General features: G+C 45.0%; 1 protein-coding gene across 1 annotated transcript; it reads right to left on the bottom strand.

Moving 5' to 3' along the window:
* Nucleotides 1-43,507: 43,507 nt before the first annotated feature.
* On the bottom strand, nucleotides 43,508-68,063 carry LPL (lipoprotein lipase). Its single transcript, XM_090038930.1, has 10 exons — nucleotides 67,915-68,063; nucleotides 57,617-57,792; nucleotides 56,410-56,589; nucleotides 53,985-54,096; nucleotides 51,081-51,314; nucleotides 50,650-50,892; nucleotides 49,403-49,523; nucleotides 48,435-48,617; nucleotides 46,604-46,708; nucleotides 43,508-45,700 (listed from the first exon to the last, which is right to left on the bottom strand). Exons 1-10 carry the CDS (start codon nucleotides 67,997-67,999, stop codon nucleotides 45,664-45,666), a joined length of 1,476 nt encoding a protein of 491 aa, XP_089895056.1. The 5' UTR covers nucleotides 68,000-68,063; the 3' UTR covers nucleotides 43,508-45,663.
* Between the last annotated feature and the right edge of the window lie 4,026 nt (nucleotides 68,064-72,089).

Below are 72,089 nucleotides of genomic sequence, written 5' to 3'. Positions count from 1 at the left end.
AGATGTGCTAAAATATCCCCTTGAATAGGAGCTAGCTTCTTAGCACATGATGAAACTGTGATTAAATGGGGATGAAAGAGACATCCAAACAGGGAGCGGTGGTTGAGGTTTTGAGGTTTTCTCATTTCTTTTTATTGGGCTTTGAAATAAAGAAAATGGAGATGCACTTGTGATACATGAATAAATGCAACTTTTATATAATTGATTTAAAAAATGCATTCTTAAACTATGAAACCCAAGAACATTATAAAGTGAGACAAAGTCAAGACTGCTTTTCAACAAGCAAAATTAGGCATGTGTCGAGTGTTCTAATATGAATGAGAAATTGCAGCATTGGGAACCATCTAAGTATACTTTGAAATTAAATTATATTTCTTCATCTCTTCTGGTAGGTAAATTATAAGAGCATGTATAGCATAGAAACTACTTTGGTGAGTTGGAGCATATAATTTCTTTATTAAAATTCCAACCATAGTGGAGACAAGAGTAGTCAAAGTTAACTATTGTTGACAAAGATTTCACTGAAGTTCTAATATTAAAATCCATGTAACTGGGGGTAGGGGGTGGTCAGGCCTGTTCATTTCTGAAAGTCTTGGGGTTGAGAAAGCATGACACCCAGCACTGAGCTGACTGGAATTGGGGAGAAAAAAAATTGAGATTTCCCAGATGAAGATAAATTCTTCAGATGCCTTCATCAACTGTTTTTTAAATCTGACAGTAGGCAAAATCCGAGACAGAGAGAGAAAGAGAGATCCAGTTATTAAAATAAAAATACAGCTAAAGTGAACTAAGTCGAATTATAAACAGGCATCTATGGTTTTCCGAGCCAATGCTCAAACCAATAATCAATAAAGTTTCTTGCACATGAAATCAGAGTGCAGGGGATCTTTTCTCCATGCCCTCTGTTTTTAAAACAGCACTATCCTGTGCTGTGAGAATGGACTTTTCTATTTCAAGAATAAAAGTGTTACCTTATCTGTTTAATTTTTCCAGTTGGTGATTGCTTTCTTTTCACACTTCTGAAAACATGTGTTTTATGTGAAAACATGAAAATAGGTGTCCCTGGAGGCTGCCTCAGTGGGCCCTAACCTAGTGTTACCAAGTCTCAATTGTGCAGTTTAAGAATACTATTAACATGCCTCCAAGAATTCCCTCCATACTGTGCTTCCCCAAAAATAGTTTATGCTGTATGTCCAAAAAGGAAGAGAAAGGGGAGTTGTTTTGCAGGCAGTGAGTTTTCTGACGCTCTCAGACCCTTTGTAGTATTGCATCTGTGTTCCCTCTAAAACATATTTGCCTGCTTTTTAATGTAAAGATTACTTAATGTTCCTGGCTGCCTGCCTGCTGCCTACTACTGTCAGGAATATAACCTTTCCCCTTCCCAGAATTGCTTTCACAGGGTTATGCAGAAAGAGAATCCCTAGAACATGTCCACATTGGGATCATTGGCCCCACTGAGGATCACTGCTAGCTGAACAGTGGCTGACGCATTACCCTTCTCAATGTAGACGTACCAGAGTGACCCCTATCCATTAGACTAGTTCTTCCAAAACTTGAGGACAGTTTTGGAGCCAGAAGCCAGTATGCTGGACTCTTGAGGCAGAACAATTTTATGGAGTAAAAGAAGCGGGTGAGGAGGAATACATTCCACATGTAAGTGGTCAGAGGCATAGCAGAGCAGCTCTACACCTTGGGCAGCTTATGAGCACAGGGCACCATCAGCTGCAGCAGGAACTGGTTCATAGGGCTTTCAACGGCAACAACCTAGGATGTATCTGACAAAGTAGATTCTTGCCTGTGAAAGCTCACACTTCCCTAAACCAGTTACTGGCTACAGTGCCACCCTGTCCTACCTTCAATTCAGCATATACAGAAAAGAAACTTAGTGCAGCCCAGAATGTAGGCAGGTGAAACATTTACATAGGTGTAATCTGCATTGCACTGATGTAAAATGAAGATAAATAGTGCAGCCCCTATTAATAACATTGCCTAGTCCATTAGAGAGTCAGCCTCTAAAGAATCCTGTTGAAAATTCTACTGGTGTAAGTTTCACCGATTTAAGTTTTGTCTGTTTATATCCATTCTGGAGTTGGTTTAATCTCAATGCAAACAAGCTATTATCAGCTCTTTTGCCATCTAGTGGCTAGCTTCTGTAATAGCACTAACTAAATTAAGCATCTGTCCATTCCCGATCCCTGCATGTAAGGGCCTTGTTACAAGTTCCACTTTGAGCTCCTCAACTTTGATCCGTGCTAGCACTAGCTCAAGTCTGGAGCAGTCACACCTTAAGGCTAAAAGCTTTCTCTGGTTGTCCCCCACCTGCATAGCTCTGACGTGCCACTAGGGGGCTGGTGAACCAGGAGAGTCTTCTGTTCCTGTTCTATGGGCAGGGGTGTGGGAGATGGGGAGGGACGGGGCGGGAACATGAAGCTGGGGCTGGAGAGGTCATGGGATGGATGATAAAATGGGACGTGGAAAGGAAATGAGGCTGGGGGAAGAGTGGTGAAATGAAGGAAGTCAGCCACTGAAGGATAAAATAACATTTAAAAAAAAGAAAGAAAGAGTAAGTCAATTAAAGAAGTTCTTGTGTTTTAACAGATTGGGATTTAGGTTTGGGTGTGCTGGTCATGCTTCCCAGGGTGGCTGGGAGGTGGAAGTGGTGGGGGAAGGTACTTTTGTGGGGAGCTGCTGCCCCTGCCCTGGGAAGGGAGCCCCAGTTCATGGGGACCCAATTCAGCCCCCTACCTTGTTCCCCCTCCAACCCCGCTTAGATCCCATGCCTGGACTCATCCATGCCCTGCAACCTGGCTAGCTAGCATGTGCTCTGCAAGTTGTTTGCACAGTATTGCACCCCTGAGGGTGAGAGGGTCACAGCCCTGTGAGTGGGAGCAGGAGCTGGCTTGGTGCCAGAACTGCCCCTGTGCAGTAGTGTTCAGGGATGGGAAAACTGTCCACACAGACCAGATAAACTTTCCACCTACCATGAATGGGGTCCTATACTATCTTCCAACTCTACCAAGCAATGTAACAATCCTAATTTTAACATGTTATCAATTAAGCTTTGAAATGCCCATTGTAAAAGTAATTAGCTTACTTGACTAGAAAAACAAAGGCCAGAAGTGCTGATACTGCTTAATTCAGTTAAATGTTCTGAGATAAGAATCCTGCACACCTTGGGTTATCCTTAGGTTATCTTGATATCTTGCCTTGTGCATAGATAGTTTAAGTAAACTTCCTAAATTTCTGTGTAATTTACTATTGTTTTGTTTCTCCAAGGTGTATTTTTTTATCTCTTTCTCTGTCTTAAGTATAAATATGCTTGTAACCCTAGAGAGTCTGAGAAATCCTTAGAAACAGACAAGTGGGTGATTCCCCTTGCTGTATGGAATTCTCCCAGTGATCACAGTATAGCCTTAAACAAAGAAAAGCTGGCTCTGTCAGTTCTGATTCAACCACAACGCGAAGTTTGATTTCTTCCACACCATTTAATTAGTTCTTACAGATTTGGGGAATATGGGATAGGGGGCTAAGTCAGCTTGATATGATCACTTACAGTACACAAAAGGGATACTGGGAAATAACTAGGATTTGTTGCCTACATTTTCTCATTTGAAACAGTACTCACCTGTAAAAGACCTTGGCTACATGAGGAGGACTGCAAACCAGGGCACTCAAATGCATTGGTTTGTGGCTGGAATTGGAGAGCTAATGGTTTGTTTTTGCCTGACTGTTGATTTAGTTTTCCTGAATCAGCTCTTGTTGGGCCCTGCCTCCCTGATGATTCCTTCTCTACTACCGCATACCCTCCAGGGAGATTGTGGTTCCCACAGCAGCGGTTGGGGTTTGTGCATTTTGCAGCTTCTTAAGAACTCCCAAGGGTTATAACCATCTGCTCCACTTGTGCCCACAGACTCATAGTTCATTTCTCAGGAATCTCTTACTGATTCCTAAAGCTTCTGGAGTTCTTGCGTAGGTATCTTTTATTATGTAAATAATAGTATTAATAGTAGCAATAATAATAATAATGGTAAAATGGTTATCAACAAATGGCCCTTTGACAAAAATCTTTCAAAATCTTTTTTTTTTTTGAGTGTGTGAGCAAATGTTCAGTCTTAGGAGACAAACTGGGATGTTTCTGTTTGTCTTGTTGCACAATGTTCACACAAAGGTAATCATCTTTGAAAGCAGCGCTGTTTGAGCAGCAGGATTTTGTGCTGGCTCCCGTGTGCTAGGACCAGAGTTGCCACCTGCCTTGGTGCCAGGACTAGAGAAGTGAACATCTGTAAATAAAACAATAAGAGGGGCCGAGTACAGGGGGGCCCAAGGGCCCTGGTCCCCCTCGGGAAGAGAGCTGTCACCTGAAATGTGTAAAACTTTCCACATGTCCATCATCTTAGCCCCCACCCTGCAAAAATAAAAGTCATTGCCTATGAAAACAAATCACATATAGAGTTTTCATCTGTTATTTCTCCTTCCTTCTCTAGGAAGCTGGCTTGCGCTAAGGCCCTGGAAATGCCATTTTGTAAAGGATGCTAGTATCACAATAATAGCACTGACAATAATAAATAAATCCGTATTGCAGTAAATGCAGGATTCGGGTTAAGGATTCAGATCTGTATTGCACTGGGTACTGTACAAACAGGTAACAAATGAAGCCTCTGCCCAGGGTGCCCATCATGTAGGTGAGCCACAAGTCAACAAAACGAGCAAACAGAGCTGGAGTTTTACAGAAAGGCAGAAATTTCAGTTCACCATTTGTCAAGGCAGAGGTGGGCTTTAAGGATGGATTTACAAAACAAAGAGAGAGACAGCTGTATGAATATTATTGGGAGCTTTTCATCTGCAAAAGGAGGGGGTGTGGAAGACGTCACAAAAGTAGACAACTATAGTAAAACAGTGTAAAAAAATAAGTATTTTTTCACCATTTTCCTAACTGATTGATCCAAGAATTCATCCTCATACAATAGCTAAAAAGTTATTTATTTCAGACAATTAGGCATAGGCAATGTTTTCATCATTCTGAAGATAAGGTTGCTACAGTAAAAGGTTCCTAGGCAACATCCAACCTTGCAAATCCTCTACAAGCAGGCATACAGTACCGGAGTACTCCAAACTAAGAAGATTTCTTGGCTTTGTACAGTGGAAATTTGATGTCGTCATTGTGGGTGACGCAAGTAAGCAAGACTTTTAATAAGCTTTAAAACTCTTGTCTGAAATTTTACATTGTGTTCATCGAAATATGTTATAGCAGGGGTATGGCATCAAACAAGATGGGACTATGTGAGGCTAGATCCTCAACTGGTGCAAAGCAACATAGCTCTACGGATATTATTGGAGCTATACCATTGACCTCCACTGAGGATGTGACCCAGCCTTATAGCTTTGCATTCTTTTTCTGAGACTTTTTGCACTTTGATATGTCATATCTTTCTGTTCTCCTTAGCCAGGTTTTATATGGCCCCCATCATTCCAATGTCTGCACTGTGTCAAAAATCTGAGTCTATCTGATCCCTCAAGACAGTACAGTGAAGGTATACCTGCATTTGTAGTCAGAGGTACATAAGGGTGCCACGGGGAGAGCATTACACCCAGCTGTCTTTGATTCTCCTGTCCAAAAGATCAGGTACCCACTTAACACTTGATTAATGAGAGACAGTCTTGGTGGAAGGCTTGAACTCTCACTTCTGGCTTAGCATCTCCCTTAACCTCTCTGCTACAACATCCCTGCTAACTGAGCATCTTGCACAAATGAATATATCCTCAAAATATTGTAATAGAGTGAGAAACTGAGACAGAGGCCTTGGACAGTTGTGCCTTAGTAGTGCTACAAATACTGTGGCACTCTGAAGGGTTGCAAAACATACAGTTACAAGGAGTGGGCAGATATGCTGAAGCACTATAAAGTCTTCACAAAGGCATCCAGTTGTGGGCGCTCTAGCCAAGGAGCAATAAGGGATTGCTCGGCCCCACAGCTTTTCTCCCCTTCCCTCTTCCCCCTCCCCCCTCCACTGGAGTAAGGAAAACTTCAGGTTCCTGGTCCAGGGGCAAAAGCACACTCGGACCATTTATAGACATTACATTTTTATAGGGTTAATCCAGACTACAGCTATCACTATATACATGTGGATGTCTGTAGTCCACATTAAAAAATTGGCTCCAGTCCAAATGAACTAATCCTTATTGAATGAGTATTAAAGTTAATGCAGACCAGAGTGGTCCAAATTAGGCAATTTAAACTGTATGAATTATATACTGTTGCTTTTAGGGAAAACAGTCCTTAAGAGCTCAGATAAGCACTCCTTAGGACTGCAGATATGCATTGCAAATATCAGTCCCCTCAAGGGACACTCAAATGAGTTTCTGCAATACAACAGAGGCTATCAGGCACCAAGTAACTCTTTTACAAGGTCAAATGTGCCAACAACCTCACCAACTAATTATCAGTATCCTAACTAAGCCCCCAGCCCTGCCCAAGCACCTGAGCTGCTAGTCTGTGAAGAAGAGGGTAAACTTCTTTCATCATCTATTAACCTTTCATTTGAACTGAAATTTGATTTGAAGTGTGTAATATGAATCAGTTAACATGGTTTGGAAAACAGTGAGCATGTCTACAAGTGGTCTCAATGATAGCCTGCTGCCATTCCCTACAGGGGGTGGGGGGCTATCATTAAGCATGTTGAGCACCAAGGCACCACTGATCATCCATCACTGGGGAGGACAGCAGAGCACTATGGGCTGCTGGAGGGTCCAAGAGACCTTCTGTAGTGCTCTGGCATACTCTGCACACATTACTTTGGGCACTACAAAACATGGCACTACAGAGAGGTTTCTGTTTCGTCTAGGAACATTTTTATAGCACTTCAGAGGGCATGTATATCTGCCCTCAACTTCTGAGCACTGCAAAGGTGTTTACAGCGCTACAACTCAGAGATGTTAGGTGACTTGTCCAAGGCCATGAAGAAAGTCTGTGGCAGAGTGGGGAATTAAGCCTGAATCTTCTAGGGACCTGAATGAGGTTGTAACATGATTGCCTATCTTTTGTTTCAGTGTCAGCCTCAACTTTGCCTTGTATTTTACTTTTCAAAGTAAGGAAATCAAGTACCATTTAGGACTGTTTCACTGAAATCCAGACTTGATGGGGCAGGTTCTGGCACTACCTTAATGGCTGGTCTTAATCCATAGATTAGTTATAACTGTTCAGCCCTCCCAGCCACAACAAACAGGAGTTAACAAGAACCATTAGCTCCAAAGTGACCTTTTGAACACTTCTTATTTAATAACATATTCAGAATGCAGATGAGCTGCCTTTGCTCTCCTATCTGTTATTATGCCTCCTGCCTTGAAATGGGATCTGAAAACACTTTGATAAATAATGGAAAGGTCGTCTGGTCTCTAAGTACCTCTGGATCTTCTACTGAAGTAATATGATGGAACTTCCCAAAGCCATCTCTTTCAGGGAGTCAGGACAGATACCCTGTTTTCTAAGGGGAGGGTTGCAGTTCAGTAAAACACCAGTATTTGTGCATACAATAATTTTTCCAAAACACCCAAAGCTCTCTTAAACTCCCATTGATTTCAGCAGAGATAAAATTAGACCATTCGAGGAATTATCAAAAGCTCTCCCGTCCCCAACCCCCTCCCCCCCCCATAGCACTGTCACTAACAGACATTTCAGCAAAGGGACAGACCTTCAAAAGACTAAGCCCACGTCAATTATGTTCCTAACTTCCAGAGACTTATTTAAAGCATTGTTATGATCTTAGCATTTAATATTAATGTCATATATTTTTCCAGATCTGAAAATATAGCTGATTCCATTTCACATTATTCCTGACTATCATCTTTCTGGTTTCTTCCAAAGCCTCCAGTTTTCCTCTCATTTTTTGTGATTAACTTCTAAGTTAGAAGCTTCCCTTTTTTGGTAGATTTTTCCATTATCTAGATCCAGGCTGTGTCACCCACAGAGGGTGGAGACTGAAGATATTTTCTTGTTCCCAGATATTCCCAGGGGCCTAAACTGACCCATTTTTTAACTGCTCACAAGCAGTTTTGGCGTAAAACTAACTGATTTTTTTCTTTTTACGTTAAACCTATGACAGGGCTGCATTACGCCTGATTATAATACAGAAGCATAACTGAAAACAACAGGATCCTAAATTCAGTAACCACATGTGGGTGTCAGGAGGGGAAGAGGAGGGAGGGACTGACTTAAAAGCATGCCCCAAGCCTGAAAATTTCTGTGGGTGGCACTCACTGTTAACATGTGTTAAAAATATAAAGAGAATAGAGTTCTATTCCCAGACCTGCCGTGGATCTGAGGTTTGTCTTGGAGAAAGATGCAGAGAACAAAATGTTCAAACAGTACCTAAGTGATCAAGAGACTTAAAAAATATTAGCCTTGATCTTAGTGTGTTTCATGTCAACAGTAATATTTGTCCCCATTTGCAAATTGCTCTGGTCCTTAGAGGAGGAAAAGCCATGTGTGATTGTCAGTATTATACTTAAAATGATCACTCAGAGAAGGCTGAAGTATAATGTGCTTTAAAAATATAAGGCTGGGATCTTCAATGAGCCTAAGTGGGATTAGGGAATCTAGCTATCTTGAGGCTCTTTTGGAAATACCAGCCTAAAAAGCACTTGTGTAAACCAGTCTGTCACAATGTGAAATCCCTTTAAAAATATTTTTTCTTCTTTTCCCAGTCTTGCAGCTATTGCCTTCTATGCTAGTATCTTTCTCTGGCCTTCACTGTATTTGCACATGTTGGTTTAGTCAATAAATCCTATGGTTTGCAGATTGAATCTTCTGGACCATTATTGCTAAGACAAGAAGCATCAGAAGTTATCAGCAGAACAATGGATTTTCTGGCATTCATGTTTCCCAGCTGAGTTATGAATCTAAGGGAGAAGAGAGAAAACAATATACTTTTTCACAAAACCCCAGGCTTTGCATCATTTCTTAAATTTAAATGTTACAAATTTACAGGTGGGCAATACTTAAGAATGCAAAACAAGGAATTTTTTCCTAGTTCCTCCTTAAAGCTGGCTTGAGTGCAATAAGAACGAAGGAAGAAAGGGCCACGTGGTCTAGGACAGGGGTATCAATCAAACATATGGCCTGTGGCGGTGAGTCACCCAATCTGTGATGCCTCTTCAGTGTGCATGGCTTCTCACAGCAGTACGAGCCACAGGCACAGCCAAAGAGGGCAGCTCCAGAATGGACACAGGGGGATGTCACACTTTCCTCCCTTCCCTGAGCACAGTCCTCCTCACCCCCAGCAGCTGGTACCTTTCCTGCAGCAGCTCCCAGAACCAGGCGCAGCACTGGGCTCCAGACACGGAGGGAGGGCAGAGCAGCAACTGTGATGAGATGTTACGTTACCCACTTTTTTTTGCTTCCGAATTTAGGCTTCAAAATTCCTGGTCAGCATATAATTGAATGGTGGCTACTGAGTTAATCTGCTGGCTGTGCAGACATGCCTCCCAACCCCAGCAACAGCTTGCTCTGGGAGCAAACCCTGCCATTTATGCCTGTGGGGCCAGCGCCCAGGGGGTTAATGCCACCCTGCTGGGGACATCACTTGGTGGTGGTTGGCCAAGTGGCAGCAGCATTAACACCCACCCTCTGGCTGCCACAAGAAGGCTCAATACAGCAGTGGGTCGTCTGACTCACTAGACACCCCGTGGGCCAGATCTGGTTAGTGCTGGCCTGGCGCTCAGAACACCTTTCCTTTCTCTGTGCCTCTGTTTTGCCGCCTATCCTTTCATGGACACTTTAAGCAAAGGGCTCTCTCTTTTTATGTGTTTATTTAGTGCCTCACATGATGGGCTCATGACCTCTGTAAGAGACTCTGAGTGCTCTCCTACTTGGCCTAGCTGGGCCAGCCAGGACCAACTGGGCCAAGCTCCTGAGCTTCTGTATCTAACCTTGATCAGGGGCTAATGTGACTGCCCCTGTTCTCTGTAAGTGGATTGGCTGCTAAAAAAAACAACCTGGCCCTTTTAAACACACCTACAGTCTCAGGCTGCAGTATACCTTGACAACAGCCATAGTCTGCTCTGGCAAGCCTTGCATTAAGCCAATGGTTCCTGGGCTTTACCAATTTTTACAGACATTTTATCCAAGGATTTTCGCACCTGGTAGCCCCCCTGACTGCCCTTCTTAAGAAAGGGGCACTGTTTAAGTGGTCCCAAGAGGCCCCAAAAGCCTTCAAGACCTAAGAAAGGGCTTTTATCTCAGTGTCTATTCTGAAGCACCCTGACCTCATGAGACTTTTCACACTAGAGGCTGACTCTTTGAGTAGCTCTATAGGAGCTATTCTATCCCAGGCTTCAGATACACTGACCAAGTTGCACCCTTGTGCCTTTTATTCCTGGGCCCTGACTCCCCCTGAAAGAGATTATGACGTTGCCATTGGAAATGTCATACTGGAAACTTCTTGCAATCAAAGTGGCCTTCAAAGAATGGTGACACCTTCTGGAAGGGGCATGCCACTCTGTCCAGGTAATCACAAACCAGAAGAACCTGAAATACCTCCAGATGAACTAGAAACTGAACCCACAACGAGTCTGCTGGTCACTTTTCCTTTCCCATTTTAATTTCATCATCATATGCCAGCCAGGAACCAAGAGCTAGAAGGCAGATGCCCTGTTACATAAGAATGAACCCTCTACTCTAGACTCAGTGCCATCCTCTACCATTGTCCAAATTGAAAACTTCATTTGGGAAATGAATTGGCAGAGCCTCCTCTTACCCATGCAAACAGCCCTCACAGGTGACCCTCTCACCAAACAGCTGCACCAGCAAGTAGAACCACCCCAATGTGACTTCTGATGGTGCAGGGATTTTATATTCTTCTGACAGCACCTCTATATCCCAGCAGGCAGGGTGCGATCAAGAATATTAAGGCTCTTTCACAACTCACTCCCCACGGGTCACTTTGGTTGTACTAGGACCCAGGTCTGAGTCTCCAGACAATTCTGGTGGTTCTGGATGGGGCTTGATGTTAAACGGTATGTCTACTCATATTCAACAGGTACCCAAACCAAGAAGCCCTGAATCTGGCCAGATAGGTTCCCCAGTTGTTACTCACACCTGCACTGCCTTGGTCAAGGATTTTGGTAGATTTCATTGTAGATCTCCGACACTGTGAGAACTAGTCTACAATCATGGTTATAGTGGATGGATTAATCAAGATGGCCCATTTTATCCCTGCCTGGTCTGTCCCTGCTGGTAGCAAAACTGCCAAATTATTCCTGAAGCATATATTCCACCTACATGGTTGACCAGGGTAGGTGCTGTCCAATCATGGCCCCCAGTTTGTGTCTCATTTCTAGTATGAGTTCTGTAAGGCCCTGGGCATAGAATGTCTTCGCCTGTCAGTGTACCATCCCCAGACTAATAGACAAATGGACTATGCAAATAAGAAATTTAAACAATATCTCAGTTGTTTTTTAAACTTCCTCCATGATAACTGGATGTCTCTCCTTCCACTAGTGGAGCTTGCATATAATAGTGCTGTCCATACATCCACAGGTCAGACCCACTTTTTTCCAACTATGGATTCCATCCTCAGTTCCAGCCTGCAACACCTACCTTCTCACAGGTTCCTGCAGTGAACAACCTTATATCACACCTCAGCAGGAACTAAAAGCTCATCTGGATGCCACCAAGGCTATGTATAAAGATTAGGCAGACCAACTGACAGCTCGGCCCCACCATTTTTGGCAACAAGGTCTGGCTCTCATCAAAGAATATTAAGACCCTAAAGCCATCAGCCAAACTGAACCATAAATACCTAGGCCCATTTACGGCAGAGAAACAAATAAACTCTGTGGCCTTCAAGCTTCAGCTACCAGAGACACTGAAGATACACCCCGTTTTCCATGCATCTGTACTCAAACCTTTCACTGCAACCCTTTTCCTCACCATCTGAATCTGCCCTACCCAAAGAGTATATTGTTAAAGCAGGTTTTAGATTCTCAATGTGTCCAAGGCAAGCTAAATGGTTTGATTGATTTGGGGGGCTATGGACCTGAAGAACAATCCTGGGAACTGACTGACCACATCCATGCTCCTGAATTCATGCAAGCCTTCCATCAGAGGTACCAAAAAGCCAGGTCCCCAGCCATCCGGAAGTCAGCCCCATTGGAGGGGTGGGGAGGTACTTTTAGCGCCTCTAGCCAGCCAGGCCCAGCTGAGCCAAGCTCTTGAGCTACTGCACATGACCTTGATCCCAGGCTATTGCAACTGCCTCAGCTTAACTGGCTTGGTTGCTGAGAGCCATTCAGCCCTTCTGCAAGCGAACAGACATTCATTTTTTATTCTGGAAATGCAGCCACATGCCTGCACTGGCCTAGGCCAGAAGCTGGGGGGTGCTAAAGAACACCTCCCTCTGGGCTGGAGCAGACAGTTTGGGCCAAGGCTAACACATCCACCCTGTGAGGGGGATTTTGTGGGGAGGTGCAAAGCATTCTGGGATACTGGGGGACTGTGAGTTAACTTGGATCTGGAGGGGATCTGGGATAGAAGTTCAATAAAATGATTTAACCTAAATCATAGAATCATAGAATGGAAGGACCAGAAGGGACCTGTAAGATCATCAAGTCCAGTCCCCTGCTCTGGGCAGGAGGTTATTATGCTGAAATGAGCTCAATGAGGTGTTTGTCCAGCCTCCTCTTGAGGCAAAGATGCAACTGCAAAGATGGCAACTGTACCATCTCTGCTGAGAATGTGTTCCAGATTCTAGTTACCCAGACAAAAAAGAAGTTTTTCCTTATGTCCAACCTAAATTTTTCCTCAGGTAGCTTGTGCCCATTGGTCCTCAACCTTCCAAGGGGTGCCTTCCTGAAGAGTTGCTCCCCTAGATCTTGGTGCTTGCCCCTGACATACTTGTAACCAGCTATCAAATCACTTCTCAGTCTTCTCTTACTCAGACTAAACAGATTCAGTTCCCAGAGTCTTTCCTCATAGGGCCTATCCTCCAGGCCCCTAGTCATATGGGTGTTCCTTCTCTATACCCTCTGCTTATCCGCATCCTTCTTGAAGTATGGTGCCTAGAACTGGACACAGTACTCCAGCTCTGGCCTCACCAATGCCAAATAGACAGGGAGGAGCACCTCTCTGGATCTATTTGCAACGCATCAGCTGATGCATACTAGAGTTCTGTTTGCCCCGCTGGCAACTTCATCGCACTGTTGGCTCATGTTCATCTTCCGGTTTATTGTCACCCCCAGGTCCCTTTCGGATCCAGTGCCAGCCAGTGGACCACCACCCATCGTATAGATATGATGAAGGTTCTTCCAACCTAGATGAAGGACCTGGCACTTGTCCCTGTTGAACCTCATCTGATTCTGTTCAGCCCATAGGACCAGTCTGTCAAGGTCATCCTGGATCCTTACTCTATCCTCCGATGTGCCCCCATTTCCTCACAGCTTGGTGTCATCTATAAACTTAATCATTGTGCTTTCCACGCTCACATCCGAGTCATTGATAAAGATGTTAAAGAGCACAGGTTCAATCACTGATTCCTGGGGTACACCACTGGAGACGGCCCTCCAGGATGAGGCCATCCCATCAGTTACACCTCTCTGGGAACAGCCTCTGAGCCAGTTGTCAACCCACCTCACTGTAGACTGGTCTAGGCCAGTACCCTCCAGTTTAACTGAGAGAATCTCATGGGAAACAGAATCAAAGCCTTTACTAAACTCTAAGTAAACGATATCAACCTCATGTCCCTTGTCCAGCTGGTTAGTTACCTGGTCATAAAAGGACACCAGGTTTGTTAGGCATGATCTACCCTCGACAGAGCCATGCTGGTTGCTTCTTAATACCCAACCAGTTACAAGCTTGTAATTGATGGCGTCCTTAACAATTTTTTCAAACATTTTTCCCAGGACTGAAGTCAGACTGACTGGTCTGTAGTTTGCAGGGTCATCCCTCTTCCCTTTATTAAAGATAGGTACCTCTTCCAGTCATTCAGGATCGCTCCTGAGTTCCACGACTCTATGAACAGCTTTGCCAGTGACCCTGCTATGAGCTCAGCCAGTTCTTTCAGGACTTGGGGATGCAGGTCATCTGGCCCAGCAGCCTTGAACATGTCCAAATGTTCTAAGAGTACCCTCACCTATTCAGGAGTGATTTCATGTGGTCTGTTGTCTTCTCCATAATCCCTGGGCCTCTGCACAGGTGAACAGCTCAATTCTGTTTTCAGGAATACTGATGTGAAGTAAGTATTTAGGAACTCTGCCTTTTTGCAGGGATCAACCGTGGGCTGCCCCTCCATATTCAGTAGGGATCCCACAGTGGAGCTTGATTTTTTCTTGCTCCCTATGTACCCATGGAAGGACTTTTTGTTGTCCTTTATTTTGGTTGCCAGCTTGATCTTCATCAGTTAAGTCTGATTCTATATCCATCCAGGTTTACCTTAAAACAGTTTGGGCCATTTTGAAAGCAGTTTATGTGCACTGAACCACTTTCCAAACACTTATACCTGTTTGTGTGTAACTTCTGTCCCTAGCCTTTAAACTCATGTGCAGCCTAGGGCTGAAGGCATGACTTGAGACCCTCAGTCTGCTCCAGGAAGCCTCATGTTCACTGCTCTCTCTGGCTTTCCTGGCTCCTGACTCAACTTCAGTTTTTCCTGACCCTGCTCTTGTATATTCTCTGAAACTCAATACCTGGCTCTGATTCTCCTAGCTTCTGACTTCAGCTTGCACCCTGGACTCTCTCAAAGATTCCTGAGCTCCCCTGGAACCTGGTCTTGCATTCCCCTGATGCCCCGGTGACCTATACCCACCTAGGTGACCTTCTGGTTGCCCTTCAGGTACAGCCACCTACATCCCTCACGTCCTTTTCTGCTAGTACATTAACCCAGTTGAAGAATCTGGTTTAACTGTGTTCAGATTAAATGGAAGCATCGTTTCCGTCTCTTCTTTGGCTTCTTACTTCGTACTGAAGTTCCCAAAGGCCTCCCACCATAACATTTGATGTTTTCTTCTATGAGCCATGACTTCCCTGGGCATCAGAATGTATAGGCTGGTTCTCCATGCTGCCAGTCTGTAAGCAATGCAGGACATTGGCTCTGGCAAAGGATGAAAGAATACTGGGATGGAGATTATTGCTTGGTCCCCTAGAGGGAGCTCTTACTGTGCTTAAATCTCAGCTCATTTCATGCTATAACAGCACAGGTTGGATATGAGGAGGGAAAAGTTACCACTTCTTTTGCCACAGTGAAACCTGCACATTCCTAGGCAATAGAAAACCAGGGGAACTGTGTCCTCACGTGCCCCAGGTTCCTTCCTTGCCCCCTCCGTGTCCTCAGGCCTTCTAGTACAACATTTCTCAATCCGTGGGTTGTGACCCAAAAGTGGGTCTCAAAAATATACCATGGGCCCACAAACAAACTTTAAAAATGAATTGAGAAACTTTAAAAATAGATTCTCCCTTAAAGGAGAAAAATGTGGGAAACCGTGGCTTTTCCCTTGCAGGCTGGCAGAGTTTTAGCCTGCAAGGGGCTGCTTGGGGCCTCCCATGCCCCACACACACTTCACCTGCCCCATGCCCCTCTCCCCTTTGTCCCACATGCTGGGGGTTGGGGCCTGGGAGTAGGGGGCAATGGGTTGGGAGTGAGAGGCACTGGGTTAGGGCTGGCCATCAATGTTTACAAATGGGTCCTGTTACAAAAAAGGGTTGAGAACCACTATTTTAGAACATTTGTGTAACCATGTTACACAACAGGACTTGGATTTTAATACTTACCTGTCCTCTACCACATTTCCCTATAAAATAGCCAGAGGAGAAGAGGTGCAGTCCCAAATATGAGGGATTTACCACCACCATAGTGGTGAGATGTCTTCTCCCTCAATGGCAAAATTCCTTTGGGACATCAGGGACTTCACAACACTGCAGGCTTTGCCTCATTTCTTAAATTTAAATTTTACAAACTTACAGGTAGGCAATATTTAAAAACACAAAACAAGGAATTTGTTGATAGTTCAATGCATTGTTTTTCTGATAATTTGATATATTGCTTTGTTCCTCTGCTCACTGAGTCTTTGAAGCTCTAGCTTGTTCTGCTCAAAGGCCACATTCAGGCAGCTGGCAGTTGTCATCATATTAAAACAGCATCCAGTGAAAAGCATAAACTGTGGCCCAAAGGAAAAAAACATTGGTGCAACATCTGACCAGTGAGGAAATGACAGTGATAGATATGAGTGAACTCTGGTCCAGGTCAGAGTCCTAACTGGACATGAACTAGAAATGATAAGAGAGAGAGAGGGACTGTCTGAGTCAAAGCAGATGGCTCATAATGCAATCTCTGTCTGCCTTTTGCATATTTACCACTACTCCTACTTGGCTTTTCATTACAAATTGGTTTCAGGATCCTGCAACATGCAAAGCTAGCTTTTGCTGATCTGACCACTGATTTAAAGTAGCATCCCCAAACTGGAAAGATAAAAGGTCAGATGTAAACTGTCTGCCACATCCAAAAAGAAGAGGAAGAATAAATCCACAGTGCTTTCTCCTTTTTAGGTTTTACAGCCAGGAAGTGTTAATTTTACCATAAGCAGTCATTTCTGGTTTGCTACCTTAGCCACGTTAGGGGAAAACATCCAAAAACTCACCAAGAAAGGAAAATATGACAGGTCAGAATGAAACTATTAATATTCCTCTTTGTAGCAGGGCACTAGGGTGCTTGCTACTGAATAGTAGTAAATGGGCTTAGCTGCCACTCACCAGAGCAGCAGGTGGGAGTTGCTATGGCAACTGATTGGGTCAGCTGACTGCCAGGGGGCAGGGCCTGGCCTTTATAAACAGAGAAGGCTGAGGCCAGAGTCAGTTCCTCTCTGGTAGCCCAGCCCAGCCCAGCCCAGCCCAGCCCAGCCCAGCCCAGCCCAGCCCAGCCCAGCCCAGCCCGCCCGCCCGCCCAAGTGTTGGCATTATGATACAGGGTGGAGAGAACCCTGACAGGGAGATGGGGAATAGCCAAGAGGCTTATTTTGTGTTACAGCTGTTTGGCTTATGGCTTTGTGTTTCTGTTGGGTTGTTTGTGATAACACTGGAGGACCAGGTGAGGCTGTAAGGGTTGGAGGAGGCCTCAGGAGAGCTCCCCAGTAGCGTGGGGGGTTCCTGGTGTCCTGTAAGGGCACAGTGAGCGGGTGCCATGGAAGGCACAGCAGTTTGGTGCCAGAGTGGCGCTGCGGTTGGGGATGTCTTTGCCCCAGCCCCATGTGGGGCGATATTGGGACAGGCCCAGTGAGGGCGCTGGCAAAAGCCCCAGTGGGGCATAGGACCCTGGAAGGGGTCTGGGGCCAGGTAAAGCTAAGACCCCCTGAGCCCTGACCGCGGGAAGCGCGCGGCACAAGCCCGAGTGCGGGCGAGACCGCGGGAAGCGCGCGGCACAAGCCCGAGTGCGGGCAAGACCGCGGGAAGCGCGCGGCACAAGCCCGAGTGGGGCACTGCCTGTAAGGCAGAAGCCCCGGAAGGGGGCAAGCCCATTGAGAAGCCCAGTAAGGGCAAGGAGCGCATGAGCGTGGAGAGACTGGCCCCAGTGGGGCACTGTCTGTGTGAGAGAAGCCCCAGGAGAGGGCGCGTACTGTGAGAAGCCTGGGAGGGGGCGAGCATATCAGGCAGGCCCCGGGAGAAGTGAGGGGGCACCTGTGAGGGCGCAGGTGGGCAAGTGGACCAAGCCCCGGTACAGCAAGGTAGGCACCATGTCAGAGCAGATAGGAAGGCAGCCTCCCATTAAACATATTTACCAGCAAGATGTGGCGGGCGAGACAGGTGAGGGTGCATTGACACCGGCTTGACACGGTAGCCAGGGGGCACTAGGGGAAGTCACGGCACCCCTAGAAGCCGCGCTGCCACACTCATGTAGAAACCACGGAGGGCAGGAGCATGGATGTGTGAGGTGCAAAGGGTCCCAGTTCTGGCCTGGTGCTTCTGGGCACAAAAAAGAGCAGTAATGGCAGGAACAGGCCTGAGAGCAGGAGCAGTTTAGAATAACTTATCTATCTGCCAATGGTTGGAAGTCCCCACAAGTAGCCTTTTTGTCAGGCATGTAGAGTTTGAGTCTCCCCCTACAAGGCCTGACATTCATTATGCTCTTTGTTTCCCTGAAGATCTGACACATGAAACTTGTCTGACGGGCACCAATGCTACATTGCTGTAACTCCACCAACTTCACTGGAATGACTTCTGATTTATATTGGAACAGATTCAAGTCCCAACAGTGTCTAACTCTCAGAGGTCAGCACTATCTGAAGGGTTCATGAGGTTCATTAGACCTCTGCCAGAGGAGGAGATGACCCTCCTAACCTGCTTTAACATTCCTGTTAGGCCTTTAGTAGCATGCAGCTTTCTTCTGATGAGCTGCTCCCAGTTCCTGCGCAACAGCAGCTTTTGCATCCTAGCCATGGCTCCTGTGGAGCAGATGATGTGCTCAAGTGACGTGTCCAAGGGTCCTGAAAGGAGTGGGCTGAGCCATCTCTTGTTATCGCTTCCACTGGGCATAGCCATGCCACCATTTATTAGTATGTGCCTGCTCTGTCATCACAGTAAATGCTACCTGCAGCATTACTCCAAGCCAGAGAAGGCTGGGCTTGTCCTGCATGCCTACTCAAGAGAGAAAGGAGTTGATGGTAGGGGAGCCATGAGGTGCCCAATGCATGTTGAGGCAATGCAGCCCTGTCCCCTTCCCTGCCATCTGCCCCAAGGCTCACATGCCAAGCAAAATGCCTTTGAGTGCCGCACTCTGGCACCTGTGCCAGGGGTTGCCTACCCTGATAGGGGCTGTGATCCTGGGACGCAGTGAGGTCCCTGACCTGCTCCAGGGCTAGAGCAGCTTTGTGCTCTTCCTTACTCAGGGCTACTGGGAAAGCTTCTGTAAGCCAATGGGTGGGTGTGCTGGAAGCAACTGAAACAAAGGCACCTATCCCATTACAGCACCTGTAATTTGGCTGTAAGGATATTATTTTCCCAGCTGTCTTCAGGGGCTCATAAATTCATTTGTTTTGCCTCAGGAGCAGTTTATATTTATCGTGGTGCCTTTATCAGTTTTGGACAGAAATAAGCACCCTCCTAGCCAAGCACAGACTGAAAAACATCAGGATTTCCCTTTACACCACAGGACACAACCCTGAAAAACCCTCCATCTGGAATACCAATAATTACATAGGGTATCACTGTCCCTCTCCACTCTAAGTGGGAAGAGGTGATTGCTTTGCTTCTTGGGGGATCACTCCCTGCTGGGTACTCAGCCACCTATGCGGACTGAGAAGGGCAGGATTAGAGCCAGAGCTCCCCATAACCCTCTCTTCTGTGTACCTCTTTTTTTTTCCCCACTTGCTTACAGCAGGTCAGTAGCCCCAACTCTTCTCCACGTGGCTGAAGCAGTGCTGTGAACAATTCAGAGAACTGTCTGCACCCACCACTTTCTCCAAGTAGATCATTTGAGGGTTGTGACAAGTCCCTTCTTTTGAGGTTTGGCCTACATGAGCTCCCTTGCTAGTCCAGCAACCTCCCCATGTGGTGAGAGAACTTGAACCTATGGCTAAGATGCAGAACCCAATACTGAGGAAAGCCAAGCATTAGTAATCCGCTAGCCAATAGGATAACTAGGGGGGCAAGCAGGGCACCAGTCCCAGGCACTGACTGTGAGGGGGTGCCAGGACCACCTCTGCCTCCCTGGGACTTTTTCCCATGGCAGGAGTAGCCCTGCCCTAGCCCTGCCCTGCCTGGTTATAGGAGCTGGGCAGTGCAGCCCCACACCCAGCAGTGCATCTGGGTGCTCCCCCTGGGGTGTTTGTCTCCCAGTAGGCTCAGCCCTGTGCCCAGTAGCACATCTGGGCTGGGAGAGCAAACAGCTCCAGGGGTAGATCACAAGGAACCTATGCTACAGAGCTGATACCAACAGACCCTCTGTCTCCACTGCTGCTACCTGGGCTCTCTTCACAAAGAAGGCAGCTGCTACTGCTGTGCTGCTGCAGCAATAGTGGTAGCAGTAGCAGCCGCCTTCTCTGCTCAGAGATCCAGGGCAGGTGAGTGTTCCCTTCCCCCTGCCCTCCCTACACTGGGCAACATAACCCCCCACCTCTGCCCTGGGCACTGAATGAACTTGCTACTCCTCTGTCTCTTACTTCTGCCTTCAGAGTACTTGCTGTCTAACCCACAGATCTGGTAGATGGTGCAGTATGAAGGGGTCTTACAGGAGGAGCCCTGGTCTATCTATTAGACAGTGAGTGTCAAACATTTGGCCCATGGAACAAATACAGCAAGTAGAGTTGGGTAATCTGGCCTGCTGTCTTCTCCTGGAGCTTCTCACCAGCACCCCCGTGGCTTGTGACTCCAGCCAGTAGCATTTGTATCTTGGAAGTGGGTGTTGGGATAACCTCTGGGCTATTCTGCTTGGTTAGTGACTTGCTTACGGTGGGAGGCAAGGATTTCTTAGGGCAATCTCTTTTACTGGACTAGCTACATAGTCAGGACACAATTAGACAAACTTTCGAATGCAAGACATTCTTCTTCAGGTCTGTGTTTGTAGTGATAATTCTGTCACGGGTTTGCCTTTTCCCAATGACACCCACATTTCATTGCACCTGGCATTTGGAAGACTCCTTTGTACTCTTCATTATGCTCACATTACAAAGCCCTTTAGGACACACAGGCCACATCTACACGAGACTCTGACTCAAGTGACTATGCAGAGGCTCATTACTACTGTGTACTAGCGTCACATGGCACAAAGTATGACATGATGCTACCGTGCAGTAGTAATGAGCTACTGTGCAGTCAGTGTCACCTAAAAACTGTTTGGTGATGCTACTGTACAGTAACTCTGATTACTGCAGTCACTGAGGACTTGTGATGCAAATGCTAAATGACTATGTCGTAACAACTACACAGTCAGCATATCGTGTAGACACGGCCAGAATGAACTAGTGAGTAAGATACTCCTTGTGGAAGTGAGGGACCTGAGTTCAACTGCTAATCTTAAGATGTACCCTCAGTCTCTGTTCTGCATTTATAAAACAGGCACTTGTTATAGCTCTGCTACCTTACAGGGTATTATAAGAGCAAATCCCATTGATGATGGTCAGGTGATCACATACTGTGGAGAAAAGGGCCATATAAATACCTAGATAATGTAAAAAAAAAAGTCCCTCATGCACAGTATGCTTGATGCATTCACTGGAATTCTTTTTTGGAGACAGAATAGTCTGAGGCCTCAGCCACGCATCTAGGACTGTTGTTCAAAATGTGTCCTGTTTATCTGCATCTCCAGCACTTCTTGCTGTCATTTTACATAAAGCCTGGAAACCGTGCAGAATCCTCCCTCAATGTCAAACCTTAGATTGGCTCCTGTGCCAGTTATAGTCACGTGCAAATAACGATCATGCAGCTCCAGCAGGAATTTGCCCAAGAGTAACCTTTCTTCCCTGAAGCATTCATGTTGTTAGAGGCTGTTCTCAACAGTCACATCATAGAGAGCTGCATTATGGTGGATGTCAGGAGGGATAGAAAATACCAGAGTGGAAATCAAGCAGAAAAAGGAGCTCAGCATTTCAACAACCAAAACCTTTTTATGTCTTAATTTTAAAGAAGGCTGATGTTGTCCCTTCTTAATAAATGGCTCATACAACAGCAAGAGCTGGCTCATGTCACACAAACCATCTATCTCTCTGGGTGCTGACTTGGGGGTGGTAGGGGCCAAACAAAAGCAGCTGCTGCTGGCAGCCACACGTTCATGATCATGCTCACAAACTAAGAATTCCAGTTGATAAATTTAGGGTTATCCCCTCCAATGAATGCGTGCTGCTCTCCCCCATAAAAATATAATTAATTTTTTCTTTGATCAGCAGATTTAGACTTGGATCTACCTTCCTAGGATTCCTTTGATACTCTCCTGGCCCTGATACCCTTTTGTTTTTAGAAACTTGCCTTCTCTCCAGCCTCCCAGCCGTGCTTCCTCTTCTAGCTGAACCTTTTGGTTCTCTTTCTCCCATGTCTCCCCTGTGAAAGGAGCACAGAGAGCACTTAGAGGGAGAGACCCAAGTGGCCCATTTCCTTCTGGCTGGGGAAAAGAGGCCCTTCACGTTTAACATGGGGTAAAGAAGCTCAGTGGCCAGGCAGATCAAATCAAAGTACCTTATTACTGCCCTCTCCCTGGCCCTTGACTGTGGAAAATAGGTCAGGGCATAGGCAACTGGTAGAGGGAATACCGGGGGGCATGTGCCCCCGCCCCGAGATTGGTCCCTGAATTGGCACTGCTCAGGACAGGGCAGTTTTTTTGCCACGTGGGCTGGTGGCATCCTGTGGGGTGTACACCAAGCCATGGCACATAAGTATAGGAGTGGATATGGGGCTTTTGGTCTAACCCTGGGCCTGCCCACAACCCCTGGGTCAGGGCTTTCTTTTCTCCTCTGAAACTGTAGCAAGGAGCTTCACTCCCTCCACCCCACCCCAGAGAAAGAAGCTAGAGGCTCTTGGGTCACTTTTTCATGTTCACTGCCTTTTGAGGAGGAGAAGGGGAGAGGAGCACAGCACACCCATTAGAGGAGCAAGGTTGATCCACTTTGAAATTAGGACATAACATGGTGCACTGGTGCTCCACTTCCATATGTTGAGTTTGTCCCAACCTGGTAGAAAATTAAATAAAACAAGCTTCAGGTGAAGGAGCAATGGGTGGGCAAACCTAAATAACAGCTGTATAGAGAAGTGGCAAAGTGAAAATGGTGACTTCCAGTTTGTGACTGTGATCGTGATCATGAATGTGTGGCTGCCCACAGTAGCTGCTTTTGTTTGCCTCCCCCTAAGTCAGCACCCAGGGCAGTTACCTCTATCACTCCTCTTGCCTGCCATGCACACATAGTTACACCACTGCAAAATAACTCTCTGAAGACAGGGTTGCCAGCACACAGCCTGCAGGTCTTTCACCAAGATTTTCCCAGGATTGATGGAGAAGAGAGACAAAGCAGGATACCAGCTTCCCTGGTCTTTATCAAGGTTTATTTCCCCATTGGAATGGCCTGTACTATTGCAATGGGCCAGTTTATCTCAGCGCTGCTCCACTGTTCCTCTTTAATGGATCAGCTTTTTGGGGTGGATTAGTGTCATTTACAATCAGGGTATAAAACCACCATGCAAACCCTGCCCTTCCCCCCAAAAGATGAAAAAACCTCCAGTTTTTTTTTTTTGGGGGGGGGGGGGGGCGTTTAAAGCCAATTTAGGATTTTTCCAGGTCTTTCCATTCTTAGCCCAAGAGTCATTCTGAAGTATGTGATATTAATATAGTGAATAAATTCTAACAGTATATACATTTCTACCTGGACTTTGATTTGTAAATAAAGGCATGAGGAAATGATGGGATCATCAAGGTTCATGCTATGCACTTCAGGCCAGTGAAAAAATAAAATTTGCAAGCTGACTAGAAGCCTTAGAAGGGGTGTGGAAGGGAAGTCAATGGTAATTAGACGTTGTCGTGGGGATGATATGAACCGCTGTTGAATATTGAAGAGTGGGCTGAATTGTGAACTGATAAGGAGGCCCTTGTTAGCTGAACTGCAGAAATTTCTGGATGACGAGCAGGGCATGTTACAGAGTGATTCAGGATAAAGCTGACTAGCTTATCTGTAGTTTTCAGAGCACTGAATTCACAGGGAAGTTGTTGTTGTTGTTTCAGTATACTAAGTGTGAAACCATCCCATAAATACCACAAGCAGATGATGTGTGTTTATTTACTGCAAACTGTTTACATTTATTGGACCCACCGCTTTGACGGAAGTTGTGTTATTACAGTGCATTACATCTGCCTTATGTAGTCTTTGGGTGCACAGGTTGGATGCTAATCTCTGCCATTTGTCTCTGCCACATTCTGCCGTTTCTAACTTTGTGGTGTTGAGATCACTTGCTCTACCCTCCCTATTAGGCATTCTTTTAAAATTTCTTTTGGAGGCCCTCTTTTGCTCATAACATTTGATTTCTACTTGATGGCTTCATGTGGGAGTCTGCATGCTGGTGTTTGGAGTGCAAGACCCAGATTTTTCCCGTTCTTCCTTCCTATTCTGAAGGATTCAAGCTGCTGGTTGATGGTTTCCAGGGCCATCTCTTCATAAAGTGACAACATTTTTCTGTCCAATGCCTGCAATGTCTCATCAACACTCATTTCTTCAGGTATCCAGTTTCCTGTCTGGGAGAGCTCCAGCTCTTGTACATGTATGTTAGCACTGAGATTACATTTAAATGGAAAGTTTTCACTTTCATTCTGATGCTATATGGCTTTGATTTCCATATGTTGTGGAGTTAGTGAAGGCTGTAGAGGCCTTCATACCCTTTGGCATCACTTCCTTTCCATGTCTTCATTGGTTAGCATTGTGCCGCTCTATTTTCCTGAAGCTTTTGCTTTCTGGTGAGACGCTGCTGATGAACATCTGAATGTCAAAGATGCTTCCTGTGGTAAAACTGATTTTGAGCCCTTCCTGGCCTGCTGGTTTTGCCAGGTAGTCTCTCTGTCTTTACAGCTTTCTAGAGATGCCACTCAGTAGCACAATGTTATCAATACAGCCTAGGTCTTCTTGGCATTCACCCCTTAACTCACACTGTGTCAGGGTGTGTGTCACCTCTTTATTTCTTCCTTATTCAGGCTATGGCCATGCCCAACAGCAGTGGAAAGAGAATGCAAATCCATGTCACATGGGTGTCCAGGATGAACTGTTGCATGCTGTATTCATTTGTGCTCACAGAGCACTTTGCATCCCTGTTGATGTCATTGACCATGTAAGTATGGCTGAGAGGTGTCCCATGATGTCAGTCTGTGCCAGCTGTGAATTGACTTTTGAAAGTCAATGAAACTGGTGTCAGGGGATGGAAAAGGTCTGACACTTTGTATGCCTCTGATAGTCTTTAGTCTGAATATCTGGTCTACAGAGGGGCTGCTTTAACCTTGAATCTGGACAGTTCATCTCTAAGCTTTGGATCCACTGCCTCGTCTATCTTGTACTAGCTTGTAGAAGGCTTTCCCTGTGACCGGGTGCAGGGTGATACAATCAATGAAATCTCCCTTTTAGGGTATTCTGAAAAGAATGGGATCCTTTATCCCAGATTTTAGTGAACAGTTTGGTCACTTTTGTTGTGGGACTGGTGTCAGATGTTTTCAGAATTTCTACTAAGATTCGCTAGCCTTCCCCCACTTAAATGGACTGAAAAAAAACTGAAAGTAAATTGTCCTCTGAAGAAAATATGTAAGTAACTGTGACAGCTACCCCACAGTAATCTGCCTGTTTTTCCTGGTCCCTCGGGGCCAGATCTGCCTGTCACAATTTTTCCCAGTCCCCGCTTCAACTCTTTTTCTCGCTTAACACAACTTGATCTTAAAGTGTATGCTTGGGAGGCGGGTAGCAGCACTGGGGTCAGTCTCACATTATGTATTGTTCCCAAGACTTCTCTCTTTTGCAACCTGCCAATCACTTTTGCACTAAAAAGCCTTGTTGGGGCTCCCCTTCACCAGTCCAGGCCCTTATTGTCAGCCCTTCCCAGGCACTGGGCCTACTGGCCCTATCTCTGCCCTGTTCAGATGTTGCTGGGACCTCCTCCACCCCTTTGATAATCCCAACCCAAACCTCTGGCTTTCAGTTTTTAACAATGTAGAAATAAAATGACCAACATCCACTTAATAACGTAAAGATCCTCCACCTCTGATGCAGCACAAAGGTACCAAAGAAAACAAAAGGATCTATCCTTTCACGTGAAAGTCTCTTCCTCCCTCTGTACTCTGGTCTCACCAGTTGGCTGCTTTCCCTTCTTAGCAGACTCCCTCTACTTCCCTGTAGCCAAATTGTCTTGCTATAGCTTCAGGGCTTCTCACCACTGCTTCACCTGCCTTCCAAGGACACTAAGCCCCGTCCTGCTAGGACACATTTCTCCTCCCTCTTCCAGTCCCCAGGCAGGGCTTTAAGTATTCAGGTATCCCACTCAGACCCAACTCCCAGCACCTGTCTCCCTTTCACAGTTCTCTTATCTTTGACCCCTCCAACCTCTGTCCTTCCATTCTTCTTTCTTTTCCATTTAGTAACAGGGTAAGTGTGCCCTGCTCCAGTAGCATATAAAAAAGTGCAGAAAATTCATTACCTTGAGTTCCCTAAGATAAACACGCCATTGTGGAAACTTTGCTTATTGAAGTGGAAGAAGCAGAATGTTAATAAGTAATATTCTGAAAGTGAGACATTTTCAAAGTAACTGTCATCATGAGGATAATTTAAATCATGGGTCAAGACCTTTCAACCTCTCTTTTACATCAAGCTTGTTTGGAAAAGGCCTCTATTCATCTTGATTACCCACAAAATGTCAAAGATCAATTTATGCTAATTTATTAAACCAACTGGAAAGCAATGACTTGAAATTTTTCAATATATTTAGGCAGCCAAGGTTCTTTGGGTAAACTTTATTAGATTTATTTAGAACTTTATTCAGAAAATTTCATAGATTTCATAGACATTAGGGCTGGAAGGGACCTCGGAAGATCATCAAGTCCAGGCTCCTCCCGAGGGGCAGAATGTCAGCTGGGGTCCTAGGATCCCAGCAAGATAAGCATCCAAATTTCTCTTTAAGGTGTTCAATGTAGGTGCTTGAACCACTTCCTATGGCAGGCTGTTCTAGACCTTGGGGGCTCGGACAGTAAAGAAATACTTCCTTATGTCCAGCCTGAAACGGTCTTGCAGTAGTTTATAACCGTTCAACCTCGTCATCCCTGGGGGCACTCTGGTGAACAAACATTCCCCCAGATACTGGTGAGCACCCTGATAAACTTATAGGTGGTCATCAGATCACTCCTGAGCCTGCACTTTTCCAGACTAAAGAGCCCCATGGCTCTCAGCCTGTCGTCATAAGATCTGTTTTCCTGACCTCTGATCATGTGTGTGGCTCTTCTCTGGACTCTCTCAAGCTTCTCCACATCCTTTTTGAATTGTGGGGCCCAAAACTGGATGCAGTACTCCAGCTGCGGCCTCACCAAGGCTGAGTACAAGGGGAGAATGACGTCCTGGGATTTGTTTGAGAAGCATCTATGGATGCAAGCCAACGTTTTGGTCGCTTTACTAGCTGCAGCATCGCATTGCAGGCTCATGTTCATTTTGTGGTCAATGATACCCCCAAGTCTCTTTCTTCTGTAGTGCTAGCTAGCGTAGCAGTGCTGAGCCTATAAGTATACTGAAGGTTTTTCTTCCCCAGGTGGAGAATCTTGCATTTTTCAGTATTAAACACCGTCAGGGTCTCGTCCGCCCATTTCCTGAGCCTGTCCAGGTCAGCCTGGATCGCCCTCCTGTCTTCTGGCGTGGATGCTTTGCCCCAGAGTTTGGTGTCATCGGCGAATTTGGCCAGTCCACTTCTGACTCCAATGTCTACATCATTAATGAAGATGTTGAACAATATGGGTCCAAGGACAGAGCCTTGGGGGACCCCACTGGTCACAGGGCACCATGACAATTGACTTCCATCTATTACTACCCTCTGGGTCCAACCATGGAGCCAATTTCCCAGCCAGCGGATCATGGTGGACCCAAGGCCACAGTTGGCCAGTTTCACCAAGAGGTGATCATGGGATACCAGATCGAAGGCTTTTTTGAAATCAAGATACATGACATCAATCTCTTCTCCCTTGTCCAGGTGATAGGTCACCTGGTCATAAAAGGAAATGAGACAGGTCAAGCAAGACCTACCAGCAACAAACCCGTGCTGGCTATCCCTGAGGATGTTGGCGTCGGCCAGTCCATTAAGGATGGCCTCTTTAATAAACTTTTCTAAGATCTTCCCCCAGGATAGAAGTCAGGCTGATGGGCCTGTAGTTGCTGGATCCACTTCCCTCCCTTTCTTGAAGATTGGCATCACATTGGCCTTCTTCCAGTCTTTGGGCACTACACCAGAGCCAGAGGCTGGGCTATGATGCTCGCCAGCTCCTTGAGTACCCTGGGGTGTAGATTGTCAGGGCTGGCTGACTTGAAGGTATCCAGCTTCTCAAGGTGTTCCTTCACAAGGTCAGTGTTGATGGAGGGCAGGGGAACATCCTCACCCAGACCTCCCTGTCCCGTAGTGGGCATGAGTGTCCCATGGGACTGATGAAAGACTGACACAAAGTACCCATTTAATAGGCTGGCTTTTTCCTGGGCATCAGTTGTCAGTTGCCTTATCTGGTTCAGCAGGGGTCCAATGTTGCCCTTGCTTTTCCTCCAACTCCCCACATATCTGAAAAAGGACTTTTTATTGTCCTTGATGCTTGAAGCTAGTTGGAGTTCAGTTGCAGCCTTGGCTTTCCTGGTTTGCTCCCTGCAGGACCGGACCAGTGCAGAATATTCCTCCTTGGAGGTGAATCCCATCCTCCATCCTTTGTAGGCCTTTCCTTTTAGCCTCAGGAGGTCTGCTAGGTCCCTGGATAGCCAGGGGGGCTGCTGTGCCCTCTTGCTGCCTTTCCTCCCAGATGGAATAGACTTAGCTTGTGCATTGAGGATCGCTCCCTTGAGGAGCAACCGCTCTTCCTGAACTCCCCTCCCCCTGGAGTTGTGGTCCCTTAGGGCTTCACTGACGAGACCTCCTGTGCTTGTCAAAGTCGGCTTTCCTGAAGTCAAGGACCTCAGTGTTGCTGACTGACTTGCCAGCTTTACAGCAGATGGTGAAGGTGATCAGCTCATGGTCACTGTCACCCAGCTTCCCATCAATCACTAGGTAGCTGATTAGGTCACCCCCAGTAGCCAGTACCAGGTTGAGCAGTGCTTTACCTCTCGTTGGCCCAAAGACTTCTTGGGTCAGGTAGAGGTCATCCATTCATAATAGGAAGCTTTGTGACAGCTCGGATTTTGCTGAGTGATCCTCCCACAAGATGTCTGGGTAATTGAAGTCACCCATGACAACCATGGTCCTGGAGCATGTGGCCTCAGCCAGTTCCCAGGCGAACTCCTGGTCAAGCTCTTGACTTTGGGTGGGAGGTCTGTAGTAGACTCCCACCGTTGTGTCCCTGTGCCATGTTCCCCATGGATTTTAACCCAGAGGGTCTCCAGTCATCCACCCTGGTCACCAATATCAGCTTGCAGGGATGCATAGCTTTCCTTAACATAGAGAGTACACCCAGCTGGAGTACTGCGTCCAGTTCTGGGCGCCACACTTCAAGAGGGACGTGGACGATATGGAAAGAGTTCAGAGGAGGGCCACTCGTATGATCAGGGGTCAGCAGGGCAGGCCTTATGAGGAGAGGCTACGGGACCTGAACCTGTTTAGCCTCCACAAGAGAAGGTTAAGGGGGGACCTTGTGGCCTGCTACAAACTGGTCAGGGGGGATCAGCAGGTATTGGGGGAGTCCCTGTTCCCCCGTGCGCTGCCAGGAGTGACCAGGAATAACGGTCACAAGCTGGCGGAGGGTAAGTTTAGATTAGATATTAGGAGGCGCTACTTCACAGTCAGGGCGGCTAGGGCCTGGAACCAGCTTCCAGGGGAAGTGGTGCAGGCTCCTAGCCTGGGGATTTTTAAAAGGAAGTTAGATGAGCACCTTGCCGGGGTCATCTGACCCCGGTGCTCTTTCCTGCCAAGGCAGGGGGTCGGACTAGATGATCTACCTAGGTCCCTTCCGACTCTAGCTACTATGAAACTATGAAACCCTCGCCACTTTTATCTACTCAATCCCTCCTGTACAGGGTATAGCCATCTATACCTTTGGTCCAGTCATGGGTGGAGTCCCACCAGGTCTCCGTTATCCCTATGGCGTTGTAATTATTTGTGTTAAGCAGGAGGACAAGTTCCTCCCGCTTATTCCCCAAAATCTTGAAATTATATTTATCATCTAGCTTGGTAGAACTGAAAGACAGCACAGGACCCCACACATTGTAGCTATGTAGGCACACAGCTGATGTATATTGAGAGACTCTAGGATATGTAATTTATCATGTAGCCTATGTTAGCTAGAATAAAACAATTAGAAAATTTTAGCATGATGCTATGTAAAGAAGAGAGACAAAGTAACTGTTAGAACAACGCTGTAAGTTTGCATGGTACTCTTAGTCAGTGGCCTTGACATGCAGTGTACAATTGCTGGGGTGGGGAATATTCAAAGGCATTTGCTGTCTTAGCAAATCTATGGTATGGAGGAGGGGGGTTCAGTCTATTCCCAACTCTCACATCCAACAGGTAGTCTCAGCCACGTCTCTTCATACTGAAGATAGCCAGCGATGTTTTTGACATAAATGTCCCTTGACCATAGGACTGTGTTGAATATCATGAGGCATCTCATCAGCTTTGAGCAGGGATTGAGTACTCTGCAGCCTTTCAGGATGCTCCTGTCACTCAGGTCCCATGTTCCAAGTGCCCCAACAATCAGCACTTGCACCATCATATTGTAACCTTTCTCCCCCAGGGTATTGGCCAGTTAGAGTCTTCTGCTCTATAATTTTACCTTCCAAATAGCATAAAATGAGCAATTTGAAACATTGATTGAGACCCTCAAAATATGCCTCGCTAGAGAGGATTAAACTCATAACCTGACCTGACAAAATGAAACAATAAAGGGAGAATTCAAGGACAAGCTAAAAATAACCTAACTGATAGCAACACACAATGGTCAGTCAGAATTAGACGCACCACTTTATAATAGCCATTCAGAGAAAAATGTGTTCCTACTTAATGTTGTTGGGTGTGGGTGTCAGAAAAAAGAAACCACAGGACACGGTGTCCAATTTGCTAAAGATGTCATTGAATAGTTCAGAGTGAAGTCCAGCTAAGATGTCCCTTTCATTTATTCAAAGAACAATAATGGGGGAAAAATGGAGAAATTTGAAGGTCATCATCCTTTAGTGGTCCTGAACCTCTGCAGTATGTGGAGAGCTGGGAAATACATGTTATTCTTAAGAATATGGTGCATATCTGCCGGTGTGGTGATAACGGATTGACTGATCACTTGTTCTAGGGTAACATCAAAAGTAGTTTGTAAGAGGGCCTAAAACGGAATGGCAAAATAATGACACCAAGTCCTACAGGAGCAGGGGTGAAGCTGTCACCCTCCCTCCCAGGCTTCATTCAGGCTTAGAACAGTGGTAGTCTTACCGGGATTAAGCCTGGAATCAAAAGAGTACAGTAAACCACTGCAAAGGGTGGGCGGGGGGAAAGAGAACTGTTATGCAGTAGAATAACTAAGGACACAAAAATAGCATCTTCCCCAGCTGCCGGCCAGCCACAGCACCACTACACCAGCAGTCTAGCAGCTGGTGCTACCCCATGTGTTGCTGCTGCCCAAGGCACAGAGCTGCTCCATAACACCTCTGCCACCAAAGGACTGTCAAAGACCTCCGACACAACTGTTGGAGAGATGCAGAGACTGATTCAGGAACTGCAGCAAGCTGGCTGGGACTTCTTCCTCAAGAGAACAAGGGAGTGAGGTTAGGTCTGGTCTCCCAAGGGGCGTGAGGGCAAAACCAAAGCACAAAGGCTTCTTTGCAGTTTTAAAGTCAATTCTCCGAACACTGCTTGGGGCACCTGGTGGCAAAAGTTATACTATGGTTTGAAGTATGTATGTCCTTCTGTGTTACCGATGATGATTCCTGGACCTGCTGGGCAACTGGGGGCATGTAACCCAGAGTTGCAGTCAGACGGCAGGCCCATCTTGGGATCTCACTCCAAAGAGAAAAGGAGACTCCAACCTTTCATAGAAGTAACAATGCAGCACGCTGACTGAGTCCCTGTGAGAAAGGTGTTACACCTAATACAGTTCTAATGCATGCTGAATTCAGGCTGGCACTTGTAAGGGAGACTAGGGAAGATAGCCACATAACTTCATTGAATTAACTGGGAATTGGGACCTAGGTCCTTTAAAAAAAAATCCTAGCATCAAAAATTCTCCATGTTGTAGTGAGGTTAGGATGGTTTGTAGCCATGGTGATCCATGGAGGTGTAAAAAAAGTGGGGTTTCTTGTTGACCTTTTATTGGAATATAATTGTATAGTTGGGAGAGAACTTGACAAGCTTGTAGGCACAGACTGCCCTTTCCTCATGTCTCAGCTGAGGATCCGAGGAAGGACATTCTTTGCCTGTAAGCTTTTCGAACTTCACTCCCCCTATACTCTTGGTCCAATAAAAGATATCACAAAAGACCCATCACTTCTGGTAGCATCAAAAAGGTCACTTTTCCCCAACTTTAAATAAAATTTAATTAATTAAATGTAGATCTCTATTCATAATGTTTATATTATTCACAATTACTTGCAATATTTATCCTTCTATATTTATATAAAGTATATAAATAAAAAGCTATTCAATGCAGGAAGAGCACGCTCCAACTGCAGATGCTTCCTCAGCCTGATGAAGTGTTTTTAAACCCAAAAGCTTGCTAAGAAAAATTTTTCCAAATATTTAAGCTGATCTAATAAAAATATCAGATTCACCCAAGGAACCTTGTCTGCCTATGTCCTTAGACAACTACAACCTACACCCCTGAAAAAAAAGCTAAAACCTTTCAAAAGAAAGTTCTTCAAAGATTTTCATGACATAGCAAAGGATCTTAAAAAAAACCCAAACAATAGCAAGGAAGGAAAAAGCCATATAAGGAAAAAGCAAACCATCTCCCAAGTCCTAAGATGGCCATTGTGCCTATTTTTTTTACATCTTATTTATTTTGTAACTGCTCCCTGCTCATAAGAGTAAAAAAGGATTGAAATAGGGCTCTCCTTTCTGCTTGGCTGAGCATGGGTCTGTGTTGCCTTTTATAAAAACATGGAAATAAAATCAGAGATGAAGGTTTTACATCTTTTTCTTGCCCTGCAAACTCTTCTAAGCAATGGGAAGAATTTTGCCAAGATAAACAAGGAAATCTGGTTTAATTTTGTGTCTGGCCTATAAATAATTTGGGGGAAAAAAATCTCTATATATAAATGATAGCTTGATTACATTCCAAAATATGTGGGTGGGTGTTTCAGATGGAATCATTTGCTAAGGCAGAAATTGTCTGCTCCATTTTTTCCATACCTCCTAGTGTGTTCCTCATACCTAGCTGTTATTCAGCTCTAAATGCAGCTGATTCTATTATGTTCTTTATTTCTAGCTTATGTATGGTAGCTTGTTCTTTGTTCCTGTGCAATCTGGATGAAACTTTATGCAATAGTGTTTGACTCATCATTTTTCTTAAGTTTTTAATAACATTTGCAATAATACAGCCCAACTGGTAGAATATTTCAGCATAAGCTTAACCTTAACTATGTGCTTAAGTTTTCATCAAAATCAAGAGAATCAAAGTGGATGTTTACGGCCACGCTTACTTTTGTAACACATCATCATTGTATCCTTAACGCTAAAGGGGAAGTTATACGTTACATTTAGGCCATACTAAATCTGTGCAGTTAAGTTAAGTTAAAATGTTAAGTTAAGCTATGTTAAAGTTAGAACGTGCTGTGAGCAGTCGCATGTTAAGGATTAATACTGTTTCTTGCTTGATCAGCTCTGACTTGCCACCAGTGCAAGCAGAGGCATGGCTAGGAGCCAGGACACCTGGGCTGTATCTCAGCTCTAGATGGGGGAGAGGTGAGGGAGTGGTGCAGCCTGGGATGATGGAGGACTGCAAATTACTCATTTTATCTCCGTGGAGCAGACTGAGGTTACCCCAACACAAGCTAAATAGTGTAGCCCAGAGTCAACTCTCATCTGAAGTGGCATAACTTTGAGATGCTCAGAGGGCATTTAGCACATGTTAATGACCTTTAACATGCAGACACTTGAATTTTAGGGCGGTCTAACTGTAGTGTGTAACTCCATCCCAAGCCACAAAAACCAGCAAGGAGGAGGATCCATTCACTTTTTGCATTAACTATTTTCTGATACTCAAGCTGGTTGGAAGGAATTTGCACATAAATGTCTAAATTCATTTGTGTGCCTAATAGGTGGACTAGGATCAGGCCCTTGAAGTTAAGGATGTGCATAGACTGGAGATTCTCAGCAAGGATGCCAAAGCATCCTGGCATGCTGTAAGAACCTTCTAAGGGTACTACTGGGTACTACTCAATATTAGCACTGTTAAGTGTGCAAACACTTACACATGGCTCACAAGATAGACCCAGAGATTTCCGATAGGAATTCATGGTGTCAAAAATATTCTGCCCTGTTGTGGTCACTCTGAATTCTTTGCAACAGAAGAATTGCTCTGTTACTTTTCTGTAATCAAAAAACCAGTGAAAATTAAGAACTGGCATTTTCCAAGGGGTGTCTTGAGTCTAACAAGGAAAACCTTGAAACTAAAAAGGTTCAGACCCATGCATAAACACTTTACTGGATCAGATCCTGTGGGGCCAACATATTCTAGAGTGGGGTACTGTTGCCATTAGTATTTATCATTGTTATTACCCTAAGGATTCCATTGTGCTGCACAAACACAGAACTGTACCAGCATATTTCTAGTTAAGTCTCAGAGATTTCAACTGATTTATTATTTTTACTTGAAAAGTAATGTATACATATTCTACAATGCAAATAGTATGGATTAAAACTCAGAACATATGCAACCACGATCAAAAAAGCAACCACCTGGAGTGGGTTTTTTTACCATATTCCCTTTTCAACATAGGGAAATAGATTTTTAAATACTGTACAGATCCTGCTGGCTCATTACTGGGGTGCTGTGAGTATACTGCTCACTCATGGCATTAGACAATGATGTACTGAGGTACACCACACTTCTTCCACATTTTTGCTGTCTCCTGCACTTGACATAGTGTAGGTACACATCTCATGGGCATAAGCACAGTGCTGCAATAAGGTGACTAAATTGTTCCTGGTTCAGGGGATAGCATGCACAGAGCGAGTGTGCTGTGCCTAAGTAGGGCACTACCTGGAACCTGGGCAGATCCAAGAGGGTGCCGGGGAGTGTAGTCATTCTCCCCTTTGGCTATGTGGTCTGTGCGTGAGAGCTCCCTGAGCTCACCAGCTTGTCAATTCAGTTCCTGCCAGAATTGCCACTTCCACGTTGTGGCTCTGGAACCCAAGCATTGCCATTGCTGCTCATCCCCCCTGTTCCTCTTTCACCAAATTCATCAGTGGACAAAGGGTTGGGGGGAACAAGTTTTTCAGTCCCTGGGTCCTGCCTGTTTTTTCCTAGTTTTCTGTTTCCTGGGTCCTGTGTTGTTGGCTTCCTGTCTTCATCCTTATTCCTGGCTCCTGCCTGCTGAGCCCTTGTTCCAAACTCCAGCCTACCTTGATAGCTCCTTGACCCCCTGTTCTCCTGATTCCAGTTCAGATCCTTGTCCTCTGACAACCAGATCCTTGTTCACAGTTTAACTTGGCAATTGCCCATGTCCTGGTCCCATACAGCTACAACTACCTGCTCTGGATCCCCTGGCTAAGGACTCTTGTCTAGATCCTTGCTTCCTGTTACTGACTCCCCACTAGCTCCCTGCCTCCTGTTACTAACCCCCTGCTAGATTAGATTGCTAAAGCCCCTTACAGTTTTTGGACTCCCAACATCCCTGTTTCTGATCCCACACCTTCCCTGTTCCTCTGACTTTTCTGATCCTGATCCTATGGGTTGTGAACCTCTGGGCCAGGAGCAGGCAAAATACGGGAGCTGGATCTGGCCCATCAACTGCTGTATCTGGTCCATGGTTGCCCCCACCGCACTCCACGTGGGGCTGGGAACTGCGCACTCCCACCTGGGGCAGCTCACACCACGCTCCCACCTGCACGTGCCCCATGCCCACCGACAGCCCTGAGCAGCATGCACAGCTTCCCGGCGGGGCTGCTCCCACTGCTGCTGCAGCCACCTGGGTACTACTCAGTTCCCCCTGTCTCCAGTGGCCCCTCCTACTCCTGCTGCCCCTGCTATGCTGCTTCAGGCAGCAAGTAAAGTGGGGAAGCAGCAGCAGCCATGGGAACATGTGCTGGGCACCACATGCCCAGCCAGGTAGTGGGGAAGCTGAAGACAGGAGCTCCTGCCCCAGCATGTGGGGCTCCAGCTCCACCTGCTAGCCAGCAGGGTGGGCACAGCGTGGGTGCAGGCAGGAGCATGGCATGGGCTGCCCTGGGCTGCAGTGGACAGGGCTCGGCCCCATGTGAAGTGCTGCGGGGGCAGCTGCAGGCAGGATGAGAGTGTAGACTGCACTGCACCACCAGGGATAGCTCTGGTGCACGTGTCCCTTACCCCCTTTTCCCTCCCTCCCTCCACCCCCAGCTGGCTCCCAGGACCTAGCACACAGGCAGCCCCCTCTACACGCTCCCACCCACCTACACAAACCCACATACACCGCCCCCCCCCATGCCAAAGTAAGAGCTTATTTCGAGTTATTATGCAATTGCCTCTATATACACTACTCAAAACGCATAAATCAGGAAAAAAAAAGTTTTAATAAAATTTAAATGTTATAATAGATGTTTGATTTTTTAGGATATGATCTGGTTATTTATCTATAACTTGTTAAAATGATATCTTGTGAAAGATGTGTGTGCAGCCCTCGACAGCTCACCAAAACTCATTAAGTGGTCCGCCAGCTGAAATAATTGCCCACCCCTGCCCTAGGGTCAAATCCAGAGCATCTGTGCCCTGGTCATAGCCCTGACACAAGAGAAGAATATTTCCACAGTCCTCACAGCCACTCCTTTCAATGAGTTGGTCTCAACATGCCAGTGTGCAAGAGGAAAAGACTCAGTCACACTCTCTTTTGCCACACTGAAGTTGAGCTTTCCTGTTTTACTGAATTGTCATCCTGTTTGAGAACCTGATCCACTGAAATAAATGGAAAGACTCCCTTGAAAATCAGTGGCCGATGGATCAGACCCCAGATTGAGGTGCAAAACATCCTACCTCACTAAAAAACACAGCCTATACAGTTAGGGCAGAGATGGCTTTTTGAGGAAAGTTCCTAGGAAATGCTTCACACTTGGCGCATCTACACAAGACACTTTAGTGTGCAGCAGACTAATTTGCTGCACAGTAGAGCATCACCTTCTACAAATGCCTGGCAATTAGGTCACAGTAGACTAATTTACTGCACTGCCAGATAGTCCCAGCAGATACAAGTGGTATCTGACAGCACAGTAAATTATTGCACTTGAACATGTGTAGACAGTGACATTCGGATTAGTTTACTCCAGCTCAGATTGATTCAGTCGCATTAGCTTGCACGCATACAGCACCCACTGTTTAGCAGCTTCAAGGAATTAAAACGGAGCATTTTTAATATGTGTGAATTACCTGTAAGATTTCTTCAGGCCCTTTTAGCTCAAAATCCCTTTTTTAATGCTGAAGGCATCCACTTTCCATAACCTTCATTAAAAGCAGTAGAAAGCACTGCTGACAGCTGAAGAACCCAGACTGCGATTATACAATGTTCTTTGTGGTTCTCATGGGCTTATTTAGAGCATTTCAGCTTTCAGGCAAGAAATTTTTTTGGTGATATCTTTTACTGGACCAGCTGTATAGTTGGGAGAGATGTTACACAAGTTTTCAGATACAAAGTGCCCTTCCTTAAATCTAGGAAAGAAGCAACTGCAGCCTAAGCTGAAGACCAGATAACAAAATGTGTTGTGTTTTATGCCATATACAAAAGAAAACAAGTACTTGAATGGATGAGGGCGCTAAACAAGAAGTAAAGAGAAATTATCAGAAGTAGCTTCAAAGCCAGCAAAATGTATTTGAATAGATAATTATGCAAAAGAATAAGGCCAATCAGAAGGGAGAAGGATCGTTATTACCAGTGAAGTGCTGATAGGTTAGAAGAGATTACAACAAGCCTTGAAACCATCGTCTACCAGTAAAGTTATGAATTTTTGTTCCCAGGCCCCTCTTCTGTAGGTAATTTGTCTATTTCCCTTGAGTATAAGGACTCTGTGGACAAAAACTGAGTGATTGTTTTGTAAAAAATGTTCTCTAGATGACTGGATTCCTCCATCTTGTTATCTGTGATCTTGTTATCTGTGATTGCTCATGCTGGAGTGCAGTGGTTGTTTACCTGCTCCCCCCCAATTTCTATGAGGGCATGTGTAATTGTGGGTAAAACCACTGTCGGGGGCCAAGTTTCTATTATGCCAGACTGCCAACTGTCCAGTCAGCAGGACATGCTTTACACTGATGCATTTCAAGCAGCTCTTTTCAGCTCCACTAAGCAGCTGTGCAGCCAAAGCACAAAGTGCGCTCTGGGAAGGCACTGGTTGTTGAAGGCACTACCGGCGGCACTGGCTGAAGATGTGGGAGCATCTTCTTCCATCTTCAGCCACGTGTCAGATGATGGCAAAAGCCTTATTCTTCTCAACAGAGGTGAAGTAGTTCTGCTGGCAGAGTGGAGTGTCCAGGCACTTCACTGGGGCTTTGAGCATCAACACATGCACAGTTCTGCTGCAGAGCTTAGCTTAGTATCTTAGCTTAGCTTAATTTAGCTTAACAATTTCTTTGCCTCCATTTTCCTGAGCAGGGACTGGATCAGCCCCCCCACTGGACTCCCCTCAGTCCCCAGGGGAGGCGCACCCAGGCCTAGGGTCAGTGAGGACCTAGTCAGGGAACTTCTGGAGGGACTGGATGTATTTAAATCAGCTGGTCCGGATGATCTCCACCCCAGAGTGCTGAGGGAATTGGCTGAGGTCATTACAGGACCCCTGGCACAACTGTACGAGCACTCATGGTGCTCTGGTGTGGTGCCAGAGGACTGGAAGAGGGCCAATGTGGTTCCCATCTTCAAAAAAGGGAGGAAGGAAGACCCGGGAAACTATAGGCCAATTAGTCTTACCTCAATCCTGGGTAAACTTTTTGAGAGAATTATCCTAGTGCATGTCCACAAGGGGCCAATGGGGGAGATTATGCTTAGGGGCAACCAGCACGGGTTCATTAGAGGCAGGTCCTGTCAGACCAACCTGGTGGCCTTCTACGACCAGGTCACAAAATCCTTGGACGCAGGGGTAGCAGTGGACGTAGTCTTTCTGGACTTTTGGAAGGCCTTCAACACTGTCTCTCACCCCGTTCTCATTAAGAAACTGGGGGACCATGGTGTCAACTCCTACACAGTCAAATGCGTCACCAACTGGCTGGAGGGCCGCACCCAGAGAGTGGTGGTGGATGGGTCATTTTCGACCTGGAGGGATGTGGGCAGTGGGGTCCCCAAGGGCTCAGTCCTCGGGCCCGCACTGTTCAACATCTTCATCAGTGACTTGGACAAGGGGGTAAAAAGCACCCTGTTCAAATTCGCAGACAACACTAAAATGTGGGGAGAAGTGGGCATGCTAGAGGGGAGGAATAGACTGCAATCAGATCTAGACAGGTTACAAGGGTGGGCGGACGAGAATAGGATGGGTTTCAACACAGACAAGTGTGAGGTGATGCACCTGGGGAGGAACAACCGGCACCATACCTACAGGCTGGGGAACTCCCTTCTCATCAGGGCAGAGGCAGAAAAGGATCTTGGAGTCATCATTGATGCCAAAATGAACATGGGCCGGCAGTGTGGGGAGGCAGTCAGGAAGGCCAATCGTACCTTGTCATGCGTCCACAGATACATCTCAAGCAGGTCCAAGGAGGTTATATTCCCCCTCTATGCGACACTGGTCAGGCCGCAGCTGGAGTACTGCATCCAGTTCTGGGCGCCACACTTCAAGAGGGATGTGGACAGCATGGAGAGGGGCCAGAGGAGGGCCACTCACATGATCGGGGGGCAGCAGGGCAGGCCCTATGAGGAGAGGCGAGGGGACCTGAACCTGTTCAGCCTCCACAAGAGAAGGCTGAGGGGGGATCTAGTGGCCTGTTACAAACTAGTCAGAGGGGACCAGCAGGCACTGGGGGAGTTCCTGTTCCCCTGAGCACTCCCAGGAGTGACAAGAAATAACGGTCACAAGCTGGCATAGAGTGGATTCAGACTAGACACCAGGCGGCGCTACTTTACTGTCAGGGCGGCTAGGGTCTGGAAGCAACTTCCAAGAGAAGTGGTGCTGGCTCCTACCCTGGGGGTCTTTAAGAGGCTAGACAAACACCTTGCTGGGGTCGTTTGACCCCCTAGTACTCTTTCCTGCCATGGCAGGGGGTCAGACTCAATGATCTGCTCAGGTCCCTACCAACTAATTAGTAGCCCAGAGGAACAGACACGTAGGCTGCCCAGGCAGACTCCCTGCTCAGCTGATAAATGACAGTCTAACAGAAGTAGTTCAGAGTTGTTTGTAGTGAGGGAGACTAAAACTACTGAGCTGTGTTTGAGTCTCTCCTGGGAAGCACCCCAGGCTATAAACACAACAGGACTTAGCTGACATGAATGAATTGTGCATTACATCGCTGAAAGTAGCCTGCAAGTACATGCCATCACGAGTGCTGGATCTGAGCCCTGAAGCATCTGCCTTTATGATTTGTATGCATTGTTCTTGCTGAGCTAACTTTAAAAACAGCATGAAGGACCCAGTGCAAAGGAAGCCTCCCAACTCACCAGAGATCCGTGCTGAACAGAGATAGAGTTAAGCACATACCTAACTGCAGTGCTGAATAAGGTCCTACAGGATGTGCTGCCAAAATACATCCCACCCTTTCCTCTTCTCATTTCCCTGTTCTTCTTCATGTGTTTGTGAACTCCAGTTCCTTTCTTTAGCATTTACTTATTTGTTGGTGACTTTCCAGGCATGCTGCAAAAGACATCTATTTGAGAGACTATTTTTGGAGAGGGGGTTCCAGTGGTGCTTCCTAAATGCTGAAGTGGTTGGTCTCTCTTCCAGGTTACATGAGCATGAGAATAGGCTCCTGCCTGATACCTCTCCAGGTTTTCATGCTGATTTTTAAAGAATGCTTTAGTATTACTAGTTCTTTTCCTAATTTTAGGGCAAGTGGTAATGTCTGGGGAGGGAGTTTCAGAAAAGCAGGGATCCTAGTTCTATCATAGACCTCCACTGTGATCCTTGCTTAGGGCATTATTTTAGTGCTAGACCTGACTTTAAGATGCTCATTCCCCTGCCCTTCCTGCCCCAAGCAGAATCCATCCCATGCTAGGCACCCAGGCTGCCTACATAATGAACAGAACCAGCTAACGTCAGAACGTTCAGCATGCAGCCCCTGCAAAAGCAAGCCAAAAGAAATCATTTGCGGACAGGAATGCTTCCGAAACCCTGCCCCTTTCCTGCTTCTGTATTTAATTCAATCACACTCTAATGTAAAATGCAGAAACAGTCTTAGGGAGAAAGGTCAGAACCCAGGACTCCCCTTTCCTAGGGCAGAGCTCTTACCATTAGTTCACACCAGAATCATGCTTGCACTTGTTGCTTCTCTTTGACCAAATGAATCTCTAATTCTTCTCTGTGCAGTGGTCCAGTTTCAATAGTAGGGGTGAAGAGGGCCTCCCACTTATGACTTGTTTCCTAGTGGCTTGGGAATTGTGCTGCATGGCAGAAGACATGCTTTGGAGCACCTTAACCAAGCGTGGGTCTTCTACTCCCTGAAAGTGGAAGCTAGCTTTAATTGTTAGGCTGGTGCCTCTTCCTAGCAACAGCCTTCTATTACTATAGCAGGTGGCTGCCCTGCCCTGGGTCTGACAAGACAGTGGCCTCCACTACATTTTGTACAGGGCCTGATGCTGCCAGTGTGCGTTTAACTATCTTGCATTGTTGGAACATGTCAAAGTGAAGGAACACCTAATTTCTGGATCCTAATAATAATCAGTGACATGAGCCAAGCGCTAAGCCTTGTCAAGATTGAGGCTGTTTTGTACAAGCATGGATGTACAAGTCTGCACAACCAGGGCACTTTGAATTCAAAGACTGAGGTGTCGGTGATGTTTAGACAGCAGCAGGACAGTGGGTTTCTAGGCCACACTGTTGGATTTAGGAGCCTCCATTCCATCTAGATCCTTTATCAGATCTGGCTCTCAATCACACTAAACCTTGGTTTCTCATCTGCAAATAGGAATCATACTATTTGTTTTATATCAGGTAACTGTTGGGAAGATGACTTGACTTGTGGACACATGCAATATGGCAGGAAGGCAGAAAAAGGCTTTAACTATGCTGAGCACCCAGTATTTGATGGAAAGCCTCTACTCAATTTCCACTAGCAGCTGGCCTTGCACTCATGACAGCCTTGTTTCACATAAGTCCAGGTCTCTCTTGAATATTTTTCCCATTCCCCTCATGCCGAGTGCTCAGTTATTAATATGACGGGACAGAGAAGTAGATAGATAACATCTGACAGGAGAATTTCATCCCGAGGCTTTACTAAGATTTTGGCTTTCAGCATGGTCAGCCCCAGGCACCCAGAAATTCACAATCAGGATCCCAAAAACTAGTGCGATTAGTCTAAAATCATGGGATTAAACAAATAAATAGATATTCTGATTTCACCGAGCTGTTAAGTGTCATATTTAAAAACTCTTCTCTGTATTCTGAGATACTGAAACTCAGTTTAAAAGAATCTTATAACCCTACAACTCCAGGAGCTAGTTTAAGAAGGCACACCAAGTACTTTTAGATAAAATTATGAAAACTTGAAAACACTGAATTTAACCAGAGGAGAAATCCAACACAGGGTTGGGAGAAATGTCTTATTGCTCTTGCTTTGTGAAAGTTTGTTTTGGTGAAAAGCAAATCTTTAACACAGGGTTGGCAGCAGGAATTTTTCATAGGGTTTTCTTTTGCCCTCTTCATGTACATCCAATGTCCTCTCTCCCTTGCCTCCTCCCCCTCCCCCGCCCTTTCATTTCCCCATTGTGCTAACATTTTAGCTTGTTTGCCTTTTACCCTTGATATTTGTTGTATGGGAAGAAATTCCAGGCTCAACCAACCAGACATCTCTATGGGACTGGGCAGACAAGCCCTTGTGTAACGCTTCCTTGAAACAGTACAAGCTTTTGACATAAGTTGCAATTGTAACCCCTCTGACTCAGAGAGAGAACAGAACCAGCTGTGTATGTATTTGCCAGCAATCTTCCAAGCCTGTGTCAAACCCCCTGGGATGTTGGACTAGTTCCTAGGTTGATCCTTCATATCATCCATGAGATTTTCCAACCAGGCCCTCACAACTGTCCTTACACAACTATCTTTCTTGGGGCATTACTTTCACCCTTTCAGATCGCACTTTGCTTACCCTTTTTCTCTTCTTTTGAACTCACTTTCCTCTCCCTTTTGCCCCTTCTTAAACACTCCATTCTTCCGTTCTCCTTGCCTTGCTGTTCTTTTTTTTTTATATCTTTCCTCTCAGTTCACCTCCATTATCTCCCCACCTCCATTCTTTCCTTTGGCTCACCTTTCTCCATTCCTCACCATTGTCCCAGCAAAGCCAGCTACCTTAATGAGCTTCAAAAACTTGGCCGTGGTCACAATGGTAGTAAGTGTAGTAACTTTGGATGCCACAATATGGGAGTCCCCACCTTGAAACATCTAAGCCACAAGACAGGCCACCAAAAAAGCTAAAACACCATACCCCATAGCCACTTTTGAAAATTTTGCCCTGGGTCTATATTCCCCTAGTTCAGCTAATTCTTTGAGAGTTCTAAATAAAAATAAAATATTTCACTGCTCATTTCTTCAAAACAAAATTAGTGACTTACTTTGGAATCAGTTTGACAAAGTTTATTAAGATCACAGGTTTCCATTCTGTACATAGTGAGGAAACTTTCCTTTAAAAAATGCATAATACTGTTATTTTGAACATGTGGCAAAGGAGTTCATTGGTAAAAAAAAAAAAAAAAAAAAAAAAAAAAAATCTCATTCTGAAAGCTACATACAGGATTAATACTGCACAATTGTATAAATGTAGATTACCTCAATAGCCTCAGCAATATATACAGACTACCTTTACAGAGACATAAATTATATATATTTACAGCTAATAAATAATATTTAAAGCTAAATCCCATGTCTTCATTTATAAAAACCTTCACCATTCAGTGTTCAAGTGCTGTAAGGGATTATATGAGAGCTTGTGTTACAAGTATACACATCCTCACACCTTTCCAAAATGTCATCTATCAGAAAACTGCAAGTAAAAGGAATGTCAAGAGGAAAATGCAAAATTTCTTCATTTATTCCTTTAAGAGAGCTCATATGCAAGGCTTTAGTATTCAAGCATCACCCTCACCTGCTCATCCCGTCTCAACCACACTTTTTGGGTTAGATCAACTTCTAGCAATTATATTGCTGTATTCAGCTTTGTTCATCTAATGTGAACAAGGCATGGCAACGAATAAAGTTAAAATGTTGAGTTTAGTTCCAATTTTGGTGATTTTGCAGAAATACCACCTTCCCTAATGTGTTGGGGGGGGGGATTGGAGAAGAGGGCTTGATGTTGTGTAATAAAGATACATATTACAAAAAATAATCTTGTGTTACTTTTCCAAATTGCCACATCCTTGAATTTTTATGGATATTAAAATATTTACATATACATATAAAAACTGTTCAGTTTTACAGTACTGTTGTATACTTGTAGCACCTCTAACTGAAGTGATGAGAGAGCATTGTGTTTTGTGAGTAATACATTCAAGCTCCTTTAACGTCAGAGGTACTGAAAAACCTCCTTCAATGTAATGGCATCTGCTCCTATGTCACAGCTAAGCAATACACTGAGGTTTGTCTTTGGAAATAAGAATATTAACAAAGAAAAGAATGATCAGTCTCTCGGTTTGCCTGTTGGGAAAAACACAGGTGAACACAAGGCCAGTGCAGCTCTGACCTAATCAGATGACTGAAGTTCAGTGTCAAAGAGCAGAAAGTCACAGTATTCAGCTTATTTTTGTACTGGTGATACAAACAGGTGCTGAAAACAAAATCACTTGCTGTTTCCAGTCTGTTGATTCTTTTGTAGTTCTTAAGTCAGTGCAATGTCAGAGGTTAAACAGTTTTGTTTTAGAGACATTGTTACTGATTAATTTTAAAATATCTGCATCGGACACTGCGAATGCTAGCATCTCCTACCACTGAAAGTTTATTGCAGGATGAATAAAGTAATTTTTATATATATATATATACACACACACACACACACACACACACACACACACACACACTTATGGGTCACAGCTAAGGCTAAGTAGGTAGTGATAGCACTGCAATTTGCCCCAAGTACAAGCTCTATTATCCACAGTCCATCACAATCTGTCTCCACATTCACTCAGTTCTCAGCCTTTTAAAAGAGTAACAGCCTCATCAGGAGCAAGGTGCATACTTCAGAATAAAGTACACCTACTAAGTGCTAAACATGCATGTGAAAACTTTGTTTTAAGATTAGTGAAGAGCCTGTAAATTCAGTTAGCTAAACTGATGTTGCCCAGCTGCACAAAGTTTCAGCTAATTTATACAATATTAACACACCAGTTAACAAAAAGCCACAATATAGGCCTAGATATAAAACTTCTCAATAAATACTAGGAATGTGCTGTACAATACTTTATGTTGAAAAACCTTGTTACAAGGTGAAACAAAGTCACTTATTTCTTCCTGGTAAATCAAGCTGTCACACCTTTTGCAAAAGGTTTTTAACTACTTGGCTGACATGTTCTTTATATTTTAGTAGCCACTTTCTATGTGCTGAGATTCCCTGAAAAAAAGAAAAAAAAAAAAGAAAAGAAAAGAAAAAGCCAGGCATAGCAGGCAAAAAAAAGCCAGAAGCTGATATACATTTCAATATATTCAGTTCTGAAAACCCACTGCATTCAGTATTCTCTCCCCTCCCCAATACAGAATTTCTTCATCCATAACATTCTTCAGAAAATTCATGGGTCAGTTTTAATTTCAGAAATTGGCTTGTGTCTAAAGAAAGAGAGAAAAAGACGCATGTTTAGGCTTTTCTGTTGGGTTTAGTACACTAAGGAACTGTTTTAAAGGAAAAAATAAGTTAGCTGCTTCATTTTTAGATGAATTCAGGGCTGCAGCTCACTTATAACTATAATAAGTATCATACTAGACTAGCTTAAGAGTTTTGCTGTAAAATATACATTAAAGGCCTCGTCTTTCAATTCTAGTGCATTTTCAAAAATGGCTGACAATTCCTGACTCCTCAAAATTTTGCATGCCCAACTCGGTTTAAGTTTTAGGCCTGCTACCCAGCTAGAAATTCTTAGTGACCTCAGTGGGGCTTCTCCATGGAGTGAAGTTCTGTACTTGTACCTCACTGTGCAAGATCTACATATGCAGGTGCAATGAGGTTTTTCATATATATAAGCTGACAGAGCCCAAACAAAACAAAATGCAAGTAACGCTAAAGACTCAAATGCACTCTCACTTTGCTGAGTTTGGATACATCGTATTATGCACATCACGGGTCTTATACTGGTCACGTATACTTGTGTTAAATGAGCATAAGCAGCTACCCTTCAAATCTTCTAGGGTTTCACATAGGTGACAATGACTATGCAAGGCGTAGGTACAAAAAACAGGCTCAGAGTTTTTGAAGTGTTAAGTAGTAAATTCACAAAATAATGAGGCACTGAGTCTTAATTACCTTCTAAATCTTACGGAGATGATTCTGACTATTGTTAACATAAAAATCAGTAAATCTGAAAGTTATGAGAACAGGTTCACTCAAGATTTTTCATGCTGCCTAATTTCAGACAAGACCTGAGAACATCCTTAAAGCAATGTTTCACACTTACATGTGGATGGACTTGACAAAAAGGAAAGAACAAAACAAACAAGAAAAACGCAATCTCTTACCCCGCTTTCCTTCTGCGGACAGGGTTACCAAGGCATTTCACAAACATTACAGCTTCCTTTCCCTTTTGGAGATGAGCAACTCCATCCTGAGAACAGAACACCATCCTACAAACCAAACCAATCAGGTGTCACAGTTAATCTGGGCGAAGCTTTTTAACTATAAAGTATCATCAGTTTGCTGAAACAGAGTGGGCATTTATCCAGTACACTACCAGTCATTTCTTAAATGCCTATGAGAATTTGATGGAAAACTGATTTGATATTTCCTTTGTTAAAAGTGTAGAGCCAGCATTTATGCTAAAAAAAAACCAAACTTTACAACATTTTTACTAAAAAAGTTATAATTTTCTAAAAGGGAATAATCTTTTTCTTAAGAAATTAGATGCAATGAAACTTCATGAATGAAGAGTTCAAATGGTTCTGGTGCACTGTACTATGCAAATAGTTTCAGCTTACAATGAAAGCTCTGCTTACAGCTAAATTGTGTTGTGGAAAAAAGAATTGTCACTTTGGAACAAATTCAGCGAAGTGCTGGCTCCCCAACAGGTCACTGCTGTGCACTGTGTAGCTTCAGACTGCCGAGTTTCAATCAGAAAAATCACTGAATGCAAAAAAAAAAAAGGCAGAGGGACAGTTGGCAGATGTAGCTAAACTGGGTGCCTGGGCTTTTTCCTGACTAGCTACACAGAATTTTTCAACTAAAAACATGTTTTTGTTTGTTGGGGGGGGGGGGAGGTGTTTGTTTTGTTTTTTTTGAGGGGGGGTTGAATATGGCTGTGAGAATTGGCACAGATTCCCTTAGACCTTTATTCACCCTGGCACTCAGTGTTCTTGGAAAAATAGCGGTTGAACGTTGGCAAATAAGATGAGGTTGCCAATTCTGGGAAGAGTAAGCGGCTGCTTTTATGCTTGCTGATACCTTTCATCCCTCTATTTGTTGAGCAAGAATTATTGCGTACTTTGATGAAAGCAATTACTGTGCTTGTTCACAGAAATGGCCATTCTGTTTGCAATACACCCATAGCCAAACGTAGCCCCTTTTTCTCCCAACAAAAACTTAAGGTTTTATGAATATGAACATATTCAAATTACTCAAGTCATTTATATGAATGCATTTCAGCTGCTCAACTGAAAACTGCTTCAAGTGGTTATAATTAGTAATCTGCTAAGTGCTAATAGACACCATGTTAAATGTCCACAACTAGCAATTTGTATGCAAGGTCACATGCTCTTATTTTTACTCCTCACTGAAAATTTCCTAATCCTATAGAGAGTTTCCAGGACGGTCTCAAAAATGTTTCCTGCATGAATACAAATTTGGAAGAGTACTCAGAAACCTCTTACCCTCAGTGTTCTTTGTGAGCAAAAGTTACTTGCAAAAATATTCAGCAGGTAGGTGAGGGGTGGCAAATACCAGCAACCATCACAGTTCAGCAAGGCCCTTATACATGTGTGTACTAGAAGTCAATGGGACTGCTCATGTACTTCAATGTTGTGTTTCATCATAATCCAGTGTTCAGCAAGGATCAACCAAAACTTATGGGAAGCAGAATTACTGGTATGCCTCCTTAGCTGCTATGCACCACTCAGACCCCTTCCACCCCACCCCCAAAGTGTCTGTAAACCCAACTTAGATGTCTACTTGAGTCAAAGTTACAGCTTCTTTGCATCATTGGAGCAATAGAGAAGACAACCCTAATAGTACCAGTTCATATTAGTTTTCCACTGCTCCATTATTTGCCCCATTTAGCCATGTATTTGGACATCATGAAACACAAGGAATGAAATTAAGTTCGTTTCCCCCGCCTGTAAAGCAGTAAAACCAAGTTACTTTTTCTGGGTTTCTCCAGCCTTCACTCGCACTCTGTGGATGTCAAATGTAAAGGAGGTCCACCATTCTGTCCAACTGAAAAAAGAATCTTTCTCCCACTGCAGACTCAGCCTAAGTAAGTCACCAATATCCACCTCTGTGTAAACCAGAAAGGAGTAGGTCTTGTTTGTGGAAATTTCAGGTCTGTGAAGAAAAATAAATACAAATGTGTGCTTAGACAGTAGTGTTTATTTTCAGAGATAGGCAAACATGCTCTGTGTGTCCCTCAGTGCCTTATTCAAGGCCCAGTGAAGTCAATGCACATACTTCCATTGACTTCAACTGCCCTTCACTCAGAATATTTGAATCCAATCCTGCTCATCCGAGTCACCATCTGTTTCCTGGTCAATTCCTGAAGTGGCATGACACAATGTCACCCCACACATGGTGGCAGTGGTAAGCCCGTATTTGACTATTAAATTCTAAGAGAAATCCTTTGTAAAATTATTCAACTGAATAGAAACACAAGGTGAAGCCTCAAGCGAAGAAAAATGTGTTATTCTAGTACAATAACAAATCCACGCTATAAGGCTGAAAACAGAATTCTCCATAGAGCTCTGCTTAAAAAAACAGATGACATAATAAGGACTTGAATTTCTCTGGCTTGGAAAATTACTTACAATGAGCCATAAGCCAAACCTCATTTTTTTCCATTTCAAATCTCTACTGAATCAAGAGACTTTTTGGAGTCTGAATGTTAAAGTCTAGCATGTAATGTGCAGTGGCCACCATCTTGGTCAACATTTGGATTTGAATTAGAGGCTCTCCATACCTCAAAGCAGGAGTTTGTGCAGACTGAATTAGCAACACAGATTTTGCAGAGTAGGCTGAAACAGGCTCCAGTCTTATGTGGGTGAGGCTAGCAGGGGACACGCAACATACATAGATCAGTTACATGTATACTTGCACCAATCACTGCCATTACTCACAGTATAAAGGCAATGTTCTCTCTCTCATCTGTTGTGCCATACAGAGAAATGAGGAGTGGCTGATTTGTCTTAGTTACAGTCTCCTTTCCAAAAAAATGGATCTTGACCTGGTAATGAAAAACTGGGAGAGGAACAAGCAAACTTCATTACAGAAACGAACCATGAAAGAGAGAACAAAAGAGTAAACAGCCTAATAGCTCGGCATACCCTGCCATGACCTGCCACCCTTACTCAAGGTGAGTAGTACTCCAACTAGTATGTCATGGGGACTATTCCTGTCAGTAAGCATTACTTATTAGGAGCAAGACAACAGGGTCAGTTACCACAGAATTATTTTCCACTTTGCATTTGTATGATCCACTCCAAAGCATCACTGTGGCTTCAGTTATGCCTTTGCATTAGCTTGCACAAAAGAAACATGTTTTAGAGTTCTTGCAAAACATGAGGACAAGTGAGTAGTTATTTCTTATGCATGGAGTCTTTGTGAGGTCAGTTCTAACCAATCCAACTGACACCCTCATGTACAGTGGGGATCTCAAACACTGGTCCTGCAACCTTTCCAGGGGAACAAGGGTTCAAGCTAGTTGCTTTCAGTGCCACGCAACTGCATGCTGCCTCTTTATTCACAGCTTGTGGCAAGGCTATAAGCACATCCTTTGTGTGACACTGTCAAAGCTGGTTAAAAAAAGTCATCTGTCTTAACAGTTCTTTGACTGACTGAAAGCTTTCAGATTCTTTTCTCCAGTCTCTTCCTCAGACCAACCCAACTGATTGGATGAGAAAATAAGCAAGAAGTGTTTGACTTAACCTGACAGTATGTACAGCTTTGGCAGATGCTTATGAATAGTAAGAGTGTCTGATTACTACACATCTTTGAGTAAGTCAGTCACCATGCTTTGGCTTGCTTTTAACTTTTCCAGCAGCAGTAAAAGTGAGTTTAGAAAAGAAAGTGATAAAAAAAAAATTCTGAAGGCTAGACTATTCCAAAAAGAATTACTTTCTAGACTGAACAGTAATTCCTTTCTTCAGGGTCTCTCAACATTCTGTTACAAAAAATTCCCCCCAATAAGGCAAAACTCCAAGATGTTCAATAGTTTGATCTGAATCACATTCTAAAAGCATATAAAACTTATTCAAGGCTCAACGTCTCCTGACTTCATACTGCAAAGAAGCAATCACATTCACATTTGTACACAGAGCAGATCCAAGCAAAACACACTTTACACATTCAAACAGCCAGAATCTACCTTTATAGGGTGCCTGAGACCGTGTCTTCAGATACATCTTACTGTTTCTCTTGGTTCTCACTTTATGGACCTGATAACCCATATTGTTGCAGCGGTTCTTCCTGCAGCTTAAACAAAGCCCCTTTTCAAAGGCTTCCTTTGTTTGACAGCGATAGGCCATGCTTGGCTTTTCCTCATACAGCAGAGAGTCAATGAAGAGATGGATGGAACGTTCATGAGAGCATTTCACAAGCTGATCCATATCTTTGGAAGACGAAAAATAAAATTACAGGCATCAAACTATGCAATTGGTGGATAAAATTATCCAATTTAGAGGAGGGCTTTCTGTGATCTTCAGAAGTGCCTACCAACCTTCAGTAGGATTTGTGCTTCTAGGCACAATGAAAATCCCGCTGTAGGTATTTATCTGCACTTTCCAAAGCAGCATTTACCTCCAAAGCCTTTTTCTGCAATGAGGCGCAGAGCTTCTCCTAAGTTACAGCCTGGCTGGAAGCCTCCTCCATTAGGATAGATATCAATATGCCCAATTGGCTGCTGTATCCCAATGCTCCGGTCTGGGGACCCCCTTGTGTAAGTGTGTAGGACATCAACAAATTCAGCATCATCTGGGGATAGGCGCAAAGGCGCATCAGCATGTTCAAAGGTAGGACCAGCTGGATCTAAACCTGCATGAAGAAAAGAAACCCAAAACCACAGATATAGGAGTGGTCTAATATTTGTGGTTCATATTATACACTGTACTAGACTGGGTTTTTGTACATTGCTACTTCTTTAAACACAATCCAAACTGTGCACATTCATGGGTGCAAAAGCACTGCTGTTAAAGTTTCATCATTATTAAACAGAATGTGATACATATGAAAAACTGTAAGGTGGCAAGTATAATTGCTATGTGGTTGCTGTACTGAATATTATCTGAGAATATTTCTCCCCCCCCCCAACCCTTTTTGAAATTTCAAATGTAGGAATTCAAAATGTCTAAAGTTTAAGATTTTTTTGACCTCCTTGTTCATTCACAGAATAGCAGAAGAAATATTGTTGCAAATGTTGCCAATTTTTATTTAAAAATGTATGCTGATTAGTCAAGCCTCATATCACTATATTGGAAAGCCCTACAGAGTTACCAAGTCCTCACAGGCAGTGGCATATCAAGAACAGAGTGATCAGGGCAACCATGCCAGACACCAATTTGGCAGGGGAAGAGCAGAGGCAGGGTGAGAAGGGGTGGTGTGAAAAAGATGGCTGCCATTGGCAGCCACAAAAATCACGATCATGCCAGCAGCACAGCAGCAACCGGAAGTCACTTCTGCCCCCCTGTGTCCCAGACACCTGGCTGTGTCACTGGGCTCATAGATGCCGTTCCTCACTGATGCGTCACTAGGAATTCTGGTTTTGGGGGGTTACAGTAAAACTTAGCAAATCCATGTTCCTTTCCTACTGAACTGTGAGAGAACCTCTCTGTTCTTCTGGCTGCACAGGGAGAATTGTAGGAAGGCTTTGGAGGACTATCTGCTCACTGCAGAGTAGGCAGGTTATCAGCTTGACTGATAGCCACACCCAGATACTCTCAGACCCAGCTGTGCTAGCAGGCCTGTTTTGAAAGCACCACCCAGCCTGGATGAAAGTTTTACATGTGTATGGGAGAAGTTAGGAAGAGCATTCAAACAGCAGCCCAAGTTCACTCTAGATAAGTGCCTTTACTATACTGTTTGGAGTGGAATGATGCAACAGTGATGGTCAGGAAGTGAGGCAAGGATTTTTTGGGAGGTGTTTGCCCAGTAGAAGAACAGCATAGTTGGGAAACATCTTAGACAAGTTTGAATATATGGTACTTTTCCTCAGGTCTGTGGAAAACAAACAAACCAACCAAACCAAAACAGGCCAAGCTTGAGCTAAGTAACAGCTTAAATAACCTGTGTAAAACTCCTTACATAAAGTAACAACAAACATTCTGCTCAAAAAAAAATGGAGGGGGTACACAAAGCTAAGACCAGAGAAGTACAGTAGAAAGGACAGCCTGAGTAGTGGAAGAGCAAGATCATTCAAGAAGGAAGATGATTCTTATTCATTGTGGAATAGAGAGATTAGCAGAGATTTAAGATACATTTTAATGAGCCATATAGTCAATATCTGTATTTAGTTATGATCTTTAGTGTCCAATAAAGTTATGAAGAATAATCTACCTAAAAGTTACATCAAAATGAAAAAAGAAAAAAAAATGTGGGCTGCTTGTAGCACATGGCACGATTTGTGTGGTCTTTTCATGGTGCTCTCCCCCCCAGTGCTGACTGGCAGAGGGGGCCCAGGCAGCCCCACCCCCTTGATGTTGATTGGCCAAGAGAACTGCCCATTGTACAGCCTCACCCCTTGCTGCTGTGTTGGAGGGGTAGGGCTGCACACTGAGCAGCCCTCTAAGCCAAATCAGTATCGGGGGGGTGGGGAGCACAGGGAAGCGGCACGTAGTGCCATCTCTGCTTCTCCCCTTTGTGCCAGTGGCTCCCACTAGGGAGCCAGCATTTTATTTTTAGCAAATTTCCCACCTCCCCTGTGATTCTATGCCAAAATCATGGGAAATTCCATTTTTGGGGGGTTTCCTTAGAAACCACTTTCTTCACAGCCTCTGTAAAAAGCAAGACATTGTGAATAGGGTAGAGCCCTAGTTAAAGGGTGCTGTCCCCAGGCCTGCCTTCTGAAGGTGTTCTGTATACCACCCTGAACCACAAGACTGCAAGATCACAAAAGGGAGCGCAGTTTCTGTACATTTGTCAGTCTCGATCCTTCCTCTTTTTCCTGTGATCATTTACTCTGCTGTATACTTTGTGAGGTTTCACTCCCACAGTTTCCATCTATCTGGTACACAGGATGAGAAGTACCACATTCTGGGATAGATGCATGGAGGATCACTGGATTCTGATTGTGGGGGATGTTGACTGTGATAGCAGTAAAGATGTGCTAACAGGTTTGCATTTATTTTTAAAGGCAGGGTTGTGTCCCATTTGGTGTCTGTTGATCAGCAGGGAGTTTGTTTCCTATTTGCTTATTATCCGTGCTTGTCATTATGTTGATGTTTTCCTTTCTATTATAGACCAGGATTGAGTGTTTAGCATAGTAGCACTCTGGCCTTTCAATGCTACTGTCATATAATCAGTGCCAACTCTCCTCCTGACACCAACAGTATGTTCATATACATACTGCTATGTACTATCCACCATTGCTAAAATTTACCTTAACCAATTTCCACAGAAAAGTAATATTCCAGCCCAGGGAAAAAAAAATCAAAACCAGCCCCCTTTTTCTCTTTGTCAAAGAATAAATGGAGATTAGGTTTTTCTTACCAGTAATTCTGTTAATCTTCTTTTTGGTCAGACTTCCAGCAATCCCAGCTGCATGTGCTCCCAGACTGTACCCCAGCAAATGGACATTTTCAAAAGGGTAGTTGAATTGCTCCTAAGGAAGATTTTTTTTTAAATAACCAAAATTGAGTCAGAACTTCAGCAGCAAAAAGCCAGAAGACAAAAAATTTTAAAAAATCTGGAAGTACTGGAATTTATTGCAAACCCACAAGTTTAATGAGCTTGATTTTTAAAAGGTACTTAGGTACCTAAATTAATAGGAGTCAAGCACCTTAATACTTTTATAAATCCGGCTCATCTGGCCTCCTTATACAATATTTATTTTAGGGGAAACAAAAATAGGTCTGATGTAGAAAACTAAAGGAGAGGGTTTCAAAGGCAAAAGGGTAGACAATAATCTACTGAAAGCCAGTGGGAGTTAGGCACTTGGGGCACCTCTGAAAACCTTTAGATAAATAAAATGATGACTGTCAGTTAAGATGCAGGGCTGCCCTCATCCATCTTGTTCTCATCACTGCCCATCTTAGACAGACATGTACTGTGCACACAAAGTGCCTTCACATGAATAGCAGCAACCACACACTGAAAGGACTCAGCTTGTCCTACCTATTCCCACATCATGTTTCTTCCTTATGTTATATTTTGTGGTGCTTTGTCCAGTCTAGCCTCAGCAAGGGGATTTTTAGCTTTTCTTCTGGAAGACTAGGTCACATTAAGAGGTTTCACCACTAGGAAGTTTATCCTGAAATGCAGCCTAAGCATTCTTTTTCTTAGCTGCAATCCCTTATACCCAGCCTAAAGAAATTAATCCTGTCATCTAGCCAGACAGCAGTCTTAATACAGGAAATATGTCCCGTTGAGTCTGGGAGCTTAGTAGGGTTTAAGAAAAGTTAGGTTGTCCAACCAGGAGTGGGGCCTAATGAAGAACAGGCAGTACTCCTTACATGAGTTAACAGGTAGAATCAAGTACTATAGAAAAGACTGATCTTTAACTTGACATAATTCATGGGAAAAAACTGTCAACTCTTGCCTGTGTCAGAAATTTATTGACAATTCACTAATTCAAGTTAATTCAATGCACGAACACTTTTTTCCCCCCAGGGAAGACAAGGCCTTCAGACATTCATCTCATTTTCCCTGGGGAAAAAAAAAAAAAACAGTGCTTCAAACATTAATAGTGCTAATAAGAACATTCATAAGATATTTTTATGCACATAAATCCTTGTTCTTTAAGGCCATCAGCTGGTCACTAAATTCAGGAGTTAAGAAGAGATTGTCCTAATGACAAGTTTTTATTTGCTTTAGAGTTTCCTGTACTTTCTTCTGAAGAATCTGGTATTGGCAACTATCAGAATCACAAAGCTGGGCAATAGATAAGTACTATTCAAGAAAGTCAGTACACACAGTATGCCTCAGTTCAACTACTGACTTCGATGAGCACCTTTGAAAACAAGGTCTTATTTAAAAATCACTGAAACAATTATTATGTTCTTATTCCCACAGGTCCAGCCTTATTGTCAGGTAGGAAATTGATACTGAAATGAACTACCATTTACTTCAGAGGCAGCAGGAGGGTGGCAAGACGGAGCAGAAGCTAGGGAAGGTAGGTGGGAGGCAATGGTTCCAATTCTGACTCCAGCACCAAGCTTGGACTCAGAGGCACTGCCTCTCCCACTTGTACTCAAAATCTAAGACAAGGGGTTTTCTCTCCACCTTCCCCCTGACCCCACCAACCACGTTGAATGTTTTGGATTTGAGTAAATACAGTAATTCTTTTAAACTTTTCTTGATAATGCATCCTCCTCTGTTCCCATCTTATTTTCCCTGAATTCTGTCTGGTTCATCAGGATCTTTCTGGAATTGAAACAGCTAAAACGGGAAGAGGGAACACACCCTTCCAGTGACAGGCTCTCCCCAAGCCAGTCAGATACATATTGTGTTTTAAAAAAAATAAGATTAGATTAAAATAAATTGTTAGAAAAATAACCCAGGGACTTTCCTGATGGCTTTCCTCTTCAAAGAAGCCTAGAATGGAGGTAGTACAAAGCCTAAAAATTTGCACCGAGTGCTTTATGACTAGCAGGAAAAATAGCCCTGGTGTGTGGATGCAATGGAGCTTCGTTTTGTACCACTACAATAAAAAGTCACCCACTCCAGTAAAACTACACTTCACAAGTGAAACAAGCTGTACCCATGAAAGTACCTTTCTGCACATACAACCTCATCTGTACTAAGGAATTCTTCAAGTACAGCTGTCTCAGTCAGAGATGATCCTTCTCCAAATTCTCACTAATAAGGCTGTGCTGACAGAAGGCTTAGGATACACCTAGCCTAAACTGTACCATTAAACTGTTGTGCCTCTGAGAACCTATACAGAATCTGCAGTAATGGAACCCAGATATCTTACCTCCATCCAGTCGATAAAAGTGGCCACATCCTTTCCTACTAGTTTAGTGTATGCAGCAGATATTGGATAGTGTTGTTGGGCTCTAGTTAGCCAATCTACAATAATGACATTAGAGTCAGGCTCTCTCTTATACAGAGCATCCACCAGTTTTGGCACCCAGCTCTCATACATCCCAGTTACCTGAAAACAAAGAGTTGAAATTATCAGTTGTACTGCAGTAGCTTTATCCAAGTGCTGGACTCTCCTCTTTGCTATACATGGTAAGAGTCACTGCTCCTTAATGCTAAAGCAGGAGTGTCAAATTCATCTGGTTCTGTGGATCAAATGAATGGTGCAGGGTCGATCCACAGGACCAGGTCAGGCCCACTGACCATCCACCCCTCCCCCAGAATGCCAGATCCACTGTACATGATACCCACACCAGGATTACACTACACAGTGCTTATGTAGGGCTGGTCTAGGATATGTGCTGTACTCTGAACCTGCTTTAGATGATCTGGGACCCATGCTGCACATGGTACCCACCCCAGGCCAGCAAAAAGCAGATGCTGCATGCAGCACAGGTACCAGACTGGGCACTATGTGCCACACAGCCCTGGACCAGCCAAGATAGGCACATATGCAGTGCAATCCCAGGCCAGCCAGAGTGGATGCACCATGCTATCCCTGACTGGCCAAAGCAGGCACCGCATGCAGCATGGGTCAAGGGCCCCATGTGCAGGGACAGTCCTGCATGTGCAATGTGCACATCTGAGTCAACTCTGGGACCCAAGGCCCAAATGTGGCCTGGATACAGCCTGCAGAGATGCATCAAGCCTTATTTTTGATTCACAGGAAAAAAAAAAAAAAAAAAGGGGAAGAAAGTTAAATTTATTCCACTATAAAGACACTTCAAGCAAGGGTTATGCAACCATGGCCCTTCTGGCAATTGCTATGCAACCATAGCAATTATTTATGGCATTGTAATGCACTTGGACAGGTGACTTAATACAGGACCTGCTATCATGACAGTTAAAGACTGAAATTCCAAGTGAACCTTAGAGACAAGGTTCTTTGGGTGAATCCGATATCTTTTATTAGATATCAGATTCACCCAAAGAACCTTGTCTGCCTATGTCCTTAGACCAACATGGCTACAAACCTATACCCAAGTGAACTTTACAGGCACCTCAGTGCAGCTCAAGTACAGGTTTGAGTTTCCCCTTACCGTCCACCCATGGATCACCACGAAGGTTTTGCTGGTGTGGTTAAAGCTGCAGTGTGCCAGTGAGTCTTTTTGGCCAGGTACCAAGTAGCAGATGTCCTCATCGGGTATGGCAGGTGTCCTTAAAGAAAATTTGCTCTCAATCCCCTCAAAGATTCCCCCTGTTTCTGGGGTAGTTCCTGGAATTGAGAAAGAATAATGGAAATGGATATGTACAAATTCTGGTTTAGGAAGATGCATAATAAAAATCTTGCCAACCTCCTGATGGGCAATAGTCTAAAACAGACAGAAGGGAAGGAGCCTCATTCTACATACATACTCCTTTATGCTATTCTGGCCACGTAAGAGGGCCTCTGCATGGGTGTAGATTTCTTACACTATAAAGACCCCTTTCCCAGTCAGAATAGTAAGCATATAATTTGCTCACTTATTACATAGGTACATATTTAACTTTAGGAGGTTGCATCTTCTCCATTACATGATTCATGAAATGGAATCGGTGAGCCTGAAAAGCAATGAGCACTGCCTTATAGAAAACTGCCCGAGAGCATCAAAAGTGCATGTGGAGGAAGAAATCACTCAGCTCGCTACAAACTTTATCACATATTATTAATGATGAATCTTCCCCTTTCTGTAATGAAATTCACTTAAGCAGTAAGGAACTGTGGGGTTTTTTTTGCTAATTCATTGCAAGCAGCTGTAGCAAAGTCATTCTCTCTTCTATGATGTGGGTGTCTAAGCTTGCTCTGACAAGAGCAGTTAGAAAGAAGGTCAAAAAAATATCAGTCTTGGGATTAAAATGAACTAACAAAACAAAATCCATGTTTCAAAAACTATACTAATTTCAGATAATCTGATAATCACCTTTCTAAGAAAAGCTGCTCTCTATCTAAGGTTATCTCCAATCCAGCAAAGAGATGTCTTGCCAATATCACACCATGCAACCATGCAATGCCAGCTAAAAATCACTTCTTGGTTGGAGTCAAACCTCCGCATTCAGAATTAAAAAGTAATCGCAATACGATTCACAAGATAGAGGAATGTGAGAGGAATTTGGATTTTACGCTCAGTGTAGTCTTAAAATTATACTAAATCACTGCCTTTTGTTATAGCCATTTCCTCATTGTTTGGAGTATATTCTCAAAAGTTCATGTCTTCTTTTGCCATCAGTCCACCCTTATTCACTTAAGGATGCTTTTTGGCCTTGCTGAACAGAGAGGAATTTAAGCATATGGTTAAATGCTCTCCCGATCTGCAGCCCTATTTGGCCAATTTCCATCTAGCAAATATTTATGCCTCTTTTTCCTAATGCAACAAAAGTTAAATCGAACTATGTTCTGTTTACTCTTCCATTTACCAGCGTCTTACCAGCAGGGTTTCACAAAGACCTGAGGATAAATTAATTAGTTGCTCTAAACTAGCATATGTGATCAAAAAGAAAAGACAAATTATGGTCCTTAGTAAGACCTACATGAATAGTGGCCATCTTTGGATTGACTTTCATGACTGAAAGATGATTTTGTAGAAGAAATATTATTAATTATAGGAAAATCTCTCACCTAAATTGGGTTGGGTTTTTTTCAGAAAAGCCATTCTATAAATTTAATACGCTATATTATTTAATCACCTTGTTATTATTTGGAAAAATATGAATCTTTTATGTCAGGGGTTGTCAATCGGAGGCATATGTACCCCTGGGGTACTTGGAATGGCCCCTAGAGGTACACATGGTGGTGTGAAGAAATGGTACCGTGGCGAATGGTGGTGGCAGCTGCTAGGCGCGAGCTCCCCACCTCCTGCCATTCACCACTCAGTGCAACCACTGCACACCACTTCCCCACGCTGCTGCCAGCTTCGCATCTGGCTGCCCATCTGCACCCCCCACCCCAGCTCGCCAGCTGGCCATGAGCAGCTCCCCTGGCCCACCTTCTCCCTGTCTACAAGGGGGTACACTCCAGAAGGGGTACACTCCTTTAAAAAGGTTAAAACCCCTGTTCTATATCTTTGGTCAGACTACCTTCTTCCTTATGCTTAATTTAAATTGGGCATAGTTTTAACTTCAGTGCAACTACTCAAGTACTCAAAGTCAATGGAATTCTTTATGGATTTAGAATTGCATACGTGCATTGAGACAGGTTTGATCCTGCCTCAGTGCAAAGGGTTGAACTACGTGATCCCTTGAAATCCCTTCCAGCCCTACAATTCTATGATTGTGTTTCAACAACTTGTTGATCTGGGACCTTAGTTATTAGTATATGCATTTCATTAAGTCCTACAAAACAAAAGTGCCAGTAATGGTAGAAGCATTAGTACTTCACCATCACAGTGAACAGTGATACTGAATGTCCCCCATTTTTACTATAGCCCTATAACCCCCTCCATAAGAAATAAAAAAACCCAAAACTGTATTTATGTGGATTGCAGTTAATCAAAATCTTAGTAACAATGGAACCAAATGCTTCACTTATACCCACCAACTCCATGTGCCATAAGTCATTCCAGTTGTGTACAAGCCTACCTAAAAAACGTAAAATCAGCACGAAGTCCAGCCAAATGTCTGCATCAGGCTTGCAGCCAAGCTTAACTTCGAACATGCAGCCTAGTGACTTCAAGCAAGTACTTGCAATTCCTCATCTGCTTAACGTTAAGCGAGTGTGTTAATGTTTGACAGATCAGAGCACAGCAACTGAACTTGGGTAAAGTGTATAATGCTTAGGACTGGCTTTGACCACCTTTGCACAAGGAAAAAGTTCTGTTTTACAGGTATAAGCTGGCAAACCCCACATTGGAAACATCAATTTAATCAGCCAAAAAAAGAAACTTTTTAGCTAACATAACTTGTAACTGATCCTCAAACAATATAAGCTGAACCAGAAAGGCACTTTTATGCTATGACAGCTGTACGAGTATAAAGACTGTTGTATGAAAGTATCGCAAAATAATCACACCCAACCCAACCTCATTAAAATCTGCAAAAATCGATTATTATATATCTGCATGTGTTCCTAGCAAAGAGAAATTGTTCCTAATACTTTTTTGTAGCTAAACCCATTCATAACTGCTTTCTCACCACAGCCAATACTTATCTCTTTAATCCATTACACTCTTCTGAAACATCCTTAGAGCAACTCTAGGATTTTTCAGTAAACAAGAAAAGGAAAAACCACAAGTCTGAATAGCTGTTAGTTAAACATCAACTGTTTAACTTTCCATTCAGCAATGAATCAATCAAGTTGTGCAAGGAATAAAAAGCAACTTTCAACTATAAAATGTACAGCCCTCAGAATAAAGGCTTCTGACTGTGTATGTTCCATACAGGAAGGCAAACAAGAACACTCCACCTGCCTACTAGTTACTATATTTTTTTGGTATTTAGCTATTAAGCACCAGTTTCCTCCTGCAATAAAAGTATTTGATAATCACCCAATACATAAATGAAGCTGTACTCAAGTTAGTCACGCATCCTTATTTCCACAGGCGACTGGTAGGGAGGCCACTGGAGGGGACGTGCCTCCCCTGAGATTTGCCCCCGACTTGGCACTGCTCAGGACTGCAAGCTGCAGCCCTGCAGAGCCAGGCAAAGAGGCTGCAGCTCCTCTCGCCAGGGCCCGCAGCACCTGTGGTTTGGATCCATCCACCTGCCCGAAGGCTGGAGGCAGCTCTACCAGCGTTCTGGCTGGTGGTCTGCAGTTTACCAGGCCGGCCGCTTCCGGTTTGCAGTTTCCGATCCACAATTGTGCCCCGCCCCAGATTCAGGAGGCACCAGTCACCTCGGCTTATTTCTATATGTAGAATATTACTTGTGAATAGGTAAGTGTGCACCCTCCGGTTTGAAATGTAGTAAATTGCCAAAAGAGATTCTCACTCAAGTGAATAATATTATTGAGGGGTGACAGATGACAGAATGAAGAGCAATGGTCTCAAGTTGCAGTAAAGGAGGTTATGGTTAGATGCAAGGAAAAACTATCACTAGGAGGGTAGGGCAGCACTGGAAGGGGTTACCTAGAGAGGTGGTGGACTCTCCATCCTTGGAGGTTAAGGCCTGGCTCAACAAAGCCCCAGCTGGAATGGGATAGCTGGGTATAGTCCTGCTTTGAGCAAGGGGTTGGACTAGATCAGTGTTTCTCAAGGAAACACTGATCTGGTCTTTTCAAAGTGGGATACAAAGGTCGTGTAGGTGAAACTTGCACAAAAAAAAGTGGCATTCCTGAGAGAGGTAGGGGGCCTGCAGGCTTCAGATTCCACAGGAATACAGTTCTTGGGAAAAAAGTGGGGGTTTGTTTTTATCATGATGGGACCAGGGTTTTTTGACAAAATGGTTGGTGGAATGTCAGGTACAAGAGGTTGAGAACTACTGGACTAGATGACATCCCAAGGTCCCTTCCAACTCTAATGATCCTATGAATTTAATTCAGTAGTACATTTCATTAGAGATCAAATTTTAAAAGTATTTTGACTCAACTCATTCTCATAAAAACAGTGCTCAGGAGGTTAAGGAACATATAAAATATAGGTGCTATTTTACCCACCACCAAAATGCAGTCACTTCTAGGAATGAAGCAACTGAAAAGCAAGAGTCCAGTTGCTTGAGAAAGTGAAGAAATCTACTGCATCCACTGCATCCTGCAGGACACCACAATTAGCATCTTCCCATACATTAAAGAAAAAATTTGTCATGGAACCTTAATGTCCAGAAGTGATAAATAACTCAACTGCAAGTCCACTCCAGCAGCAGGTACACCCTGGGACACTAAGCTGAGTACTTACCAGAGATCCAGATTTCCTCTGCTTAAAAACTGCAATTTCTCTGATTTAAAACCACCAAATCCATGATTAAAGTGAAATACCACTATATATACACACAGGTATCAATTGAACACAATGTTTTATTGATATATTTACAATTTAAAGCAATTTGGAAGCCTCTCAGTGCCTCAATCACCATAGGTGGAGGCACAAACAACTTCTCTCCCCCACAGCTGGAGGGGGAGGGGGAGGGGCACCAAGGCGGTGAGTGGCAAGCAGGGACTGCCTGCAACCTGTGGTGTGGGCAGTGAAGGGGGTGGTAGGGAAAGGTGTCAGCAAACACCCACAGAAGCCACCAGCAGCTTTGACAGTGGCCAATCTTAAGGGGGGTCCGTGCCCGCACCCCATACCTCTTCTATGCACTGCCTATGGATGGAAGGAGAAAAAATTATTGGGGGGGGGGGGGGGTGCTGAGTGCATGTGCCCACCCCCAGCAGGTAAGTCTGTGGGGAAAGGGGTTGGGGGAAGGAGTGGGGCTGGGGCAGGACAGCCACAAGCAGGTTGTCCAGGGGGCACCTGGCACTGCATGCACACCAGGAAGCATGGGGGGGTGGGGCAGGCATGGGATCTGTGGGGGAGAGGGCCAGGGCTGCACAGGGCTGTTCCTGGCAGGGGGGTTGAGTCATGCTGCACTAGGGGCAGGCAGTGATGGTGCTGAGAGAGGGTTGTGGGGGGGGCTATAGCATATTTTGGGGTGCTATGGGGGGCTGCAGCCAACAGCCCAGCACCGCTGCCACCCACCCCAAGCACTGTGCAGCTCAGCCTCCACCCTCCCATGAAAAGGCTAGCAACACCCTGGCCCCAGCCTGAAGCGGCAGCTTGCCCCACCCCATGCAGTTCCAGGGCCACGCATGCCGTGCCCTCCCGGGGTGCACACAGCAGCAGGAGCCACACCTCCCAGATGAGCCACTTGGGACTCAGTCCCGTTCCCTGCCCCCCACCCCAGCTGTGCAGGGCCTGCCCCAGCCCCACTTCCTCCCTCACAGCTGTGTGCACACCTCTCCCCACCCCTCATCTGCTGCAGCCGCCAGAAGCCGGTGGCCAGGCTGCCTTGTAGCCCTACCGCTGCCACACATTTGGGAGGGCCAAGCCCCGTTAGCCCTCCCTTCCACCACCTATATCAATCACTATAATAAAATAAATTTTAAGTACCTATAAATGTTGGTATTTGATATTGATTTCTTTTAAATCATGGGAAAAAAAAATCAGAGCTCACCAGGATGCAAGTCCAGGTCCCTCACTCCCAAGCCACAGTCCCCCGGCCCCTCACTCCCCACCCAGAGTTCTTAAGGTAAGTATTGATCATTATTCTCTCTTACTTGAGAAAATAATAATCTTGTTTGATTTGTGAAATATGACTGGATATCAGCATAGAATGGTTTAGCTGCATCTCACTTAATAAATCAGAATACATAACAAGTCTTTCCCCTCTCTTGCCATTCACCTATCACCGTTTTATATGGCTTTATTAATTTGTATACACATATCACATGCACATGGTTGCAGCCATACCAACTACATAATGCTTGAAAAATAACAATGACCTGCCATGGTCTAAACACAAGCCTACCAAAGATGTTCTTAAAACAGCTGCGTTGCTTCAGAAGACTGAAATTTGCCAATGCTATATCATCCTTTGATAACATAATAAAAACCAGTATCACTGGCTGTGCCAGAACAAGTTTTTTTTTAAATAATCAGGCCTTTTATTGTAGGCTTACAATGTTATAGGACTCAAAATGAGAAAAAAGTATCGCCATACAATCTTAAGTTTAAATTTACTTGTAAATTAAATATTAACCACTTGTATACAGGGTTTGAGCAACTGTGTTCTTACACAGAACAAAAAGAAAACTAGAGGCAGTCATGAATACACATTTGCATTTTTTTAAGGCAGGGATGTCAACTGTATGGCATACCATGCCATGTTGTCCAGCCTGCAAGACTCCTAGAAGGGCTGGGAATTTGGGGGTGAGGCCCACCACTGAAATCTAGGGTACAGCACTGTATTGGGGATCCACGGCAGCAGAGGGATGGGAGAAACAACTGCATTAACACTATGGCTGCCATGGTGTTATTTTCTGGCCACTCTTACCTGGTTAGGGAAGGCAAATGGAATAAAAAGCAGCTATATTTCTGGCCTGAATTCATGTCTTGTACATCTTAATCACAATTCCTTTTCTGGGGTCCTGTAAAAATAATGTATCCTCATCTATAATGCTTTTATCTATTTAAGTTCTATAAACAAAAGAAGCAGAAGTATCAGAGATTTAAAAAAATGAGTTCAAACTGGAACAAAGCAGCAAGCACCAGCTTTTTCTGATACTACATGAGCAGTGTTGCCAACTCTTATGATTTTATCATGATTCTCTTAATATTTGATGTTTCTTCTTCAAGCCCCAGCTGCTACAATATCAGCTTTCATGAAAAATAGGATTACATTCCTAGCTCTCCTATTTGTAGAGAAAAACTTGGAAATGTGAAACAAGCAAGTATACTGCTATCGATTAGCTGAATAAGAACTTAATTTTGTCCCAAGTTGTAATTCCTGCAACCTTATCAAAAGGTTAGATGATCATGATTAGATATAAAGTAATTGAATAGTCATTCACTATGAGTCAGCAGACCTGAACTCTGAATTACTGTGGGAAACCTGAATCAACAACAATTCCCCAATTTGCCAATATTCTGTACACAGAGGTGGACATACAAATCATTAGATACATGCAACAACCCTGAGCTAGATCCTCAGTCCAGGTAAACTGGCAAAGCTCCACTGAAACCAACATGCATATATGAAGTCAAACATTTACCCAAACAACAGTAAAAGTTCTGTTGAAGTAGCTGACCCTGCAGCTGATAAGATATGGTACGACATCACACATCAGTCACCCTGAATTACCATCCAAGTTTCTTATATTAACTCAGGCCCCATAATAAAACCACTTCTGTAATTCAGAGGACTGTAACCACACAAATATTAAATTTTACCTAAACAAACAGTTGTAACAACTGCATGGTTTCAATTGTTTAAACTCCACGTAACAGTTCACAAAAGCAGTTTAACTGGGCAACACAAGAGATTCTTCTCGTACTTGAGTTATCCCTTTCCCAAAATCCACAACCTAAATCTTGCAACTGGCTAATTCATAGGCAATATACTATACTTGTACAGAGCTCTTACACCCCAGGAGGATGACACATAGGCATAAAAGTCTACCCACAAGCTAGCACTACATCTCAGTGCTTCCCTGTGGGATAAATGCACAACTCAAATGCATTTGGCATGCTTGTAAAATGATATGCTGGGAGCATTTTCCCCATCCTTTTGGCTGTTCTGCCTAGAGGGTCTGGAGTTATCCAAGTTAATCAGCTACAGTGCAGAGTAAAACTTTAATGCAGGTTCTACCCATCACACAGTGTGGTTCACCTCCCCCTGGAGAGTCTATACGGTAGTAGCTCTGTTGATAGTACCCCACACTTCACATTTTTAAGCTCCATCAAAGGCTGCTGGCCTAATTTTGTTCTTAATTACAGCAGTGTAAAAATTGGGTGCAATGCCACCAATTTATATGATGCTATTTAGGGTCTACAGTGATAAAATCTGATCTCAGTTTTATCACTCTGCACATGATTCCTTCCCTTGAATTTCTTTTATGCATTAGGAAGAGTTCTAGATTCAGATGTTTCATGTTTACTTGGGGGTAAAATCCTGTATTCTCAGGCCTCTAAAGATATTTATTCATTTCATCCCCAGGAGTTTAGTGCATGTAAGAACTAGCATCTGAGGCCTGCAGTGTGAAATGGACAGAGGATGGTCCCTTAGTACCTCTTCTTAGGGAAGAACTGATGCATTAATTGGGAAGCCTCCAAATGAAAGACATGCCAACAGGAATGAGAAATACTCTCACTAACTTCCTCCAAGAGGAAAGCCAACTACTTCCCTTAATGCTGCTCTGATATTATGATTAAAAGGCACTCTACAATTACCTTTGCTAGAAAAAGATTAGATTCAAAGTCACACTACCTTCCTTTGACTGTGTCCTACCACCACTCCTTCCTCTTAAGTTTTAATGTTGCCCTGCAGTTCTGTTATTTACAGTGCCTCTAATAGGATCATCCTATTAGAACAAGGAAAAGTTCCACTTAGTGGTTAGGATACACATGTCCAAAATATTCTCAATGGGCCTGGACTTTCCCAAGTGTATGAACACACTCATTTACACCCTGCAAACCATGTCAGAAATCTGAGACTTGGGCTTAGCCTACACCACCAAGTTTTACTGGTGTGGTTGTTAGCTGATGTAAGTGCACCTGCAAAACCTCTTGGGTGCAGACACCCTCTGGTGAAAAGAGTGGCCTTTTGTCAGCTTCACTCCTGTGTGTCCACATAACAGTTCTGCCCAGTGTGAAAACATCAGGCCTCACAGCTAGCACAGCCCAGCTTGCAAAACCCTGAGTGGACAAAGCCATCCACAGGGAGAGCTAGGGTAGCTCTGGTGGTAATGAACCCCCTTCTGCTGGAAAGCTATGTTCACACCACAGAGGCCCCAGCTATTCAAGTAGCAGCAGCCTGCACAGCATAAACATAGTCCTAGCTTATATAGCATTTGGGAGCATGGTGTCACTGTGCCAGCAGAGTCTTGTCAACAGATGCTGTGTCTACACCATGGGCCTCTGCTAACATTGTGTTGCCAGCAGGGGCTCTATCGCGCAGCCAAACACTGCTCTGCTACTAGATCTTTGATGGGCAGCAGGCTGAGAATACTCTGCTTGCTAAAGACGTTTTTAGTTTTGTGGATTAGTGAAGTGAGAATTAGTGAATTGGGTATTCTGTACACGCAGCTCTCTCTCTGGTCTACATTTATTCGGCTTTACAGAGGGGAGGCGTGGCTGGAAAAAGGTCGAGTGTTCGTCCAAAGGGAAAAAAACAGTTGCAACCTGCCCTAACAGCGTACTTGCGTCGCAGCTACGGCCTTCATGACGCCGAACAGAGCTGGAATCCGAGGACTGAGAAGTCAGAGGCCGAGCCTGCACGTTACAGCGCTCGGGGCCAGGCCCGTGGGAACTGCTCCGGTGTCATCGGGCTGCAACACCGCAACTGGCGACTGCTTTCTGCGTCCGGACCCGCGCTCACCTTTCCGACGGGCGCCTCGCCGCGTGGCCCGCCATGAGGTGGTGAACACCTGCACCCCGCTGCCACGGGCGAGGTGGCGCCGGGCCCACGCGGAGGCCGCCACGCTCCTCTCCACAGCGCCGCGCGCGGCGGGAGACACCCGCGCGTGCCCGGCCCAGCCCCCGGGCTCCACACAGCCTGCTGCTGAGAGAGGGAGGGACGGCCGGGCGAGCCGCCGAGGGACTCCCACCCGCTCCACCTGGTGCCTGTGGAGCGCACGTGCAGCCCCGAGCACCGGGCCGGACCCCGCAGCTCAGCTCGGCTCGGCTCGGCCCCTGCTACGGACTCCCCCGCCCCGCTCCCTGCCCGCTCCCCTTACCCGGGCCGTCGGCGGGGGCAGTGCTGAGGGCGGCGAGGGCGCGGAGGCAGAGGCACAGCACGGCCGGCAGCCCGCCCCTCCCCATGGCAGCGCCCGCGGCGACGAGCCCGCGCTGCCCCGGCGGCCCCTTAAGTGAGGGCAGATATGCAAATACGCCTCCGCACCTATTGGCTGGGGCGGGGGCGGGGCCGGGGCCGGGGCCACCACGTGCGGGCGGGCAGCCGGCGGGACCTGCCCCCGGCCCAGCCCCTCAGCTGCGGGAGTAGGGCGCCGGCGTAGAGGACGGCCCAGGCCCGGCCCCGACCGACTTTGAGCACCTTCATGTCTGTAACCCACCGATGTGCAGCTGTCGAGCCGGTTAAAACTGGATCGCTGTTTCTTTTAACTGCGCAGCTAGCTACATGAACGTGCTAAAACTTGGGCCGTGACCCCGTTCCGGGCGCCTGTCTGTCCTCTGGTTTTTTCTTGAGGACAGACAGGCGTGGGGTTCAACAGAGGACGGAGTAGCAGAAAACCCATTGGCAGCACGTGCACCCCCTGAGTGTGGCAGCACACCCCCTGCAAAAAGGTGCCTCCGATGCAGCCGGCGATGCTTGAGGCTGCTCGCCACTCACCGCCCCACACTCCATCCTCGCTGCCAGCACCGCCCGCAGGGTCTGTGGGCGGTCCCCAGTTGCCACTGGCTGCCACCAACACTGCCAGTGGTGTCTGTGAGTGGTCGCCAACCACCGGTCGGAGCTCACCACCACCCCACCCCACCCCACCACTGCCAACAGTGCCACGGCCGCCTGCAGGAGCTGACCGCTTGCTGCCACCACACTGCCACTGGCGTCAGTGCTGCCACCGCCTGCGGGAGCTCACCATGCTCCCCCAGCCTCCGGGGGCACGCGGCGTTCATGAAAAAAGCGGAATGTCCTCTATGATGGCCACCCTAGGCAGGAGCATGTGCCTACAACCCGCAGCCATAGTGGGTAGGGAGACAGCTTGCCTTGCAGGTACCAGCACACTTAAATGTGGATTGTCTATAAAGCTGCCCGCCTTCTGGGACAGTCCAGTGAGTCCTTGCTCAACACAAGGATTGCCATGCAACATTTAGTGACCCTGGCATGTATTGTCCCCCATGCATGTCCCACCTTATTCAGCCCCCAGGATAAACAAGGCTTGTCTAGTGCCTAGTTTGCTCTTGGTCATTCGGTAGGTCTCCCAAGCCATCCATGCTGCAGAAAATTCAATTCACACCCTGTTTCCTCATGGTCTGTCCTCACTTTGACAGCTTGGCCTGTAGACAGAAGGACTGGCCATCCCAACAGCCCTAAGCCAGCAGGTAGTGTCTTCATTTTACAGTGGGGGATGTGAGGCACAGAGAAATTCAGGTGAAAAAAAAGGTATCATCATTTTCAGGGCTGGTTTTGAGAAGTCTAGGACTTGATTTTTCAGAGCACTTCATGTGAAGTAGCGCTTTGTGTATGTAAGGCACTGATTCCCACCGGCTTCAGGTGCACGTATGAGAGCTCCACACAACTGCAAATCAGACTAGGGTCTCAAGCCAGGCACCCCAAAAATGAGTGATGGGCAATTAGCAACTACCTGTGAAAACTTTGCTTGCACTGACTTCCCTAGCATCATGGGCACAGGCAGGCAGAACCCAGGGCAGAGTTCTGCTCTTAGCCATGAAACCAGCTTCTCTTTCTCTCTTTCTCTCCCTCTCTCTGTGGCCCCCTACCTCATTCAATATATACCTTCCCACTTCTGTCAGAAATGAGGCAGGGTCTAAGCCAACAACAGCCTCCTTCACTGCACAGCCCTGGGCTATCCAGACCACAGCCCAGCCTTTTCACTGAATGAATCAAGGATCTTGTGGAGAAAAACACCACTGGGTCACATAACTAAAAACAGTGTCGTGCCTGTGCACTATAATTTGTGTGGGGTTTTTTTAGGTTTTTACAAAGAAAACTGGGAGGAAAGCACAGAAATTATATCGTCCACATCATTAACGATGTGAACACTGGAGTCAGGAGTGGACTGGCCAAGTTCGCCGATGACACCAAACTTTGGGGCAAAGCATCCACGCCAGAAGATAGGCGGGTGATCCAGGCTGATCTGGACAAGCTCAGCAAATGGGCAGACGAGAACCTGATGGTGTTTAACACCGATAAATGCAAGGTTCTCCACCTTGGGAGGAAAAACCTGCAGCACCCTTATAGACTCGGCAGTGCTACCTTGGTTAGCACTACAGAAGAAAGAGACTTGGGGGTCATCATTGACCACAAGATGAACATGAACCTGCAATGCGATGCTGCGGCTAGTAAAGCGACCAAAATGCTGGCTTGCATCCATAGATGCTTCTCGAGCAAATCCCGGGACGTCATTCTCCCCTTGTACTCGGCCTTGGTGAGGCTGCAGCTGGAGTACTGCATCCAGTTTTGGGCTCCACAATTCAAAAAGGATGTGAAGAAGCTTGAGAGAGTCCAGAGGAGAGCCACGCGCATGATCAGAGGTCAGGAAAACAGATCTTATGCTGACAGGCTGAGAGCCATGGGACTCTTTAGCCTGGAAAAGCGCAGGCTCAGCGGTGATCTGATGGCCACCTATAAGTTTATCGGGGTGACCACCAGGATCTGGGGGAACGTCTGTTCACCAGAGCGCCCCAAGGGATGACGAGGTCGAACGGTCACAAACTCCTGCAAGACCGTTTCAGGCTGGACATAAGGAAGAATTTCTTTACTGTCCGAGCCCCCAAGGTCTGGAACAGTCTGCCAGCGGAGGTGGTTCAAGCACCTACATTGAACACCTTCAAGAGTAAATTGGATGCTTATCTTGCTGGGATCCTATGACCCCAGCTGACTTCCTGCCCTTTGGGCAGGGGGCTGGACTCGATGATCTCCCAAGGTCCCTTCCAGCCCTAATGTCTATGAAATCTATGAAATCTAGCTATGAAATCTAGGTGCCCACATACCATGGGCAGGGTTGGGACATGTAGGTGGATTGCCCAGACCTATGGCACAGGAGTTACTGAAGCACCTGACAGCATTCTTTCAGTGGACCAGCCACTAGAGGGGGGTGAGAAACATGCTTTACCAGTGGGTTTCACAGATCTTTTCCTAAGTGTAGAGACCTGAGAATCTATTCCAGGTTTTGGAAGGAAGCACACCATGGCAAGCACAGCAACTTTTGTTCCTGTTCATCAAGCCTGGCTGGTCTTCCCATGTCTCTGCCAGCTCTCTCCAGCTGGATCAGTCCCCCTTCTCAGGAGCCCCTAGGAACAGTTTGTCATTTAAGGTTGTCTGTCTCAATCTACACTCCTGTTCCAGCTCTTGTCCCACCTATATTGCAATCAAGCTATTCCCTTCTCCTATATGTACCTCCCCCTGCTCTACATCTCTTTGTAGCCCCTCCTCTGTACTTTGGGGAAGGTATTCTCTATATCAGGAGTCAGCAACATTTTTGGGCAGAGTGCCAAAAACACCCACAACTTCAACTTGTAAGATGTTGGTGTGCTGGGGTGGATGACAGGGGAGCTGAGCAGCCCAATCCTTGCTGTTGCCATGTAGCCCCAGCCCCTTCTGTGCCATCCACCCAGAGGCACGTGTGCTAAGCAAAATGCCTTCAAGTGCCACACTCTGGCACCTGTGCTGGGGGTTGCCTACCCCTGTTCTATATCCTTCATGCTGCCTTGGTACGGTAGGGGATGACTGAAAGAGCACAAGAGAGACAAACTCTCTGCTCTCAGCACTATACAGTCCTGCTCAGCCACAGCACCATTGGGCTGGAACATGTTCAGTGCAGATGGGATCTTCTGAGAATTTAGCCCCCAGGCTCCTAATAAAGATTTTGAAAAGGCTCGTATAACTTAGCCAAATGTGGGAAGCCTTTCTTCAACAGCAAGATGCACATCTCGGTACCAGGGTTGCCAGCGTACCAAATTTCAAGCGTCTGCTGCAAAACAGATTATCAGAGTTTCTCAACAAAAGAGGCACAAGCCTTTTTAAACATGTATTAAGCAACATATTTTCCTCTAGTCGCAATCTGTTAATCATTTTACATGAAATGTGCTTCCACTGCCCACCAAAAAAAAATCACACTGAGTTCATTAAGAGACAGACATCTTACCTGGAAATTTCAGCCCAAATAGTTAATGCTTGGTAACAGGTAAGAACAATTTAAAACAGGCAGTT

Source organism: Crocodylus siamensis, chromosome 3 (genome assembly GCF_052110815.1).
Source record: "Crocodylus siamensis isolate JL-2025a chromosome 3, ASM5211081v1, whole genome shotgun sequence".
Lineage (NCBI taxonomy): Eukaryota > Metazoa > Chordata > Crocodylia > Crocodylidae > Crocodylus > Crocodylus siamensis.
The sequence above is the reverse complement of the archived record's forward strand: the minus strand, read 5'-3'. Positions and strand labels throughout refer to the sequence as shown.

Coding starts and splice junctions, on each gene's coding strand:
- LPL (XM_090038930.1), bottom strand. CDS start 67,999: ATGGGGAGGGGCGGGCTGCCGGCCGTGCTGTGCCTCTGCCTCCGCGCC. Junction 54,097..56,409: donor CTTTTATCGACTGGATGGAG/GTAAGATATCTG, acceptor AATCTTCCTTAG/GAGCAATTCAACTACCCTTT. Junction 46,709..48,434: donor GCTGGAGAAACCCAGAAAAA/GTAACTTGGTTT, acceptor TTTGGTTTGTAG/GATGGTGTTCTGTTCTCAGG.